Source organism: Pseudophryne corroboree, unplaced genomic scaffold, assembly GCF_028390025.1.
Source record: "Pseudophryne corroboree isolate aPseCor3 unplaced genomic scaffold, aPseCor3.hap2 scaffold_160, whole genome shotgun sequence".
Taxonomy (NCBI): domain Eukaryota; kingdom Metazoa; phylum Chordata; class Amphibia; order Anura; family Myobatrachidae; genus Pseudophryne; species Pseudophryne corroboree.
This window is the reverse complement of record NW_026968233.1, coordinates 1244995-1317083: the sequence shown is the minus strand read 5'-3', so window position 1 is coordinate 1317083 and position 72089 is coordinate 1244995. Positions and strand designations below refer to the sequence as shown.

The following is a 72089-nucleotide window of genomic DNA, read 5'->3' as shown; positions in this document are numbered from 1 at the left end:
CCGGGGACACAGTACCTCAATCAAGTCTCTAGTTGCCTCTAAATTAACGATGGATACCGGAACCACGTTTCTCACCACCCAGACCTGAGTTATCCGCTTTGCAGCAGGATGACTGCTGTGATATTTCATCTTCCTCGCAAAGGACTGTTGGACAGTCAATTGCTTACTGGAAGAAGTACAAGTGGTCTTCCGACTTCCCCTCTGGGATGACGATCGACTCCCAGCAGCAACAACAGCAGCGCCAGCAGCAGTAGGCGTTACACTTAAGGATGCATCGGAGGAATCCCAGGCAGGAGAGGACTCGTCAGACTTGCCAGTGACATGGCCTGCAGGACTATTGGCTCTCCTGTCTAAGGAGGAAATTGACACTGAGGGAGTTGGTGGTGTGGTTTGCAGGAGCTTGGTTACAAGAGGAAGGGATTTAGTGGTTAGTGGACTGCTTCCGCTGTCATCCAAAGTTTTTGAACTTGTCACTGACTTATGATGAATGCGCTGCAGGTGACGTATAAGGGAGGATGTTCCGAGGTGTTTAACGTCCTTATCCCTACTTATTACAGCTTGACAAAGGCAACACACGGCTTGACACCTGTTGTCCGCATTTGTGTACAGGATGCATACCTTCATGTCCCCATTTATCCACCTCATCAGGCGTAACTCAGATTTGCGGTACAGGACTGTCATTGCCAATTTCAGACGTTGCTGTTTGGTCTCTCCATGGCCCTGAGAATTTTCACCAAGGTAATGGCGGAAATGATGGTGCTCCTGTGCAAGCAAGGTGTCACAATTATCCCGTACTTGGGCGATCTCATAAAAGCGAGATCAAGAGAGCAGTTGCTGAACAGCGTATCACTTTCACTGAAAGTGTTACAGCAACACGGCTGGATTCTCAATATCCCGAAGTCGCAGTTGATTCCTACTACTCGTCTGTCTTTCTTGGGCATGATTCTGGACACAGACCAGAAGAGGGTTTATCTCCTGATAGAAAAGGCCCAGGAACTCATGACTCTTGTCAGGAACCTATTGAAACCAAAACAGGTGTCAGTGCATCACTGCACTCGAGTCCTGGGAAAGATGGTGGCATCATACGAGGCCATTCCATTCGGCAGGTTCCATGCGAGGACTTTCCAATGGGACCTACTGGACAAGTGGTCCGGGTCACATTTACAGATGCATTGGTTGATCACCCTGTCCCCCAGGGTCAGGGTATCACTCTTGTGGTGGCTGCAGAGTGCTCACCTTCTCGAGGGACGCAGATTCAGCATTCAGGGCTGGATCCTGGTGACCACAGACGCAAGCCTCCAAGGTTGGGGAGCAGTCACACAGGGAAGAAATTTCCAAGGTCTTTGGTCAAGTCAAGAGACTTGTCTTCACATCAACATCCTGGAACTAAGGGCCATATACAATGCCCTACGTCAAGCGGAGACCTTACTTTGCGACCAACCGGTTCTGATCCAGTCAGACAACGTCACCGCAGTGGCTCATGTAAACCGCCAAGGCGGCACAAGAAGCAGAGTGGCGATGGCACAAGCCACCAGAATTCTTTGCTGGGTGGAGAATCACGCAAGCGCACTGTCAGCAGTGTTCATTCCGGGAGTGGACAACTGGGAAGCAGACATCCTCAGCAGACACGACCTACATCCGGGAGAGTGGGGACTTCATCAGGAAGTCTTTGCACAGATTACAAGTCGGTGGGAACTGCCACAGATAGACATGATGCCGTCCCGGCTCAACAAAAAGCTACAGAGGTATTGCGCAAGGTCAAGAGACCCTCAGGCAGTAGCTGTAGACGCCCTAGTGACACCGTGGGTGTTCCGGTCGGTCTATGTATTTCCTCCTCTTCCTCTCATACCCAAGGTGTTGAGGATAATAAGACAAAGAGGAGTGAGAACAATCCTCATTGTTCCAGATTGGCCACGGAGGACCTGGTATCCGGATCTGCAGGAAATGCTCACAGAAGATCTGTGGCCTCTCCCTCTAAGACAGGACCTGTTGCATCAGGGGCCCTGTCTGTTCCAAGACTTACCGCGGCTGCGTTTGACGGCATGGCGGTTGAATGCCGGATCCTAGCATTCCGGTTGAGGTCATCCCTACGCTGATAAAGGCTAGGAAGGATGTAACGTTAAAACATTACACCGTATATGGCGAAATTATGTTTCTTGGTGTGAGGCCAGGAATGCTCCTACGGAAGAATTCCATCTGGGCCGTTTCCTTCACTTCCTACAAACTGGAGTGAATTTGGGCCTAAAATTAGGCTCTATTAAGGTCCAGATTTCGGCCTTATCCATTTTCTTTCAAAAAGAATTGGCTTCTCTTCCAGAAGTTCAGACTTTTGTAAAAGGAGTGCTGCATATTCAGCCTCCTTTTGTGCCTCCGGTGGCACCTTGGGACCTTAACGTGGTGTTAAGTTTTCTAAAATTACACTCGTTTGAACCACTTAAAACAGTGGAGTTAAAATATCTCACATGGAAGGTGGTCATGTTATTAGCCTTGGCTTCGGCTAGGCGAGTGTCGGAATTAGCAGCTTTGTCACATAAAAGCCCATATTTGGTATTCCTTGTGGATAGAGCGGAATTGCAGACCCGTCCTCAATTCCTACCAAAAGTGGTCTCATCTTTTCATATGAACCAACCTATTGTGGTGCCTGTGGCTACGCGTGACTTGGAGGATTCCGAGTTACTTGATGTGGTTAGGGCTTTGAAAATTTACGTGGCCAGGACGGCTAGAGTCAGGAAAACTGAAGCGCTGTTTGTCCTGTATGCAACCAACAAGATTGGTGCCCCTGCTTCAAAGCAGGCTATTGCTCGCCGGATTTGTAACACGATTCAGCAAGCGCATTCTATGGCTGGATTGCAGTTACTGAAATCGGTCAAGGCCCATTCCACGAGGAAAGTGGGCTCTTCTTGGGCGGCTGCCCGAGGGGTCTCGGCACTACAGCTGTGTCAAGCTGCTACTTGGTCGGGTTCACACACCTTTGCAAAATACTATAAGTTTGATACCCTGGCTGAGGAGGAACTCATGTTTGCTCAATCGGTGCTGCAGAGTCATTCGCACTCTCCCGCCCGTTTTGGAGCATTGGTATAATCCCCATGGTCCTTACGGAGTCCCCAGCATCCTCTAGGACGTTAGAGAAAATAAGATTTTAAACCTACTGGTAAATCTTTTTCTCGTAGTCCGTAGAGGATGCTGGGCGCCCGTCCCAAGTGCGGACTACTTCTGCAATACTTGTATATAGTTATTGCTTCAATAAGGGTTATGTTATAGTTGCATCGGTCCTGCACTGATGCTATGTTGTTTTTTCATACTGATAACTTTGTAGTTTATCACAAGTTATACGGTGTGATTGGTGTGGCTGGTATGAATCTTGCCCTGGATTAACAAAATCCTTTCCTCATACTGTCCGTCTCCTCTGGGCACAGTTTCTCTAACTGTGGCATAGAGGGAGGAGCAAGTGCACACCCAGAACTAAAGTCTTTCTTAAAGTGCCCATGTCTCCTGTGGAGCCCGTCTATCCCCATGGTCCTTACGGAGTCCCCAGCATCCTCTACGGACTACGAGAAAAAGATTTACCGGTAGGTTTAAAATCTTATTTTCTACTTTATTCTTTTCTATCCTAGTTTATTACGACCAACTCTCATCCAAGGAGTTTGATATTCTACTACCTGCATGCAATTTAAATTGCTTAAATTGTTTATATGGTTGATTTGTCCTTCACAATCCATAATCTGCAACTTGGATGTACTTGTGTCATTGAAAATCTTATAATAAAAATGTATATACAGATACTCAACCTGTATATTGAAAAAAAAAAAAGTTATAAGACATATGCATTCAATATTTGAAGAAACAAAATAAAATAAAGCTATCTATTGGGTTTCACTAACAAGCACATTGGAAGACTTGACTACTGTTAAAAGACATGCATTACATGGTATAGAGCCACAAACCACAATGTAGTAAAATAAAAACAAACTTACATGTGTATCAAACCTATGTGAGGCTTACATTGATAGTGCAAGATCAACACTCTATCAACTGTGCAAACTAGACTGCACATAAATGCCATAAAATTTATCTGAGATTTTAGTAAATAAGGCCCGTTGCTGTCCGGGTCACGCAGCCGTCACGGCCCGCCCCCATACGGTCTGGTCATGTCTGCGTTGTCCTGACTGTGCCCCCAAAATGGCGGCACAACGCCGCTGGCCCGACTCCTCCTGCCCAGTGACCGCCTCTGCCTGTCAATCAGGCAGAGGCGCTCACTGGGCAGAGATGCTGATCGCATCTCTGGCATGTGCCGGTGCACTGCGGCACCAGCACACACGCACTTCAGACCTGATCTCCTGTTGTGTGAATATGCACAGCAGGGATCAGGTCTGAATTAGGCCCTATATACAGCTGTCAGTAAGGCAGGGATGTGCTGCTGCCAGTGAGGCAGGGATGTGCTGCTGGTAGTGAAGCAGTGATGTGCTGCTGTCAGCGAAGCAGTGCTGTGCTGCTGTCAGCGAGACAGGGATGTGCTGCTGTCAGCGAGGCAGGGATGTGCTGCTGTCAGCGAGGCAGGGATGTGCTGCTGTCAGCGAAGCAGGGATGTGCTGCTGTCAGCGAAGCAGGGATGTGCTGCTGTCAGCGAGGCAGGGATGTGCTGCTGTCAGCGAGGCAGGGATGTGCTGCTGTCAGCGAGGCAGGGATGTGCTGCTATAAGTGAGGTAGGGATGTGCTGCTGTCATTGAAGCAGGAATGTGCTGCTGCAGTGAGGCAGAGATATGCAGCCCACTATCTCCCTATCACCCCTGCCTGAGTCACACACTTTCCCTGTCACCCCTGCCTCAGTTACCCACTATCTCCCAGTCACCGCTGCCTCAGTCAACCACTATATCTGCGATCCCTGCCTCAGTCACCCACTATACCAGTCACCCCTGCTTTAGTCACCCACTGTCACCCTATCACCCCTGCTTCAGTCACCCACTATCCCTGTCAACCCTGCCTCAGTCACCCACTATCTCCCAGTCACCCCTGCCTCAGTCAGCCACTATCCCTGTCACCCCTGCCTCAGTCTCTTACTGTCCCTGTCACCCCTGCCACAGTCATCCACTATCTCCCTATCACCCCTGCCTTAGTCATTTATTATACCTGTCACCCACTTTCTTCCCATACTTACCCAACCCCTTCCTATCACCCCTCCCTCAGTAACCCACTATCTCCCTGTCACCCACTATCTCCCAGTCACCCCGGCCTCAGTCACCCACTATCTCCCACTCATACATGCTTCAGTCACCCACTATCTCCCAGTCATCCCTGCCTCAGTCACCTACTGACACCAGTGCAGACATTTCTGCTGCGGCCTCTCCACTCTCCAGCGTGAACGTCCTGACGACTGAGGAAATCCGCTTCCTAGTTGAGGACTCCGGGAATGAACACTGCCGATATTGCTGTCAGATGACTTTCTACCCAACGGAGGATTTTTGATACTTCCAGCTTTGCCATGCAGTTTCGAGTGCCGCCTTGATGATTTGTGTACACTACCGTGGTGGCGTTGTCAGATTGTACTTGAACAGGCCTGTTCTGTACTAGAGGCAGGGCCAGTGTCAATTAATTGAACACTGCCTGCAATTCCAGAATGTATATCAGGAGGAGAGATTCCTCCCTGGTCCACCGACCCTGGAGAAAGTGTTGCTCCAACACCATGGCCCAGCCCAAAAGACTGGCATCCATTGTCAGGAGGACACAGTTGGAGATCCAGAAGGGATGGCCCCTGCTCAACTGTTGGTCCTGTAGCCACCAGCTCAGTGTCAGACGAACCTCCGGAGACAAGGAGATCATTTGAGACATCATCCGATGAGGCAGGCCGTCCCACTTGGAGAGGATTAACCTCTGCAGAGGGCGGTAATGAAATTGAGCGTACTCTACCATATCGAAAGCCGACACCATGAGGTCTAGTACTTGCATCGCCGTGTGTATCAACACTCTTGGGCGAGAGAGGACGATACTGTCCTGAATTTTCAGGACTTTCTCTGGAGACAGAAACAATTGTTGGCTGTGTGTGTCCAGCAGTGCCCCTAGGTGCACAATGTTCCGAGCAGGGACCAGCGAGGACTTTTTTCAGTTGATGAGCCACCCGTGGACTTTTAGGAATTGGACCGCCAGTTCCAGATAACTGTGGAGAACCTCTTGGGAGTTCACCAGGATCAGCAAGTCGTCCAGATTTGGCAGGATCCTGATTCTCTGATGGTGAAGGGTCGTCATCACGGCCATGACCTTGGTGAATATCCGAGGTGCCGTGGCCAAACCAGAAGGCAGGACTTGAAATCCAAAAACAAACCAGGCACAACACTGCTTAGCTTCCATCATCAGATGAGATTGGACCAGTGGCGTAACTACTGCCCCCGCAGTCCTCGCGGTGGCTTGGGGGCGAGGGGCTGCGGGGGCGCCACTGATTTACAGCAGACTGACATGCGGATGAGCGTCCGCATGTCAGTCTGCAGTCTCCTTCCCTCCGCCGCTTTTTGGAGGGACACGGAGGGCACACAGCGCGCCTCCCTGTGTCCCTCCTGCTGCATCATCTCCGGCGGCCGCGGGTCTAATAGGGGGAAGTGCCGTCCGTGAGCTCTAATTGGCTCACGAACCGGCACTTCCCCCTATTAGACCCGCGGCCGCCGGAGATGATGCAGCAGGAGGGACACAGGAGAGACGAGCTGTGCCCTCCGTGTCCCTCCAAAAAGCGACGGCGGGGGGGGGGGGGTAAATATCTGGCACTGGGGGCATATATGGCACGGGGGGGGAGGGGGGAATATCTGGCACTGGGGCATTTCTGGCACTGGGGGGAATATCTGGCACTGGGGGCATATCTGGCACTGGGGGGGATATCTGGCACTGGGGCATATAAGGCACTGGGGGGGAATATCTGGCACTGGGGGCATATATGGCACTGGGGGGGGTATCTGGCACTGGGGGCATATATGGCACGGGGGGCATATATGGCACTGGGGGGAATATCTGGCACTGGGGGCATATATGGCACTGGGGGGGAATATCTGGCACTGGGGGCATATGTGTACCTGGCACATGGGGACGACGACTATATTTGGCACTGGGGCATGTAAGTACCTGGCACCGTGGGGGAATATCTGGCACTGGGGACATATGTGGCACTGGGAGCACAGCCCTAGCAACAAGGACTACCTCCTAGCAACGAGCATGACACCCAGTGCATGAAACATCTGGCAACGAGCATGACACCCAGTGCATGAAACACCTGGCAACGAGCATGACACCCAGTGCATGAAACCCCTGGCAACGAGCATGACACCCTGAGCATGAAAACCCCTGGCACCGTGCATGGAACCAAGAGCATGAAACCCCTGGCAACGAGCATGACACCCAGTGCATGAAACCCCTGACAACGAGCAGGTAATTGAAAAGTAATTAGAAGCCTTACTGTAGGACTTAATGTGTAATGGGCATTACGGTGTGTGGCATAATGTATCACGGACATTGCGGTGTGTGTCATAATGTGTCGCAGGCATTACGGTGTATGGTATACTATATCGCGGGCATTGTGATATGTGGTATAATGTCTCAGGGTCATTGCAGTGTGTGGCATAATGTATCACGGACATTGCGGTGTGTGTCATAATGTGTCAGGCATTACGGTGTGTGGTATACTATATCACGGGCATTGTGGTATGTGGTATAATGTCTCAGGGTCATTGCAGTGGGGCATAATACATAACGGGCATTGCGATGTGTGGCATAGGGTATAACGGGCAGGGCATTGCGGTATGTGTCACAGGCATTACGGTGTATGGTATACTATATCACGGGCATTGTGGTATAATGTCTCAAGGTCATTGCAGTGTGTGGCATAATGTGTCACAGGCATTGTATGTGCTATAATGTATCGGGCATTGCAGTGTGTGGCATAATGTATCACGGACATTGCGGTGTGTGTCATAATGTGTCACAGACATTGTATGTGCTATAATGTATCAGGGGCATTGCAGTGTGTAGCATAATGTATAACGGGCATTGCGATTCCTGTCATAATGTGTCACAAGCATTACGGTGTGTGGCATAATGTGTCACAGACATTACGGTGTGTGGCATAATGTGTCGGGGGCATTACAGTGTGTGCATATTGTGTCGTGCATTATTGTGTGCGGCATAATGTCTAAGGGCCATTGCAGTATGTGGCATAATGTATACTGGGCATTACTATAAGGAGGAAAAATGACAAATAATGTAAGGGGCATGAATCAGGATTATTTTTCTTTCCTGTGGTGGCCAACGTATGGGCGTGCAGGTTGCAAAACTGGGGTATAAGGTAGTCTTTTCCTGCAATGCCACGCCCCTTTATGCGAAACCACGCCCACTCCGACAAAACCACGCCCCTTTTTTTGATTTAGGCGCGCGCATATTTATCCCTTTCTTGCTCCCAATTATGGAGCATGAAGGGGGGGGGGGGCGCCAAAGAATTTCTTGGCTTGGGGGAGAAAAATTTCTAGTTACGCCACTGGATTGGACATATCCAGTGTGATGCGGCTGTAGATGATTTTTGCTGTTTCTAACTTCTACATCAATGAATAAGTTTCAAAATAGAATGCATCAAGAGAACGGTGTTGGTAGTATAAAACTACCTACAGCACCTGGTATTCCCAGGTGGTCTCACATCCAAGAACAAACCAGGCCTAAGATCAGGTGATATTGGGCATATACAGTGTGGTGTGGCTGTAGATGAGCTTAGTGGTTTCTGTTAGAGTTCTTCTACTTCTAACTACTCGTACATAAATGAATAAGCGGACGATTTATTAAACCTGGTGAAATGATAATTTGCATGGTGATAAAGTACCAGCCAATCAGCTCCTAATTGCCATGTCACAGGCTGGGTTTGAAAAATGACAGTTAGGAGCTGACTGGCTGGTACTTTATCACCTTGCACTTTATCAGTTCACCAGGCTTAATAGATCTGCCCCAATGTTTCAAAATGGAATGCATCAAGAGAACGTTGTTGGTATTGTAAAAATACACACAGCTCCTGGTATTTCCTGGTGGTCTCCCATCCAAGTACTAAAACCAGGACCAACACTGCTCAGCTTCCATGATCAGGAGAGATTGGGCAAATCCAGTGTGCTGTGGCTGTAGATGAGCTCATGGTTTCTGTTAGAGCTCTTCTACTTCTAACTTCAGGTACATAAAAGAATATGTGTAAAAATTAAATGTACAGTACCAAGAAAAGGGTGTTGGTAGTTTAAAAACACCTAAAGAATCTGATAATACATGGATGGGAGACTGCTTGGTAGTAACAAAGTCCAATACTGCTTTGCTTCAAAGATCAAATGAGATTGGGCATATCCAGTGTGGTGTGGCTTTAGATAAGCTTTGTGGCTTCTGTTAGAGCTCTTCTACTTCTAACTACTGGTACATTAATGAATATGTATAAGGTTGTAGTTTATCCAATATCCCTTTACTACCTTACCTCCCCCCCCCCCCCTCCCCTCCCCTCCTTATAGCTTCCTTTGTTCTCTCCTCCTCGTGTGTGCGTTATTTGTTTTCTCATACGTCCTAGAGGATGCTGGGATCACATTAAGAACCATGGGGTATAGACGGGATCCGCAGGAGACATGGGCACTTTAAGACTTTCAAAGGGTGTGAACTGTCTCCTCCCTCTATGCCCCTCCTCCAGACTCCAGTTTTAGAATTGTGCCCAGTGAGACTGGATGCACTACAGGGGAGCTCTACTGAGTTTCTCTGAAAAGACTTATGTTAGTTTTTCTTATTTTCAGGGAGGCTGCTGGCAACAGTCTCCCTGCTTCGTGGAACTTAGGGGAGAGAAGTATGACCAACTTCTAGTGAGTTCAATGGCTCTGCTTCTGGCTGACAGGACACCATTAGCTCCTGAGGGTGCTGATCGCTGGATACGCCTAGATGCCCGCTCCCGTAGCCTGCCATCACCCCCTTACAGAGCCAGAAGTCAGAAGACAGGCGAGTAGCAGAAGAACAGAAGACTTCTTCTCCAGTGACGGCATTCTGAGGTACCACGCAGCGAGCGGAATGCTGTGCGCCATGCTTCCACACAAACACAGGCACTGCAGGGTGCAGGGCATGTGGGTGGGGGGGGGGGGGGGGGCACCCTGGGCAGCATAAATTCCTCACAAAAGGCTGGCAAAAGTGGACATTAGTGCCTGGGCACTGTCCTTACCCCGCCAGCGTAATTAATTATTTGTTTCTGAGCGGGACAGAAGCGTGCCATTACAGCGGCGGGGCTTCTTCCTCACCTCACCAGCACATCTATAGTCTATCACTATAGAGTTTATTATTTCCCAGACTGTGTACTTTTGGCGCTGGGTTGTGAGCTGAAAAATCCTCTCTGTCCCTCTGACAGATTTACTGTAGGTCTATCCCCCATAAGCCGATGTGTCTGTGGGTACTTGGTACATGTGTGTCAACATGTCGGTGGCTGAATGTTTTTCCCAAGAGGAAACTATATTAGGAATGCAGACATATGATGGTGGCCCTGTTGGCACCACCAATAACTGACTGGGTGAAAGTTTCAATAATATCAGAGTGAGGTTGGATAAATCTGTGTCCCAGACACAGACGTAGAGAATAGATGTGATGTTCATGGCTATGCTTCTTTTCCCTCAGGCCCGCAAAAATGTTACTACACACTGATACTGACTCGGATACTGATTCCTATGTCGACCATAATATTTCCTGATTAGATCCAATATTGGCAAGGAGCATTCAGTACATGATTGTGGATATTAAGGACATATTAACATCACTGAGGACCCTGCTGTTCCTGACAAAGGGGTCTATATGTATGTATATATAGATATATAATGAAAGCTGATGTAACGTTCCTCCATCTCTGTTTGAGAAAGTCTGGGCCAGCTCGACAAGATGGTTTCAAATCCCCAAAAGGTTTCCGATTGTTTATTCATTTACTGCTGCGGACAGAATAAAGTGGGAGTCACCCCCTGTTCTGCACGGGGCCCTGTCACAAATCCAGCGGATCGTATGCAGGAAGCTACATTATTTCTAGTTATGTAACCACGGGTATATTACTTAGACCTGACATTACATGCGCATGGGTGAGTAGTAGTATTCAAGAATTGGTCGAATACCTTGTCTTCCGATATAGATATCTTGGAGAGATGGGATACTCCTTACGTTGGATCATATCAAGGACACTGCAGCATACTTACGACTGCAAGGGATATAGGACTCTTGAGTTCACGGGCCAATTTCATGGCAGTCTCGGATAGGAGGGCATTGTGGATTCACCAAGGGAATGCTGATGCTGACTCCAAGAAGAAAGGGAGTCTCTTCCCTATGAAGGTGAAGCCTTGTTTGGCAACGGCCTAGTTAATTTGATCTCGGCAGCTCCCGCAGGTAAATCAACCTTCTTGCCCTATGTTCCCTCTCAACGGATGAAGACGCATCATTGTCTAACGCAGTCATTTTGTCCCAATAGATATGCAAGAAGTTAAGATTCCCCTTTCTTTGCAGGTAGAGGAAGGAGAAGAGGGAAGAGGTCTGTAGCCTCTTCAAGATCGCAGGAGCAGAGATCGTCCTCTGCTTCTGCCAAATCCACTGCATGACGCTGGGGCTCTCTTGCAGGAGCCCACACCAGTGGGGGCACGTCTAAAACACTTCAGTCAGTCCTGGATTAATTTGGACCTGGACTCGTGGGTTTTACAAATAGTGTCACAAGGGTACAAACTGGGGTTTCAAGACGTTCCCCCTCACCGATTGTTCAAATCGGCCTTAGTCAGCAGGGAGAAGGTTTTTATTCAAGCCTCTTCGTGCTCCCGAAGCCGGACGGCTCAGTCAGACCAATCTTAAATCTGAAATCCCTCAATTTCTACCTAAAGAAATTCAATTTCAAGATGGAATCTCTCAGGGTAGGGATCTCCAGTCCGGAGGAAGGAGATTTCATGGTTTTGGTAGACATAAGGATGCCTAATTACATGTTCCCGTTTAGCCACTGCATCAAGCTACCTGAGGTTTGCAATTCAGGATTGTCATTACCAATTTCAGACGTTGCCGTTTGGTCTGTCCACGGCTCCGAGGATTTTCACCAGGGTGATGGTGGAAATGATGGTTCTCCTTTGCAAGCAAGGAGTCACAATTATGCCGTACTTGGATGATCTCCTGATAAAGGCGAGATCCAGGGACCAGTTGGTGCAAAACATCTACTCTCCCTGACAGTTCTTCAACAACATGGTTGGCTCCTAAACTTGCCAAAATTGCAGTTGGTCCCAATGACGCGGTTGTTGTTTCTGGGAGTCATACTGGACACAGAAGAGGCTTTCTTCCAGTGGAAAGGCTATGGAGTTCCAGAGTCTGGTCAAACAAATTCTGAAACCAGCAAGAGTGTTAATCCATCAATGCATTCTGTTGCTGGGGAAGATGGTTGCGGCCTACGAGGCCATTCAGTTTGGCAGGTTCCATGCCAGAGTGTTCCAGTGGGACCTGTTGGACAAGTGGTCCGGATCCCACCTACACATGCACCGGAGGATAATCCTGTCTTCCAAGACCAGAATCTTACTCCATTGGTGGCTGCACAGTTCTCACCTCCTAGAGGGGCGATGGTTCGGGATCCAGGACTGGATCCTAGGGACCATGGATGCAACCCTCCGAGGCTGGGGAGCAGTCACACAGGGGGAAAACATCCAAGGAAGATGGTCAAGTCAGGAAAGTTTTCTCCACATAAATGTTCTGGAGTTAAGGGCCATTTAATAACTGCAGACACAGTACACACTGGGACGGGTGCCCAGCATCCTCTACGGACTAAGAGAAAAGGATTTACCGGTAGGTATTAAAATCCTATTTTCTCTAACGTCCTAGAGGATGCTGGGGACTCCGTAAGGACCATGGGGATAGATAGGCTCCGCAGGAGACATGGGTACTTTAAGAAAGACTTTAGTTCTGGGTGTGCACTGGCTCCTCCCTCTATGCCCCTCCTCCAGACCTCAGTTTGATACTGTGCCCAGTGGAGACTGGGTGCTTTTCAGGAGCTCTCCTGAGCTTTCTGACAGAAAGTATTTTGTTAGGTTTTTAATTTTCAGGGAGCACTGCTGGCAACAGACTCCCTCATCGAGGGACTGAGGGGAGAGAAGCAGCCCTACTCTCTGAGTTGCAAGGTCCAGCTTCTTAGGCTACTGGACACCATTAGCTCCAGAGGGATTGGTACGCAGGATCTCACCCTCGCCGTCCGTCCCAGAGCCGCGCCTCCGTCCCCCTTGCAGAGCCGGAAGATAGAAGCCGGGTGAGTATGAGAAGAAAAGAAGACTTCAGAGGCGGCAGAAGACTTCATGATCTTCACTGAAGTAACGCACAGCACTGCAGCTGTGCGCCATTGCTCCCATACACCTCTCACACTCCGGTCACTGTAAGGGTGCAGGGCGCAGGGGGGGCACCCTGGGCAGCAATATAAACCTCTTTTTGGCAAAAATATAACACATATACAGCGGGGCACTGTATATATGTATGAGCCCCCGCCAATTTTACAGTTTAAGCGGGACAGAAGCCTGCCGCCGAGGGTGCGGGGCTTCTCCCTCAGCACTCACCAGCGCCATTTTTTCTTCACAGCACCGCTGAGAGGAAGCTCCCCGGACTCTCCCCTGCTTATACCACGGTAGACAAGAGAGTTGAAAAGAGGGGGGGGGGCACATAATTTGGCGCAAATTACATACAGCAGTACTACTGGGCAAACATTAAGTTACTGTGTATTCCTGGGTTATATAGCGCTGGGGTGTGTGCTGGCATACTCTCTCTCTGTCTCTCCAAAGGGCCTTGTGGGGAAACTGTCTTCAGAAAAAGCATTCCCTGTGTGTGTGGTGTGTCGGTACACGTGTGTCGACATGTCTGAGGAAGAAGGCTATATTAGAGAGGAGCAGGAGCAAATGAATGTGGTGTCTCCGCCGACACCTGATTGGATGGATATGTGGAATGTTTTAAATGCTAGTGTAAACTCATTGCACAAAAGATTAGACAAGGCTGAAGCTTTGGGACAGTCAGGGTCTCAACCCATGCCTGATCCTATGTTGCAGGGACTGTCAGGGTCTCCTAAGCGCCCACTATCCCAGATTGTTGACACAGTTACAGACACGGATTCTGACTCCAGTGTCGATTACGATGATGCAAAGTTACTGCCAAAATTGGCAAAATCCATTCGATATATGATTATGGCAATAAAAGATGTTTTGCACATCAGAGAGGAACCCCCTGTCCCTGACAAGAGGGTACATATGTACAAGGTGAAAAAGCCTGAGGTAACCTTTGAGGGGGTCACACGAGCTGAACGAGTTATGTGAAAAAGCTTGGGAATCTCCAGATAAAAGACTGCAGATTTCCAAAAGGATTCTTATGGCGTATCCTTTCCCATCAATGGATAGGTTACGATGGGAATCCTCCCCTAGGGTGGACAAAGCATTAACACGCTTATCCAAGAAGGTAGCCCTCCCGTCCCAGTATACGGCTACCCTCAAAGAGTCTGCTGACCGCAAACAGGAGATTACCCTGAAGTCCATTTATACACATTCAGGTACCTTACTCAGACCGGCAATTGCGTCGGCCTGGGTGTGTAGTGCTGTAGAAGCATGGACGGATACCTTATCTGAGGGGATGGATACCCTAGATAAGGATACTATTTTATTGACCCTGGGGCATATAAGAGATGCTGTCCTATATATGTGTGTATGCAAACTACAGGTGGTGCTGCAGGGCTCACACCCTTTTACTTGTCTTGTAGAGCAACTCTGGAGCTGTTTCTGGGTCCAGCTGCTGCAAGAAATCAGCTTGAATGCTTCAGGGGCTGGGGCATGGCCAACATGAGCCCACACTGATGGGGGGTGGGGGTGTATAAAGCGATTTAGGGGTCATCCAAGCGCAACCCCACAAAGGCCGCCATGCCCTGCGTGACCCTTTTCTCTTTTCATATGCAGACGAGGGTTGCAGCCAACTATGCCCACTGCTTGGATGACATCACTATATGCAAATCCATCTGCTGCAGGCCTTCCCCCAGGAATGCTTGCAGTAGTTGTTGCATTTGGTTTGTTGTTTGGGGGTGCTTCAGTATTAGGCAGCCTTCTGCCCTCCCACATTCGTCTGAAAATGTGTTCTCCCTGCAGTTGTTGTTCCCAGATGAGAGTTCCCTTGTGCTTCCTCAGTTGAATCTCCTTAACTTGACAGGGGTGTGCCCGAGCAGCCGCCCTCCACAGCCCTATCCCAACACATACTTATCTTGCATATGAGATCTCTTGATCATGAAGATAGTTCTCACAGGGTGAGGTTCATCCATTACATTTTAAAGTAGGAAGGTACAAATTACATATTCAAATTACATATATGTGCTGGATTCAAATGTTTTCCCCCCTTCCTTTCTCAATTGTGCCCATCAGCAGCTATTCTAATGTTGCTGCCAATGGGTGTGACGCATTCATTTCTTCTGTGGGGTACACTGGACTCCACAAGGATTCACATTGTATATGTACACCAGAGTAGGATCTTGATCTGAGGCACCAACAGGCTCAAAGCTTTTGACTGTTCCCAAGATGCTCAGCGCCCCCTCCTCTATAACCTCGCTTCCATGAACAGGGAGCTCTGTTTGTAGTTGGTGCCTTCAGTAGCAGGCCACTTAACAGGGGGCTGCCTCAGGCAGCCTATTCTTAGCTATTAATTTTGGCAAGAAAAGAAGAACTTTTTTTATAAGAATCTACAAGGGCTGCAGCAGGCTAGGTCTAATAGACCTCTTTACTGCAGCTCCATCACTCCCAGTGGCGCAGTATACTCCCGTGCCCCGGTTGCTGGGTCACTGCAGCGGAGGCTCCGGTTTCTTCCTAAGGTCAGTCACACACACACCGCCCTCCGGGATCACGAGGCCGCTGATGGGGGCGGGCCGTGTGCGCACTGGCGTGGACACTGATTACTGGGCAGCCGCTCCACTAGCCACCAGGGACAGTTAAGGAGCACAGCTCTGGGGGTTTTTCTCCTATATTAACCCCATTTTGTACTACCCGCAGTGCATTGTGATAGGTAATGGGGCCTGATTCAGGTTGGATCGCAATCCAACTGCAAAAACTGCTAAGAGCATACGCCTGCATTTTCTGCGGCACCCCGCAGATAATGCGATCACCTCTTCCTGTGAATCGGTGAAGGGGGGGGGGGAGGGGGGTCAACAACACTCCATTTCCAAGTCGGAGATGGAGCGGTGCGGGGGCACGGTTTCAAAATGGGGTCGGCAACGGAGAAACAGGAGGCGTGGTCAGAGCAGCTGCATGACATCACATGGGCCGGACTCTGCCAGTGGAGCCCCAGCGTCATGAGGTAGATTTTGTAGAGGCCGGGGAGGACTTCTGTTCCTGGGAACTAGCTGTGTTGTGCAGCTTTATTCCTCTGCCCCTACCTCTGGCAAGAAAGTACGCACCTCGCACTTTCTTGTTTCTTTGTGACCGAAAGGACTGCATTTGATAATGCGGAGCTTTCTTATGCTGTGAGGGAACATAAGGTAAAAAATTTGATTTTCCAACTGTAGCTGTGCGTGTTAATGCTTTGTCCATCCTACGGGAGGATTTCCATCGTAACCTATCCGTTGATGGAAAAGGATACGCCATAAGAATCCTTTTGGAAATCTGCAGTCTTTTATCTGGAGATTCCCAAGCTTTTTCACATAACTCGTTCAGCTCGTGTGACCCCCTCAAAGGTTACCTCAGGCTTCTTTCCCTTGTACATATGTACCCTCTTGTCAGGGACAGGGGGTTCCTCTGTGATGTGCAAAACATCTTTTATTGCCATAATCATATATCGAATGGATTTTGCCAATTTTGGCTGTAACTTTGCATCATCGTAATCGACACTGGAGTCAGAATCCGTGTCGGTATCTGTGTCAACAATCTGGGATAGTGGGCGCTTATGAGACCCTGACAGTCCCTGCAACATAGGATCAGGCATGGGTTGAGTCCCTGACTGTCCCAAAGCTTCAGCCTTGTCTAATCTTTTGTACAATGAGTTTACACTAGCATTTAAAACATTCCACATATCCATCCAATCAGGTGTCAGCGGAGACACCACATTCATTTGCTCCCGCTCCTCTCTAATATAGCCTTCTTCCTCAGACATGTCGACACACGTGTACCGACACACCACACACACAGGGAATACTTTTTCTGAAGACAGTTTCCCCACAAGGCCCTTTGGAGAGACAGAGAGAGAGTATGCCAGCACACTCCCCAGCGCTATATAACCCAGGAATAACACAGTAACTTAATGTTTGTCCAGTAGCGCTGCTGTATGTAATTTGCGCCGAATTATGTGTCCCCCCTCTCTTTTCAACCCTCTTCTCTACCGTGGTATAAGCAGGGGAGAGTCCGGGGAGCTTCCTCTCAGCGGTGCTGTGGAGAAAAAATGGCGCTGGTGAGTGCTGAGGGAGAAGCCCCGCCCCCTCGGCGGCGGGCTTCTGTCCCGCTTAAACTGTAAAATTGGTGGGGGCTCATACATATATACAGTGCCCAGCTGTATATATGTTATATTTTTGCCAAAAAGAGGTTTATATTGCTGCCCAGGGCGCCTCCCCTGCGCCCTGCACCCTTACAGTGACCGGAGTATGTGAGGTGTATGGGAGCAATGGCGCAGAGCTGCAGTGCTGTACGCTACCTCAGTGAAGATCATGAACTCTGTGGAGCCCGTCTATCCCCATGGTCCTTACGGAGTCCCCAGCATCCTCTAGGACGTTAGAGAAACTAGGATTTTAATACCTACCGGTAAATCCTTTTCTCTTAGTCTGTTGAGGATGCTGGGCACCCGTCCCAGTGTGTACTGTGTCTGCAGTTATTAAATGGCCCTTAACTCCAGAACATTTATGTGGAGACAACTTTCCTGACTTGACCATCTTCCTTGGACGTTTTTTTACCCCTGTGTGACTGCTCCTCAGCCTCGGAGGGTTGCATCTGTGGTCCCTAGGATCCAGTCCTGGATCCCGAACCATCGCCCCTCTAGGAGGTGAGAACTGTGCAGCCACCAATGGAGTGAGATTCTGGTCTTGGAAGACAGGATTATCCTCCGGTGCATGTGTAGGTGGGATCCGGACCAATTGTCCAACAGGTCCCACGGGAACACTCTGGCATGGAACCTGCCAAACTGAATGGCCTCGTAGGCCACAACCATCTTCCCCAGCAACTGAATGCATTGATGGATTAACACTCTTGCTGGTTTCAGAATTTGTTTGACCAGACTCTGGATCTCCATAGCCTTTCCACTGGAAGAAAACCTCTTCTGTGTCCAGTATGTGTTATGATTCCAGCACTCTGGTCAGAGAAGATCTTATGGCAAGGACCGGAGCACTGGAACGGAATGCTGGGGAAGGGAGCAGGACAGGAAAATAGCCCCTGGCGCCCTAACTCTGTTGTCTCACCCGTGTTGTCAGAAATCCCCTGCGAGACTATGGTTTCTTGAGCCCTTGGCAGCCGCGTCTGAAGGGCGGATTATGTCTGCCCAACTTCGATGCCCCCCGGTCTTAATGAGAGACAAAGGGAAACCCGAGACAGGGTGATAACAAGAGGCCCTCTAACTAAACAACCAGGCCAGGGGATAAGCAAACTCAAAACTATAATATGTGCGGAGAAACCGCCAGGAAAAAGGACAACCAAAATATCCACTTGTCCAATTCTCCTACCCGGCACCGCCGAGTACCAGAGAGGACTTGTGGAAGCGGAACCCTCCGCAAATGCTCCAAACACAAAATATAAAAGGTAAAGCGGCTGAGCCGCAACACACGGCAGAGCCGCAACTCACGAACACCACTGGATATAAAACGGTGATCAGTCAGGACTCCAGGGAACCAAACGACCTCTTGGGATGAGATGACAACTCCCGAATACCGGACTTCTGCGGACTGGAATGACCGGATACAGCAGGACTGGAAACAGACTCTCAGCAAACAAAGGCAGCATGCAGGAAGCTATTACCGGCATCTGTGAGAAGCCCTGGGAGTGTATTTAACAAGGAGTCCTCCAATCAGCTGCTAATGGCTGATTAGAATAAATGCCGTGCAGCTGCCTTGCTGCACGGCCAGAGAGCAGGTGAATATCTTAATTTCCTAAAGCCTAGCAACGGGGAACGCGGTCCGCCAGTGGCGTCCCCGTTGCTAGGGTCCGTGCGGCTCAGCGCGCCCGGCGTCTAGCGTTGCTAGGGAGCCGGCGGCTGTACGTGCACGGCATCTCTAGTTGCTAGGCGCCGGGCCGCGCAGACCATCAAGCGGACCCCGGCGCCTAACAGTACCCCCCCTTGAGGAGGGGTCAAGGAACCCCTAAAGCCAGGTTTCTGAGGAAATTCCCGAAAAAATGCCCTCTTGAGCCTCGGGGCATGAAGATCCTTATCCAGGACCCAAGACCTTTCCTCCGGACCATAGCCTTTCCAGTGAACCAGAAAATACAGCCGATCCCAGGACAATTTGGAATCGAGAACCTTCTCTACCAAGAACTCCTGTTGTCCCTGTATATCCACTGGAGATCTACCCTGAGAGATCTTCCGAGGAAATCTACTGGAAGAAACGTATTGTTTCAACAGGGAACAATGAAACGTATTTCCAATCCTGAGAGATCTTGGTAAACGTAACCGAAAGGCAACTGGGTTGACTCTTTTAATAATAAGAAATGGCCCAATAAATTTGGGTCCCAGTCTAGCTGAGGATTGTCGAAGTCTGATGTTGCGAGTCGACAACCACACCCTATCTCCCACCTTAAAAGTGCAAGGACGTCGGAGCCTGTCAGAAAATTTCTTCTCTCGAAAGGCCGCTTTTCTGAGAGCAAGGTGCACCTTTTTCCAAATGGCTCTGAGATGGGAGGTTAAGGTAAGCGAGGAGACTGAGGAATGATGAAAAAAAGAATTAGCTCTGGGGTGAAAACCAAAAACTGAAAAGAATGGAGACTCTTTAGTGGAGGAATGACAAGAATTATTGTAAGCAAATTCAGCCAACGGAAGAAACTCGGACCAATCATTCTGGAGTTTGGCTGAATACAAGCGCAAATATTGTTTCAATGATTGATTAACTCGTTCGGTTTGCCCGTTGGATTGTGGGTGGTAACCGGATGTTAACGACAATTTCATCTTCAATGAGGCACAAAAACATTTCCAGAATTGTGCGATGAATTGTGGACCCCGATCAGAAACAATATCAGTAGGCAACCCATGAAGCCTGAATACATGGCGGAGAAACAAAACTGCCAACCCTTGGGCAGAAGGCAATCGGGGAAGAGCAATAAAATGAGCCATTTTACTAAAACGGTCCACTACCACCCATATGACTCGGAATCCGGCTGAAAGGGGAAGGTCAACCACAAAATCCATGGAAATATGAGACCACGGCCTGAGAGGAACATTTAAGGGCATAAGTTGCCCGATGAACCTTATGCTGTGCACAAACCTGACATTAATAAACAAATTCCTTGACGTCTTTAGAAAGACCAGGCCACCATACTGAACGAGAGACTAACTCCAATGTCTTAGAGACTCCTGGATGCCCTGAAACTTTGTTATCATGGAATTCCGTTAAAACAGTAACTCTCAAAAACTCAGGGACGTAAAGACGACCAGCAGGAGTAATTCTAGGAGCTTGGTGTTGAAGCTGTTTTAACTGGGTAAATAAATCTTGTGTGAGGCCCGCCCAGATGACCGAAGATGGAAGTATGGGGGTAACAGGATTGTTATTGTGAACCGGAAGAAAGCTATGTGACAGGGCATCAGCCTTAGTATTCTTGGAACCAGGCCTGAAAGTGATTATAAATTTGAAACGCGTAAAAAATAATGCCCAACGTGCCTGCCGGGCATTAAGCCGCTTAGCCGATTCAATGTATTGCAGGTTCTTATGGTCAGTCAATACCGAAATAGTATGTTTTGCTCCCTCCAGCCAATGCCTCCACTCCTCGAAAGCCCATTTTACCGCCAGTAACTCCCGATTACCAACGTCATAGTTGGATTCAGCGGAGGAGAATTTCCTGGACATAAAGGCACAAGGATGTAACTCCAGAGACTCCGGATCCTTTTGAGAAAGGATAGCCCCCACTCCAACCTCCGAGGCATCAACCTCCACCACAAAGGGCAATTCCGGATTAGGATGTCTGAGGACTGGAGCCGAGACAAAGGCTTGTTTCAAGGCCCGGAAGGACAACTCAGCTTCACGCGACCAGTTGGTAGGATCCGCTCCTTTCTTTGTCAGAGCTACAATGGGAGCAACCAGGTCAGAAAAAGAATGAATGAACCTCCTATAATAATTCGCAAACCCTAAAAAACGCTTAATTGCTTTTAATTGGTGGGTTGCGCCCAACTAAGGATGGCCTGGAGTTTCTTTGGTTCCATGGAAAATCCCTGAGGGGAAATTATGTACCCTAAAAAAGATACTTCCGTGACATGAAACTCACACTTCTCCAGCTTGGCATATAAATGATTCACACATAACTTTTGAAGAACCAGACGCACCTGGGTAACATGTTGTTCCATTGATTTAGAAAAAATCAGGATGTCGTCTAAGTAAACGACCACGAATTTCCCTAGGAAGTCACGGAGCACATCGTTAATGAGGTCTTGAAAAACTGCCGGAGCATTGGACAGGCCGAACGGCATCACCAGGTATTCGTAGTGACCCGACTGAGTACTGAAGGCCGTTTTCCACTCATCTCCAGATTTAATTCGGATGAGGTTGTACGCTCCTCTACGGTCAATTTTAGAAAAAATCACAGCAGAACGTAACTGATCAAAGAGTACAGAAATCAACGGCAAAGGATAGGTGTTTTTAACTGAGATCTTATTCAGGGCTCTAAAATCAATGCAAGGTCTAAGCGAGCCATCCTTTTTCTCCACAAAGAAGAAGCCTGCACTTAAAGGAGATTTTGATGGTCTAATAAATCCTTTCTCAAGGCTCTCCTTTACATAATCATTCATAGCCGCAGTTTCTGGCCCGGATAATGCATATAATCTTCCCTTTGGCAATGCGGCACCAGGAATTAACTCAATAGCACAATCATAAGGCCGATGGGGAGGCAGAATGTCCGCATTGCCTTTGGAGAAAACATCAGCAAACTCCTGGTATTCCACCGGAATGAGTTCTGGAATGATAGCTGCTGCTCTGACTGGAAACGTGATACATTCCTTATCACAAAAAGTACCCCAATGTGAAATCTCCCCCGACCGCCAATCAATGGTGGGATTATGAAAGGCCAGCCAAGGGTGACCCAGAACAACTGGAACTGCTGGGCAATGTGTAAGAAAGAACTCGATTTTCTCGGAATGTAGAGCTCCTACTGTAAGTAGTACAGGGGGTGTACGGAGAGAAATAATCCCATTAGACAGCGGACTCCCATCTAAGCCATGCATGGTGACACACCTACCCAAAGGTAACTGAGGAATGCCTAAGGCCTTAGCCCAAGTTAAATCCATAAAGTTTCCTGCAGCTCCACTGTCAACAAAAGCCGACACCGAAGAACTGAGGCTGCCAAAGGAAACTTTAACTGGGACTAAAAGGGAGTTATTCGAGGAGATAAGCTGCAGACCTAGGTGAACCCCCTCACAATTCACCTGGTCAAAGCGTTTCCCGACTTGTTCGGACAATTACGAGCAAAATGTCCCTTACCCCCACAGTACAGACAAAGACCAGAATTTTGCCTTCTGGCTCTTTCTTCAGGAGACAGCCGGGAGAGACCCATCTGCATGGTCTCCTCTACGTCTTCAGGAATGGAATATACACACGGACTTGACCTTACAGGTGCTCCTTTTTCAGCCCTCCGCTCTCTGAGACGACGATCAATCTTAATAGAAAGCTCCATGAGTTTATCGAGAGTCTCAGGAGCGGGGTACTGAAGGAGACTGTCTTTTATAGACTCTGATAAGCCGAGGCGAAACTGACTGCGCAGGGCTGGGTCATTCCAGCCACAGTCGTTCGACCAACGGCGAAACTCCGTACAATAAACCTCTGCAGGATTTCTACCCTGTCTGAGAGCGCGCAACTGACTTTCAGCGGACGCCTCTCTATCAGGGTCATCATACAAGAGCCCTAAAGACTCAAAAAAAGCGTCAACTGACAACAATGCCGTATCCTCTGCTCTTAAACCAAATGCCCAGGTCTGAGGATCCCCCTGGAGCAAATAAATAATAAACCCTACCCGCTGAGATTCAGTACCCGAGGAAGTCGGTCTTAAACGAAAATAAAGTTTACAGGATTCTTTAAAATTAAAAAACTCTTTTCTATCACCAGAAAAACGGTCAGGCAAATGCATCTTTGGTTCAGGGACTACCCTTGGGGAAGCTCGCAAAAGATCTTCCTGCGACTTCACCCGAAGAGAAAGATCCTGAACCATCTGAGTAAGTTCTTGAATCTGGCTGACTAAGAGCTGACCAGGATTTGGCCCTAAACCTGTTGGATTCATGAGGCCGATAAACTCTCACAAAACTGAATGAGAAAAAATTAAACCCTGTTTAATTTTAAGTTTTGGTATGGCCGGTAATAATGTTATGATTCCAGCACTCTGGTCAGAGAAGATCTTATGGCAAGGACTGGAGCACTGGAACTGAATGCTGGGGAAGGGAGCAGGACAGGAAAATAGCCCCTGGCACCCTAACTCTGTTGTCTCACCCGTGTTGTCAGAAATCCCCTGCGAGACTATGGTTTCTTGAGCCCTTGGCAGCCGCTTTTGAAGGGCGGATTATGTCTGCCCAACTTCGATGCCCCCCGGTCTTAATGAGAGACAAAGGGAAACCCGAGACAGGGTGATAACAAGAGGCCCTCTAACTAAACAACCAGGCCAGGGGCTAAGCAAACTCAAAACTATAATATGTGCGGAGAAACCGCCAGGAAAAAGGACAACCAAAATATCCACTTGTCCAATTCTCCTACCCGGCACCGCCAAGTACCAGAGAGGACTTGTGGAAGCGGAACCCTCCGCAAATGCTCCAAACACAAAATATAAAAGGTAAAGCGGCTGAGCCGCAACACACGGCAGAGCCGCAACTCACGAACACCACTGGATATAAAACGGTGATCAGTCAGGACTCCAGGGAACCAAACGACCTCTTGGGATGAGATGACAACTCCCGAATACCGGACTTCTGCGGACTGGAATGACCGGATACAGCAGGACTGGAAACAGACTCTCGGCAAACAAAGGCAGCATGCAGGAAGCTATTACCGGCGTCTGTGAGAAGCCCTGGGAGTGTATTTAACAAGGAGTCCTCCAATCAGCTGCTAATGGCTGATTAGAATAAATGCCGTGCAGCTGCCTTGCTGCACGGCCAGAGAGCAGGTGAATATCTTAATTTCCTAAAGCCTAGCAACGGGGAACGCGGTCCGCCAGTGGCGTCCCCGTTGCTAGGGTCCGTGCGGCTCAGCGCGCCCGGCGTCTAGCGTTGCTAGGGAGCCGGCGGCTGTACGTGCACGGCGTCTCTAGTTGCTAGGCGCCGGGCCGCGCAGACCATCAAGCGGACCCCGGCGCCTAACAGTATGACTCCCAAAAACAACAACCGCGTCATTGGGACCAACTGCGATTTTGGCAAGTTTAGGAGCCAACCATGTTGTTGAAGAACTGTCAGGGAGAGTGCAATGTTTTGCACCAACTGGTCCCTGGATCTCGCCTTTATCAGGAGATCATCCAAGTACGGGATAATTGTGACTCCTTGCTTGCGAAGGAGAACCATAATTTCCGCCATCACCCTGGTGAAAATCCTCGGAGCCGTGGACAGACCAAACGGCAATGTCTGAAATTGGTAATGACAATCCTGAATTGCAAACCTTAGGTAGCTTGAGGCAGTGGCTAAATGGGAACATGTAAGTAGGCATCCTTTATGTCTACCAAAACCTAGAGATGAGCGCCTGAAATTTTTCGGGTTTTGTGTTTTGGTTTTGGGTTCGGTTCCGCGGCCGTGTTTTGGGTTCGAACGCGTTTTGGCAAAACCTCACCGAATTATTTTTGTCGGATTCGGGTGTGTTTTGGATTCGGGTGTTTTTTTCCAAAAACACTAAAAAACAGCTTAAATCATAGAATTTGGGGGTCATTTTGATCCCAAAGTATTATTAACCTCAAAAACCATAATTTACACTCATTTTCAGTCTATTCTGAATACCTCACACCTCACAATATTATTTTTAGTCCTAAAATTTGCACCGAGGTCGCTGTGTGAGTAAGATAAGCGACCCTAGTGGCCGACACAAACACCGGGCCCATCTAGGAGTGGCACTGCAGTGTCACGCAGGATGTCCCTTCCAAAAAACCCTCCCCAAACAGCACATGACGCAAAGAAAAAAAGAGGCGCAATGAGGTAGCTGTGTGAGTAAGATTAGCGACCCTAGTGGCCGACACAAACACCGGGCCCATCTAGGAGTGGCACTGCAGTGTCACGCAGGATGGCCCTTCCAAAAAACCCTCCCCAAACAGCACATGACGCAAAGAAAAAAAGAGGCGCAATGAGGTAGCTGACTGTGTGAGTAAGATTAGCGACCCTAGTGGCCGACACAAACACCGGGCACATCTAGGAGTGGCACTGCAGTGTCACGCAGGATGTCCCTTCCAAAAAACCCTCCCCAAACAGCACATGATGCAAAGAAAAAAAGAGGCGCAATGAGGTAGCTGTGTGAGTAAGATTAGCGACCCTAGTGGCCGACACAAACACCGGGCACATCTAGGAGTGGCACTGCAGTGTCACGCAGGATGTCCCTTCCAAAAAACCCTCCCCAAACAGCACATGACGCAAAGAAAAAAAGAGGCGCAATGAGGTAGCTGTGTGAGTAAGATTAGCGACCCTAGTGGCCGACACAAACACCGGGCCCATCTAGGAGTGGCACTGCAGTGTCACGCAGGATGTCCCTTCCAAAAAACCCTCCCCAATCAGCACATGATGCAAAGAAAAAGAAAAGAAAAAAGAGGTGCAAGATGGAATTATCCTTGGGCCCTCCCACCCACCCTTATGTTGTATAAACAAAACAGGACATGCACACTTTAACCAACCCATCATTTCAGTGACAGGGTCTGCCACACGACTGTGACTGATATGACGGGTTGGTTTGGACCCCCCCCAAAAAAGAAGCAATTAATCTCTCCTTGCACAAACTGGCTCTACAGAGGCAAGATGTCCACCTCATCTTCACCCTCCGATATATCACCGTGTACATCCCCCTCCTCACAGATTATCAATTCGTCCCCACTGGAATCCACCATCTCAGCTCCCTGTGTACTTTGTGGAGGCAATTGCTGCTGGTCAATGTCTCCGCGGAGGAATTGATTATAATTCATTTTAATGAACATCATCTTCTCCACATTTTCTGGATGTAACCTCGTACGCCGATTGCTGACAAGGTGAGCGGCGGCACTAAACACTCTTTCGGAGTACACACTTGTGGGAGGGCAACTTAGGTAGAATAAAGCCAGTTTGTGCAAGGGCCTCCAAATTGCCTCTTTTTCCTGCCAGTATAAGTACGGACTGTGTGACGTGCCTACTTGGATGCGGTCACTCATATAATCCTCCACCATTCTATCAATGTTGAGAGAATCATATGCAGTGACAGTAGACGACATGTCCGTAATCGTTGTCAGGTCCTTCAGTCCGGACCAGATGTCAGCATCAGCAGTCGCTCCAGACTGCCCTGCATCACCGCCAGCGGGTGGGCTCGGAATTCTGAGCCTTTTCCTCGCACCCCCAGTTGCGGGAGAATGTGAAGGAGGAGATGTTGACAGGTCGCGTTCCGCTTGACTTGACAATTTTGTCACCAGCAGGTCTTTCAACCCCAGCAGACCTGTGTCTGCCGGAAAGAGAGATCCAAGGTAGGCTTTAAATCTAGGATCGAGCACGGTGGCCAAAATGTAGTGCTCTGATTTCAACAGATTGACCACCCGTGAATCCTTGTTAAGCGAATTAAGGGCTGCATCCACAAGTCCCACATGCCTAGCGGAATCGCTCCGTGTTAGCTCCTTCGTCAATGCCTCCAGCTTCTTCTGCAAAAGCCTGATGAGGGGAATGACCTGACTCAGGCTGGCAGTGTCTGAACTGACTTCACGTGTGGCAAGTTCAAAGGGCATCAGAACCTTGCACAACGTTGAAATCATTCTCCACTGCACTTGAGACAGGTGCATTCCATCTCCTATATCGTGCTCAATTGTATAGGCTTGAATGGCCTTTTGCTGCTCCTCCAACCTCTGAAGCATATAGAGGGTTGAATTCCACCTCGTTACCACTTCTTGCTTCAGATGATGGCAGGGCAGGTTCAGTAGTTTTTGGTGGTGCTCCAGTCTTCTGTACGTGGTGCCTGTACGCCGAAAGTGTCCCGCAATTTTTCTGGCCACCGACAGCATCTCTTGCACGCCCCTGTCGTTTTTAAAAAAATTCTGCACCACCAAATTCAAGGTATGTGCAAAACATGGGACGTGCTGGAATTTGCCCATATTTAATGCACACACAATATTGCTGGCGTTGTCCGATGCCACAAATCCACAGGAGAGTCCAATTGGGGTAAGCCATTCCGCGATGATCTTCCTCAGTTGCCGTAAGAGGTTTTCAGCTGTGTGCGTATTCTGGAAAGCGGTGATACAAAGCGTAGCCTGCCTAGGAAAGAGTTGGCGTTTGCGAGATGCTGCTACTGGTGCCGCCGCTGCTGTTCTTGCGGCGGGAGTCCATACATCTACCCAGTGGGCTGTCACAGTCATATAGTCCTGACCCTGCCCTGCTCCACTTGTCCACATGTCCGTGGTTAAGTGGACATTGGGTACAACTGCATTTTTTAGGACACTGGTGAGTCTTTTTCTGACGTCCGTGTACATTCTCGGTATCGCCTGCCTAGAGAAGTGGAACCTAGATGGTATTTGGTAACGGGGGCACACTGCCTCAATAAATTGTCTAGTTCCCTGTGAACTAACGGCGGATACCGGACGCACGTCTAACACCAACATAGTTGTCAAGGACTCAGTTATCCGCTTTGCAGTAGGATGACTGCTGTGATATTTCATCTTCCTCGCAAAGGACTGTTGAACAGTCAATTGCTTACTGGAAGTAGTACAAGTGGGCTTACGACTTCCCCTCTGGGATGACCATCGACTCCCAGCGGCAACAACAGCAGCGCCAGCAGCAGTAGGCGTTACACGCAAGGATGCATCGGAGGAATCCCAGGCAGGAGAGGACTCGTCAGACTTGCCAGTGACATGGCCTGCAGGACTATTGGCATTCCTGGGGAAGGAGGAAATTGACACTGAGGGAGTTGGTGGGGTGGTTTGCGTGAGCTTGGTTACAAGAGGAAGGGATTTACTGGTCAGTGGACTGCTTCCGCTGTCACCCAAAGTTTTTGAACTTGTCACTGACTTATTATGAATGCGCTGCAGGTGACGTATAAGGGAGGATGTTCCGAGGTGGTTAACGTCCTTACCCCTACTTATTACAGCTTGACAAAGGGAACACACGGCTTGACACCTGTTGTCCGCATTTCTGGTGAAATACCTCCACACCGAAGAGCTGATTTTTTTGGTATTTTCACCTGGCATGTCAACGGCCATATTCCTCCCACGGACAACAGGTGTCTCCCCGGGTGCCTGACTTAAACAAACCACCTCACCATCAGAATCCTCCTGGTCAATTTCCTCCCCAGCGCCAGCAACACCCATATCCTCCTCATCCTGGTGTACTTCAACACTGACATCTTCAATCTGACTATCAGGAACTGGACTGCGGGTGCTCCTTCCAGCACTTGCAGGGGGCGTGCAAATGGTGGAAGGCGCATGCTCTTCACGTCCAGTGTTGGGAAGGTCAGGCATCGCAACCGACACAATTGGACTCTCCTTGTGGATTTGGGATTTCAAAGAACGCACAGTTCTTTGCGGTGCTTTTGCCAGCTTGAGTCTTTTCAGTTTTCTAGCGAGAGGCTGAGTGCTTCCATCCTCATGTGAAGCTGAACCACTAGCCATGAACATAGGCCAGGGCCTCAGCCGTTCCTTGCCACTCCGTGTGGTAAATGGCATATTGGCAAGTTTACGCTTCTCCTCCGACAATTTTATTTTAGGTTTTGGAGTCCTTTTTTTTCTGATATTTGGTGTTTTGGATTTGACATGCTCTGTACTATGACATTGGGCATCGGCCTTGGCAGACGACGTTGCTGGCATTTCATCGTCTCGGCCATGACTAGTGGCAGCAGCTTCAGCACGAGGTGGAAGTGGATCTTGATCTTTCCCTAATTTTGGAACCTCAACTTTTTTGTTCTCCATATTTTATAGGCAGAACTAAAAGGCACCTCAGGTAAACAATGGAGATGGATGGATTGGATACTAGTATACAATTATGGACGGACTGCCACGGTTAGGTGGTATAAAAAAACCACGGTTAGGTGGTATATAATACAATTATGGATGGACGGACTGCCTGCCGAGTGCCGACACAGAGGTAGCCACAGCCGTGAACTACCGCACTGTACACTGGTTGATAAAGAGATAGTAGTATACTCGTAACAACTAGTATGACGACGGTATAAAGAATGAAAAAAAAACCACGGTTAGGTGGTATATATTATAATACAATTATGGTTGGACGGACTGCCTGCCGAGTGCCGACACAGAGGTAGCCACAGCCGTGAACTACCGCACTGTACACTGGTTGATAAAGAGATAGTAGTATACTCGTAACAACTAGTATGACGACGGTATAAAGAATGAAAAAAAAACCACGGTTAGGTGGTATATATTATAATACAATTATGGTTGGACGGACTGCCTGCCGAGTGCCGACACAGAGGTAGCCACAGCCGTGAACTACCGCACTGTACACTGGTTGATAAAGAGATAGTAGTATACTCGTAACAACTAGTATGACGACGGTATAAAGAATGAAAAAAAAAACCACGGTTAGGTGGTATATATTATAATACAATTATGGATGGACGGACTGCCTGCCGAGTGCCGACACAGAGGTAGCCACAGCCGTGAACTACCGCACTGTACACTGGTTGATAAAGAGATAGTAGTATACTCGTAACAACTAGTATGACGACGGTATAAAGAATGAAAAAAAAACCACGGTTAGGTGGTATATATTATAATACAATTATGGTTGGACGGACTGCCTGCCGAGTGCCGACACAGAGGTAGCCACAGCCGTGAACTACCGCACTGTACACTGGTTGATAAAGAGATAGTAGTATACTCGTAACAACTAGTATGACGACGGTATAAAGAATGAAAAAAAAACCACGGTTAGGTGGTATATAATACAATTATGGTTGGACGGACTGCCTGCCGAGTGCCGACACAGAGGTAGCCACAGCCGTGAACTACCGCACTGTACACTGGTTGATAAAGAGATAGTAGTATACTCGTAACAACTAGTATGACGACGGTATAAAGAATGAAAAAAAAACCACGGTTAGGTGGTATATATTATAATACAATTATGGTTGGACGAACTGCCTGCCGAGTGCCGACACAGAGGTAGCCACAGCCGTGAACTACCGCACTGTACACTGGTTGATAAAGAGATAGTAGTATACTCGTAACAACTAGTATGACGACGGTATAAAGAATGAAAAAAAAACCACGGTTAGGTGGTATATATTATAATACAATTATGGATGGACGGACTGCCTGCCGAGTGCCGACACAGAGGTAGCCACAGCCGTGAACTACCGCACTGTACACTGGTTGATAAAGAGATAGTAGTATACTCGTAACAACTAGTATGACGACGGTATAAAGAATGAAAAAAAAACCACGGTTAGGTGGTATATATTATAATACAATTATGGTTGGACGGACTGCCTGCCGAGTGCCGACACAGAGGTAGCCACAGCCGTGAACTACCGCACTGTACACTGGTTGATAAAGAGATAGTAGTATACTCGTAACAACTAGTATGACGACGGTATAAAGAATGAAAAAAAAACCACGGTTAGGTGGTATATATTATAATACAATTATGGATGGACGGACTGCCTGCCGAGTGCCGACACAGCCGTGAACTACCGCACTGTACTGTGTCTGCTGCTAATATAGACTGGTTGATAAAGAGATAGTATACAATACTACTAATATACTGGTGGTCAGGCACTGGTCACCACTAGTCACACTGGCAGTGGCACTCCTGCAGCAAAAGTGTGCACTGTTTAATTGTAATATAATATTATTTATCATGTACTCCTGGCTCCTGCTATAACAACCTGCAGTGCTCCCCAGTCTCCCCCACAATTATAAGCTTTATATACAATACATTGATGTGCAGCACACTGGGCTGAGCAGTGCACACAGACTGTGTCACTGTGTGACTGTGTATCGTTTTTTTCAGGCAGAGAACGGATATATTAAATAAAACAAACAACTGCACTGTCTCTGGTGGTCACTGGTCACTGTGGTCGTCAGTCACTAAACTCTGTCTGCACTCTCTTCTAATCTACAGTATCACAGCAATCTCTCTCTCTCTCTCTCTTCTAAATCTAATCTAAATGGAGAGGACGCCAGCCACGTCCTCTCCCTATCAATCTCAATGCACGTGTGAAAATAGCGGCGACGCGCGGCTCCTTATATAGAATCCGAGTCTCGCGATAGAATCCGAGCCTCGCGAGAATCCGACAGCGTCATGATGACGTTCGGGCGCGCTCGGGTTAACCGAGCAAGGCGGGAAGATCCGAGTCGCTCGGACCCGTGAAAAAAAAAGTGAAGTTCGTGCGGGTTCGGATTCAAAGAAACCGAACCCGCTCATCTCTACCAAAACCATGAAATCTCCGTCCTCCGGACTGGAGATCACTGCCCTGAGAAATTCCATCTTGAAATTGAATTTCTTTAGGAAGAAATTGAGGGATTTCAGATTTAAGATTGGTCTGACTGAGCCGTCCGGCTTCGGGACCACGAAGAGGCTTGAATAAAAACCTTCTGTCACGATCCGGGTATCTGGACACCATTTCTTACCCATCAGATGCCTCCTAAGGCTGGCTCAGCGCTCCAGGACCGGATCCCATCTGTTATCCTAATGTTCACATTCCTGCATCCTCTCCTGTCTCTCTGAGACGCTGTCACAGTAACGCCTTATTACATCTGGCATGGCGTCTCCCGCGGCCTCCGCCGCCGTCCCTGAGCTTCTGCATGCAGAGTGTCAGAGTGGCGATTACGTCAGCCGCGGTCTCCGCTGTGTCCGCGTGGTTGGATGTGCACTTGTCAGCCGGGCGTCTCCTGTCTCCAGTGGCCGGCGCCGCCATTACTGTTTTCATTACCACATGGATTACAAACCAAACTTCCCTCCAAGTGTCTGCATGGGCGCAGCCATCTTGGACTCTGTCAGCTGATCATTTCCTCCAATCTGTTGTCAGTATTGTTAATCTGCATAATTGCCTAGCCAATCCCTTCCTTGCTGCAGGTATAAATACACTGTGCCTGAGCAAGGAAGGCGTCAGTGCTTTGGTTGTCAAACCTAGTTCCTGTTTGTCTCTCTCCTGTGATTGTCTTCCAGGTTCCAGCTCCTGTCTCAAGACTTCCACCATAGAGACCCGCACCAGCATTCCACCTGCGGTGTAGCCTGACTCTCTGATCCATTGTGGATTCATCTGTTTCCAGCTTCAACATTACCTGCTTCCAGCTCAGCTTCCAGCAGAGTACAGCTTCTCTTAAAGGGCCGGTGTCCTTTCTACACTTTACCACTCTCCACCGGTATTATTATTTCTCCGCTCTCAAACTCTACATTTTACTCATATTGCATCGCTCTCAAGCTTCATTTATTATTTAACTGGTTCCAGTCAGTATCCACTCCGTGTTAACAACAGTCTGGTTCCAGCCAGTATCCACAGCAGCTGTTTTATCTTCAGCAACCCAGCTTTTCCTGGAACACCAGCTGGTACTATCCTGGGTTATCTCCATTGCTACAGTCGGGCCTGGTAAGGACTTTCCATCTAGAAGATTATAAGAACTATCTCACACTACCAGTGCCCTGTGGCTCCTGCCACCCTGTAGTACCCAGGAACTGTATTTATTCTTTGCTGACTTTTATGTTTTCTTTTACTGCTGCTGTGTTGCGGAGTTGTCATAATAAACATCATTGACTTTTATCCAAGTTGTCGTGGTCACGCCTTCGGGCAGTTATTATTCATGTTACTTACATGTCCAGGGGTCTGATACAACCTCCCGGGTTCCGGTACATCTCAGCCCCTACAACTGAGGCTGCCTCCCGTCAGCTCAGGCCCTCAGTTGTGACACCTTCTCCCTGCTGACTAAGGCCAATTTGAACAATCGGTGAGGGGGAACGTCTTGAAACCCCAGTTTGTACCCTTGGGACACTATTTGTAAAACCCACGAGTCCAGGTCCGAATGAATCCAGAACTGACTGAAGAGTTTTAGACGTGCCCCCACTGGTGTGGGCTCCTGCAAGAAAGCCCCAGTGTCATGCAGTGGATTTGGCAGAAGCAGAGGACAATCTCTGGTCCTGCGATCTTGAAGAGGCTACAGACCTCTTCCTTTTCCTTCCTCTACCTGCAAAGAAAGGGGAATCTTAACTTCTTGCATATCTATTGGGCCAAAATGACTGCGGTAGATAATGATGCGTCTTCATCCGTTGAGAGGGAACATAGGGCAAGAAGGTTGACTTACCATTGAAATGAGGATGCATCTTGCTGCCTTTCCAATGAAGCAAGTTTAATTTAGTAATAGGTGAAAAACCATCCCTACAAAGGTGTTAATCAGAGACTTGGCTTTGTGGACACTTTTCAGAGAACAAATTTGTTAGCATAAAAATAAAGCCAGAAAATGAAGAGCTGTTTAATCACGCAATTTGATTTTTTTGCCAGCATATTTCTTTTTCTCTGCAACCCACTGCTAAATTGTGCTTCCTAGATGTTTTTATAAAATCACTGAATCAAATCTAACTCTGATTACATCAGAGAAGGTCAGGTACCCTACACCATAACAGGGGGTATGAAATTTGACTTGTCTACTTAAAGATCACCAAAATCTGATAACAAGGTCAATTACATCCCTGGGTGGGATTGAACCACCAACCTTTTGGTTAATAGCCGTACACACTAATTGATTGAGACACTTTGCAAAAGTCCATACTGACAAAGGCTAATAAGCATTCATCTAAAACGTTTCCTAGAAAAACTTAAAAAAGTCAATAATCTGGAGAGTTTTTGTAAGATGTTTCTTCTATCAACCAACGAAGAAACACATTGGTACTTTCCCATGATGATTGAGTGCTTCAGGATCTCTTGCACTTACATGTGCAGCAGAGTACAGCAATGGAAGCATGCTGGGCCCATAACCCAGAGGTAGGCAGATTGAAACTATCCTCTGCTATATGCATTTTTTTGTTTGTTAATTAAAGTAATCCAAAACAGTGGCGCACCCAGGGGGGGTTTTAGCTGCATGAGTATTATTAATGACTGTCTAGCGTCCTCTGCAGCCTGCTGTCTTCCTGGTGGCACTTGCAAGTGCAATAAAAGTTTACTTTTTTTTAATTATAGTACATATATATCCATGTGCCTACATATATACACATGTATATACATACGTACGTACGTACGTACGTACGTACGTACGTACGTACATACATACATATAAACACACACACACACACACACACACACATATGATATATATATATATATACATGTGTATATATATGTGTACTGTATGTGTGTGTATATATATATATATATATATATATGTATGCATGTTTAATATGCTATGTATATGTGTATATGGATTCACTATGATCTCCCGGCGGCCGGCCTCCCGGCGACCAGCATACCGGTGCCGGGAGGCCGGCTTACCAACAGTGTGGCGAGCGCAAATGAGACCCTTGCGGGCTCGCTGCGCTCGCCATGCTACGTGCGCCACACTATTCTATTCTCCCTCCAGGGGGGTCGTGGACCCCCACGAGGTAGAATAAGTGTCGGTATGCCGGCGGTCAGGCTCCCGGCGCCGGTATGCTGGTCGCCGGGAGCCCGACCGCCGGCATACTGAAGACCACCCATGTATATGTATGTGTGTGTATGTGTGTGTATATATATATATATATATATATATATATATGTGTGTGTGTAGATATATGTGTATATATATACATATATATATATATGTGTACATATATATATATATATACACACACACACAGACACACTAGTTTTACGGACCCAGCATATACTGGGTCACCTCAGTCCCCACCCCCGTGATTGGCTCCGCCCAGTTCTGGAAACCCCCCCATGCAAATCCTGCGTTTGCCACTGCAAAACTGAGATTGATATTTTGGCTCTTTTATTTTTACTTAAAGTACAATAACTTTTACCATTTTAATTTGTTTTTATAGTATATTGACAGTATTGTTTTCTTTCAAAAATCCACTTAATTTTCTTTACCCTATTATTAAAATGGTAATTGACAAAAACAAACTACATTGTCACCAGAAGAGCAATACAAAATGTACAAGTGATATATTAAAATCATCTTTCCAGCTTGAATTTCAATGATGCATTGGGGCAACGATTTTGTGAGAAACATCTTCACCCTTAAATAAAGATTTTCTTAATTCCTTACCTGTGTGCTAATTAGATATCACCTTGTTTTCACATTAAACAGACTTCCACATGAGAAAGCAGCAAGGATGCAGTGGCGTTAATGTTTCCTGGTGTCAACCTGTATTATTTCAGTAGACATTGAAATGAGGATGCATCTTGCTACCTTTCCAATGAAGCAAGTTTAATTTAGTAATAGGTGAAAAACCATCCTTACAAAGGTGTTAATCAGAGACTTGGCTTTGTGGACACTTTTCAGAGAACAAATTTGTTAGCATAAAAATAAAGCCAGAAAATAAAGAGCTGTTTAATCACTCAATTGGATTTTTCTGCCAGCATATTTTTTTTCTCTGCAACCCACTGCTAAATTGTGCTTCCTAGCTGTTTTTATAAAATCACTGAATCAAATATAACTCTGATTACATCAGAGAAGACCAGGTACCCTACACCATAACAGGGGGTTTGAAATTTTGACTTGTCTACTTAAAGATCACCAAAATCTGATAACAAGGTCAATTACGTACCTGGGTGGGATTGATCCACCAACCTTTTGGTTAATAGCCGTACACACTAACTGATTGCGCCACAGAGACACACTGCAAAAGTATATACTGACAAGGTCTAATAAGCATTCATCTAAAACGTTTCCTAGAAAAACTTTAAAAAGTCAATAATCTGTAGAGTTTTTGTAAGATGTTTCTTCCATCAACCAACGAATAAACACATTGGTACTTTCCCATGATGAGTGAGTGTTTCAGGATCTCTTGCACTTACATGTGCAGCAGAGTACAGCAATGGAAGCATGCTGGGCCCATAACCCAGAGGTAGGCAGATTGAAACTATCCTCTGCTATATGCTTTTTTTTTGTTAATTAAAGTAATCCAAAACTGGGATTGATATTTTGGCTCTTTTATTTTTACTTAAAGTACAATAACTTTTACCATTTTAATTTGTTTTAATAGTATATTGACAGTATTGATTTCTTTCAAAAATCCACTTAATTTTCTTTACCCTATTATTAAAATGGTAATTGACAAAAACAAACTACATTGTCACCAGAAGAGCAATACAAAATGTACAAGTGATATATTAAAATCATCTTTCCAGCTTGAATTTCAATGATGCATTGGGGCAATGATTTTGTGAGAAACATCTTCACCCTTAAATAAAGATTTTCTTAATTCCTTACCTGTGTGATAATTAGATATCACCTTGTTTTCGCATTAAACAGACTTCCACATGAGAAAGCAGCAAGGATGCAGTGGCGTTAATGTTTCCTGGTGTCAACTTGTATTATTTCACGAGACATTGAAATGAGGATGCATCTTGCTGCCTTTCCAATGAAGCAAGTTTAATTTAGTAATAGGTGAAAAACCATCCCTACAAAGGTGTTAATCAGAGACTTGGCTTTGTGGACACTTTTCAGAGAACAAATTTGTTAGCATAAAAATAAAGCCAGAAAATGAAGAGCTGTTTAATCACTCAATTGGATTTTTCTGCCAGCATATTTTTTTTCTCTGCAAACCACTGCTAAATTGTGCTTCCTAGCTGTTTTTATAAAATCAATGAATCAAATCTAACTCTGATTACATCAGAGAAGGCCAGGTACCCTACACCATAACAGGGGGTTTGAAATTTTGACTTGTCTACTTAAAGATCACCAAAATCTGATAACAAGGTCAATTACATCCCTGGGTGGGATTGAACCACCAACCTTTTAGTTAATAGCCGTACACACTAACTGATTGCGCCACAGAGACACTTTGCGAAAGTGCATACTGACAAACGCTAATAAGCATTCATCTAAAACGTTTCCTAGAAAAACTTTAAAAAGTCAATAATCTGGAGAGTTTTTGTAAGATGTTTCTTCCATCAACCAATGAAGAAACACATTGGTACTTTCCCATGATGAGTGAGTGCTTCAGGATCTCTTGCACTTACATGTGCAGCAGAGTACAGCAATGGAAGCATGCTGGGCTCATAACCCAGAGGTAGGCAGATTGAAACTATCCTCTGCTGTATGCTTTTTTTTTTAATTAAAGTAATCCAAAACTGGGATTGATATTTTGGCTCTTTTATTTTTACTTAAAGTACAATAACTTTTACCATTTTAATTTGTTTTAATAGTATATTGACAGTATTGTTTTCTTTCAAAAATCCACTTAATTTTCTTTACCCTATTATTAAAATGGTAATTGACAAAAACAAACTACATTGTCACCAGAAGAGCAATACAAAATGTACAAGTGATATATTAAAATCATCTTTCCAGCTTGAATTTCAATGATGCATTGGGGCAACGATTTTGTGAGAAACATCTTCACCCTTAAATAAAGATTTTCTTAATTCCTTACCTGTGTGCTAATTATATATCACCTTGTTTTCACATTAAACAGACTTCCACATGAGAAAGCAGCAAGGATGCAGTGGCGTTAATGTTTCCTGGTGTCAACCTGTATTATTTCAGTAGACATTGAAATGAGGATGCATCTTGCTGCCTTTCCAATGAAGCAAGTTTAATTTAGTAATAGGTGAAAAACCATCCTTACAAAGGTGTTAATCAGAGACTTGGCTTTGTGGACACTTTTCAGAGAACAAATTTGTTAGCATAAAAATAAAGCCAGAAAATAAAGAGCTGTTTAATCACTCAATTGGATTTTTCTGCCAGCATATTTTTTTTCTCTGCAACCCACTGCTAAATTGTGCTTCCTAGCTGTTTTTATAAAATCACTGAATCAAATCTAACTCTGATTACATCAGAGAAGGCCAGGTACCCTACACAATAAGAGGGGGTTTGAAATTTTGACTTGTCTACTTAAATATCACCAAAATCTGATCACAAGGTCAATTAAGTCCCTGGGTGGGATTGAACCACCAACCTTTTGGTTAATAGCCGAACACACTAACCGATTGCGCCACAGAGACACTTTGCAAAAAGTACATACTGACAAAGGCTAATAAGCATACATCTAGAACGTTTCCTAGAAAAACATTAAAAAATCAATAATCTGGAGAGTTTTTGTAAGATGTTTCTTCCATCAACCAACGAATAAACACATTGGTACTTTCCCATGATGAGTGAGTGCTTCAGGATCTCTTGCACTTACATGTGCAGCAGAGTACAGCAATGGAAGCATGCTGGGCCCATAACCAAGAGGTAGGCAGATTGAAACTATCCTCTGCTATATGCTTTTTTTTTTTAATTAAAGTAATCCAAAACTGGGATTGATATTTTGGCTCTTTTATTTTTACTTAAAGTACAATAACTTTTACCATTTTAATTTGTTTTAATAGTATATTGACAGTATTGATTTCTTTCAAAAATCCACTTAATTTTCTTTACCCTATTATTAAAATGGTAATTGACAAAAACAAACTACATTGTCACCAGAAGAGCAATACAAAATGTACAAGTGATATATTAAAATCATCTTTCCAGCTTGAATTTCAATGATGCATTGGGGCAACGATTTTGTGAGAAACATCTTCACCCTTAAATAAAGATTTTCTTAATTCCTTACCTGTGTGCTAATTAGATATCACCTTGTTTTCACATTAAACAGACTTCCACATGAGAAAGCAGCAAGGATGCAGTGGCGTTAATGTTTCCTGGTGTCAACCTGTATTATTTCAGTAGACATTGAAATGAGGATGCATCTTGCTGCCTTTCCAATGAAGCAAGTTTAATTTAGTAATAGGTGAAAAACCATCCTTACAAAGGTGTTAATCAGAGACTTGGCTTTGTGGACACTTTTCAGAGAACAAATTTGTTAGCATAAAAATAAAGCCAGAAAATAAAGAGCTGTTTAATCACTCAATTGGATTTTTCTGCCAGCATATTTTTTTTCTCTGCAACCCACTGCTAAATTGTGCTTCCTAGCTGTTTTTATAAAATCACTGAATCAAATCTAACTCTGATTACATCAGAGAAGGCCAGGTACCCTACACAATAAGAGGGGGTTTGAAATTTTGACTTGTCTACTTAAATATCACCAAAATCTGATCACAAGGTCAATTAAGTCCCTGGGTGGGATTGAACCACCAACCTTTTGGTTAATAGCCGAACACACTAACCGATTGCGCCACAGAGACACTTTGCAAAAAGTACATACTGACAAAGGCTAATAAGCATACATCTAGAACGTTTCCTAGAAAAACATTAAAAAATCAATAATCTGGAGAGTTTTTGTAAGATGTTTCTTCCATCAACCAACGAATAAACACATTGGTACTTTCCCATGATGAGTGAGTGCTTCAGGATCTCTTGCACTTACATGTGCAGCAGAGTACAGCAATGGAAGCATGCTGGGCCCATAACCAAGAGGTAGGCAGATTGAAACTATCCTCTGCTATATGCTTTTTTTTTTTAATTAAAGTAATCCAAAACTGGGATTGATATTTTGGCTCTTTTATTTTTACTTAAAGTACAATAACTTTTACCATTTTAATTTGTTTTAATAGTATATTGACAGTATTGATTTCTTTCAAAAATCCACTTAATTTTCTTTACCCTATTATTAAAATGGTAATTGACAAAAACAAACTACATTGTCACCAGAAGAGCAATACAAAATGTACAAGTGATATATTAAAATCATCTTTCCAGCTTGAATTTCAATGATGCATTGGGGCAATGATTTTGTGAGAAACATCTTCACCCTTAAATAAAGATTTTCTTAATTCCTTACCTGTGTGATAATTAGATATCACCTTGTTTTCGCATTAAACAGACTTCCACATGAGAAAGCAGCAAGGATGCAGTGGCGTTAATGTTTCCTGGTGTCAACTTGTATTATTTCACGAGACATTGAAATGAGGATGCATCTTGCTACCTTTCCAATGAAGCAAGTTTAATTTAGTAATAGGTGAAAAACCATCCTTACAAAGGTGTTAATCAGAGACTTGGCTTTGTGGACACTTTTCAGAGAACAAATTTGTTAGCATAAAAATAAAGCCAGAAAATGAAGAGCTGTTTAATCACTCAATTGGATTTTTCTGCCAGCATATTTTTTTCTCTGCAAACCACTGCTAAATTGTGCTTCCTAGCTGTTTTTATAAAATCAATGAATCAAATCTAACTCTGATTACATCAGAGAAGGCCAGGTACCCTACACCATAAGAGGGGGTTTGAAATTTTGACTTGCCTACTTAAAGATCACCAAAATCTGATAACAAGGTCAATTACATCCCTGGGTGGGATTGAACCATCAACCTTTTAGTTAATAGCCGTACACACTAACTGATTGCGCCACAGAGTCACTTTGCGAAAGTGCATACTGACAAAGGCTAATAAGCATTCATCTAAAACGTTTCCTAGAAAAACTTTAAAAAGTCAATAATCTGGAGAGTTTTTGTAAGATGTTTCTTCCATCAACCAACGAAGAAACACATTGGTACTTTCCCATGATGAGTGAGTGCTTCAGGATCTCTTGCACTTACATGTGCAGCAGAGTACAGCAATGGAAGCATGCTGGGCTCATAACCCAGAGGTAGGCAGATTGAAACTATCCTCTGCTGTATGCTTTTTTTTTTTATTAAAGTAATCCAAAACTGGGATTGATATTTTGGCTCTTTTATTTTTACTTAAAGTACAATAACTTTTACCATTTTAATTTGTTTTAATAGTATATTGACAGTATTGTTTTCTTTCAAAAATCAACTTAAATTTCTTTACCCTATTATTAAAATGGTAATTGACAAAAACAAACTACATTGTCACCAGAAGAGCAATACAAAATGTACAAGTGATATATTAAAATCATCTTTCCAGCTTGAATTTCAATGATGCATTGGGGCAACGATTTTGTGAGAAACATCTTCACCCTTAAATAAAGATTTTCTTAATTCCTTACCTGTGTGCTAATTAGATATCACCTTGTTTTCACATTAAACAGACTTCCACATGAGAAAGCAGCAAGGATGCAGTGGCGTTAATGTTTCCTGGTGTCAACTTGTATTATTTCAGTAGACATTGAAATGAGGATGCATCTTGCTGCCTTTCCAATGAAGCAAGTTTAATTTAGTAATAGGTGAAAAACCATCCCTACAAAGGTGTTAATCAGAGACTTGGCTTTGTGGACACTTTTCAGAGAACAAATTTGTTAGCATAAAAATAAAGCCAGAAAATGAAGAGCTGTTTAATCACTCAATTGGATTTTTTTTGCCAGCATATTTTTTTTCTCTGCAACCCACTGCTAAATTGTGCTTCCTAGCTGTTTTTTATAAAATCACTGAATCAAATCTAACTCTGATTACATCAGAGAAGGCCAGGTACCCTACACAATAAGAGGGGGTTTGAAATTTTGACTTGTCTACTTAAATATCACCAAAATCTGATCACAAGGTCAATTACGTTCCTGGGTGGGTTTGAACCACCAACCTTTTGGTTAATAGCCTTACACACTAACCAATTGCACCACAGAGACACTTTGCAAAAAGTACATACTGACAAAGGCTAATAAGCATTCATCAAGAACGTTTCCTAGAAAAACTTTAAAAAGTCAATAATCTGGAGAGTTTTTGTAAGATGTTTCTTCCATCAACCAATGAAGAAACACATTGGTACTTTCCCATGATGAGTGAGTGCTTCAGGATCTCTTGCACTTACATGTGCAGCAGAGTACTGCAATGGAAGCATGCTGGGCCCATAACCCAGAGATAGGCAGATTGAAACTATCCTTTGCTATATGCATTTATTTTGTTAATTAAAGTAATCCAAAACTGGGATTGATATTTTTGCTCTTTTATTTTTACTTAAAGTACAATAACTTTTACCATTTTAATTTGTTTTAATAGTATATTGACAGTATTGTTTTCTTTCAAAAATCCACTTAATTTTCTTTACCCTATTATTAAAATGGTAATTGACAAAAACAAACTACATTGTCACCAGAAGAGCAATACAAAATGTACAAGTGATATATTAAAATCATCTTTCCAGCTTGAATTTCAATGATGCATTGGGGCAACGATTTTGTGAGAAACATCTTCACCCTTAAATAAAGATTTTCTTAATTCCTTACCTGTGTGCTAATTAGATATCACCTTGTTTTCACATTAAACAGACTTCCACATGAGAAAGCAGCAAGGGTGCAGTGGCGTTAATGTTTCCTGGTGTCAACTTGTATTATTTCAGTAGACATTGAAATGAGGATGCATCTTGCTGCCTTTCCAATGAAGCAAGTTTAATTTAGTAATAGGTGAAAAACCATCCCTACAAAGGTGTTAATCAGAGACTTGGCTTTGTGGACACTTTTCAGAGAACAAATTTGTTAGCATAAAAATAAAGCCAGAAAATGAAGAGCTGTTTAATCACTCAATTGGATTTTTTTGCCAGCATATTTCTTTTTCTCTGCAACCCACTGCTAAATTGTGCTTCCTAGCTGTTTTTTATAAAATCACTGAATCAAATCTAACTCTGATTACATCAGAGAAGGCCAGGTACCCTACACAATAAGAGGGGGTTTGAAATTTTGACTTGTCTACTTAAAGATCACCAAAATCTGATCACAAGGTCAATTACATCCCTGGGTGTGATTGAACCACCAACCTTTTGGTTAGTAGCTGTACACACTAACTGATTGCGCCACAGAGACACTTTGCAGAAGTAAATACTGACAAAGGCTAATAAGCATTCATCTAAAACGTTTCCTAGAAAAACTTTAAAAAGTCAATAATCTGGAGAGTTTTTGTAAGATGTTTCTTCCATCAACCAACGAATAAACACATTGGTACTTTCCCATGATGAGTGAGTGCTTCAGGATCTCTTGCACTTACATGTGCAGCAGAGTACTGCAATGGAAGCATGCTGGGCCCATAACCCAGAGGTAGGCAGATTGAAACTATCCTTTGCTATATGCATTTTTTTTTGTTAATTAAAGTAATCCAAAACTGGGATTGATATTTTTGCTCTTTTATTTTTACTTAAAGTACAATAACTTTTACCATTTTAATTTGTTTTAATAGTATATTGACAGTATTGTTTTCTTTCAAAAATCCACTTAATTTTCTTTACCCTATTATTAAAATGGTAATTGACAAAAACAAACTACATTGTCACCAGAAGAGCAATACAAAATGTACAAGTGATATATTAAAATCATCTTTCCAGCTTGAATTTCAATGATGCATTGGGGCAACGATTTTGTGAGAAACATCTTCACCCTTAAATAAAGATTTTCTTAATTCCTTACCTGTGTGCTAATTAGATATCACCTTGTTTTCACATTAAACAGACTTCCACATGAGAAAGCAGCAAGGATGCAGTGGCGTTAATGTTTCCTGGTGTCAACCTGTATTATTTCAGTAGACATTGAAATGAGGATGCATCTTGCTACCTTTCCAATGAAGCAAGTTTAATTTAGTAATAGGTGAAAAACTATCCCTACAAAGGTGTTAATCAGAGACTTGGCTTTGTGGACACTTTTCAGAGAACAAATTTGTTAGCATAAAAATAAAGCCAGAAAATGAAGAGCTGTTTAATCACTCAATTGGATTTTTTTGCCAGCATATTTCTTTTTCTCTGCAACCCACTGCTAAATTGTGCTTCCTAGCTGTTTTTATAAAATCACTGAATCAAATCTAACTCTGATTACATCAGAGAAGGCCAGGTACCCTACACCATAACAGGGGGTTTGAAATTTTGACTTGTCTACTTAAAGATCACCAAAATCTGATCACAAAGTCAATTACGTCCCTGGGTGTGATTGAACCACCAACCTTTTGGTTAGTAGCCGTACACACTAACTGATTGCGCCACAGAGACACTTTGCAGAAGTAAATACTGACAAAGGCTAATAAGCATTCATCTAAAACGTTTCCTAGAAAAACTTTAAAAAGTCAATAATCTGGAGAGTTTTTGTAAGATGTTTCTTCCATCAACCAACGAAGAAACACATTGGTACTTTCCCATGATGAGTGAGTGCTTCAGGATCTCTTGCACTTACATGTGCAGCAGAGTACAGCAATGGAAGCATGCTGGGCCCATAACCCAGAGGTAGGCAGATTGAAACTATCCTCTGCTATATGCATTTTTTTTTTTTGTTAATTAAAGTAATCCAAAACTGGGATTGATATTTTGCCTCTTTTATTTTTACTTAAAGTACAATTTCTTTTACCATTTTAATTTGTTTTAATAGTATATTGACAGTATTGTTTTCTTTCAAAAATCCACTTAATTTTCTTTACCCTATTATTAAAATGGTAATTGACAAAAACAAACTACATTGTCACCAGAAGAGCAATACAAAATGTACAAGTGATATATTAAAATCATCTTTCCAGCTTGAATTTCAATGATGCATTGGGGCAACGATTTTGTGAGAAACATCTTCACCCTTAAATAAAGATTTTCTTAATTCCTTACTTGTGTGCTAATTAGATATCACCTTGTTTTCACATTAAACAGACTTCCACATGAGAAAGCAGCAAGGATGCAGTGGCGTTAATGTTTCCTGGTGTCAACTTGTATTATTTCAGTAGACATTGAAATGAGGATGCATCTTGCTGCCTTTACAATGAAGCAAGTTTAATTTAGTAATATGTGAAAAACCATCCCTACAAAGGTGTTAATCAGAGACTTGGCTTTGTGGACACTTTTCAGAGAACAAATTTGTTAGCATAAAAATAAAGCCAGAAATGAAGAGCTGTTTAATCACTCAATTGGATTTTTTTGCCAGCATATTTCTTTTTCTCTGCAACCCACTGCTAAATTGTGCTTCCTAGCTGTTTTTATAAAATCACTGAATCAAATCTAACTCTGATTACATCAGAGAAGGCTAGGTACCCTACACAATAAGAGGGGGTTTGAAATTTTGACTTGTCTACTTAAATATCACCAAAATCTGATCACAAGGTCAATTACGTCCCTGGGTAGGATTTAACCACCAACCTTTTGGTTAATAGCCGTACACACTAACCAATTGCGCCACAGAGACACTTTGCAAAAAGTACATACTGACAAAGGCTAATAAGCATTCATCTAGAACGTTTCCTAGAAAAACTTTAAAAAGTCAAGTGAAGGAGATCCAACTGAGGCAGCACAAGGGAACTCTCGAAAGAGGAACAAGGCAAGAGGAAGATCTGAGACAAAGAAATCTGACTTTTACCAGAGCTGACCAGAGGAAAGCACAAACACAGTCCCCCTCTACCACAAATAATGCAGTCGAGTTTCCCACATTTGGGGAAATCACAGGGGTCAGCATACCCAGAATGCAATGAATGAACCTCACCCTGGGAGAACAATCTTCATGACCATGGTATCTCCTATGCAAAATAAGTATGATTTGGGATAGGGCTGGGGAGGGCCGCTGCTCAGGCACATCTCTGTCAAGTAAAGGAGATTCAACTGAGGCAGCACAAGGGAACTCTCATCTGGGGACAACAACTGCAGGGAGAACACATATTTTCAGATGAACATGGGAGGGCAGAAGGCTGCCTAATACTGAAGCACCCCCAAACAACAAACCAAATGCAACAACTAGTGCAAGCATTCCTGGGGGAAGGCCTGCAGCAGATGGATTTGCATATGATGTCATCCAAGCAGTGGGTCAAAGTTGGCTTCAACCCTCGTCTGCATATGAAAAGAAAAAAGGGATGTGCAGGGCATGGCGTCCTTTTGTGGCGCTTGGATGAACCCTCCTTCGGTGTGGGGCTCATGTTGGCTATGCCCCAGCCCCTGAAGCATTCAAGATGATTTCTTGCAGCAGCTGGGCACTGTAACAGCTCCAGAGTTGCTCTGTAAAGCATGTAAAAGGGTGTGGGCCCTGCAGCACTACCTGTAGTATGCATTGTGCGTTGGAAGGCACAAAGTAAGCAGACGGGAGAGGTCAGGATAGTGCGCAAGGGCATAGAAGGGAGCGGCTCAAGAAAAGAGAAGTGGAAACAGACAGCAAACTAGGCTGGAGAAAGACCTGAGACAAAGAGATCTGAATTATATGAGAGCCGACCAGAGGAAACACAAATTATGCAGTCAAGTGTCCCACATTTGGGGAAATCGCAGGAGCAGCACACCCAGAGTGCAATGGGTGAGCCTTGCCCTAGGAGAAGCACCTTCCTGATCATAGTATCTCACCTGGCAGGTAAATAGGAGTTGGGCTAGAGCTGGGGAGGGTCGCTGCTCGTGCACCCCCCTGTCAAGTGAAGGAGATCCAACTGAGGCAGCACAAGGGAACTCTCGAAAGAAGAACAAGGCTAGAGGAAGATCTGAGACAAAGAAATCTGACTTTTACCAGAGCTGACCAGAGGAAAGCACAAACACAGTCCCCCACTACCACAAATAATGCAGTCGAGTTTCCCACATTTGGGGAAATCACAGGGGTCAGCATACCCAGAATGCAATGAATGAACCTCACCCTGGGAGAACAATCTTCATGACCATGGTATCTCCTATGCAAAATAAGTATGATTTGGGATAGGGCTGGGGAGGGCCGCTGCTCAGGCACATCTCTGTCAAGTAAAGGAGATTCAACTGAGGCAGCACAAGGGAACTCTCATCTGGGGACAACAACTGCAGGGAGAACACATATTTTCAGATGAACATGGGAGGGCAGAAGGCTGCCTAATACTGAAGCACCCCCAAACAACAAACCAAATGCAACAACTAGTGCAAGCATTCCTGGGGGAAGGCCTGCAGCAGATTGATTTGCATATGGTAATGCCATCCAAGCAGTGGGTCAAAGTTGGCTTCAACCCTCGTCTGCATATGAAAAGAGAAAAGGGGCGTGCAGGGCATGGCGGCCTTTTGCGGCGCTTGGATGACCCCTAGTTCGCATTAAACACCTCCACCCTCCTTCGGTGTGGGGCTCATGTTGGCTATGCCCCAGCCCCTGAAGCATTCAAGCTGATTTCTTGCAGCAGCTGGGCACTGTAACAGCTCCAGAGCTGCTCTGTAAGGCAAGTAAAAGGGTGTGGGCCCTGCAGCACTACCTGTAGTTCGCATTGTGCGTTGGAAGGCACAAAGTAAGCAGATGGGAGAAGTCAGGATAGTGCGCAAGGGCATAGAAGGGAGCGGCTCAAGAAAAGAGAAGTGGAAACAGACAGCAAACTAGGCTGAAGAGAGACCTGAGACAAAGAGATCTGAATTATATGAGAGCCGACCAGGGGAAACACAAATTATGCAGTCAAGTTTCCCACATTTGGGGAAATCAAAGGGGCAGCACACCCAGAGTGCAATGGGTGAGGCTTGCCCTGGGAGAAGCACCTACATGATCATCGTATCTCACCTGGCAGGTAAGTAGGAGTTGGGCTAGAGCTGGGGAGGGTCGCTGCTCGGGCACCCCCCTGTCAAGTGAAGGAGATCCAACTGAGGCAGCACAAGGGAACTCTCGAAAGAAGAACAAGGCTAGAGGAAGATCTGAGACAAAGAAATCTGACTTTTACCAGAGCTGACCAGAGGAAAGCACAAACACAGTCCCCCACTACCACAAATAATGCAGTCGAGTTTCCCACATTTGGGGAAATCACAGGGGTCATCATACCCAGAATGCAATGAATGAACCTCACCCTGGGAGAACAATCTTCATGACCATGATATCTCCTATGCAAAATAAGTATGATTTGGGATAGGGCTGGGGAGGGCCGCTGCTCAGGCACATCTCTGTCAAGTAAAGGAGATTCAACTGAGGCAGCACAAGGGAACTCTCATCTGGGGACAACAACTGCAGGGAGAACACATATTTTCAGATGAACATGGGAGGGCAGAAGGCTGCCTAATACTGAAGCACCCCCAAACAACAAACCAAATGCAACAACTAGTACAAGCATTCCTGGGGGAAGGCCTGCAGCAGATGGATTTGCATATGGTGATGTCATCCAAGCAGTGGGTCAAAGTTGGCTTCAACCCTCGTCTGCATATGAAAAGAGAAAAGGGGCGTGCAGGGCATGGCGGCCTTTTGCGGCGCTTGGATGACCCCTAGTTCGCATTAAACACCTCCACCCTACTTCGGTGTGGGGCTCATGTTGGCTATGCCCCAGCCCCTGAAGCATTCAAGCTGATTACTTGCAGCAGCTGGGCACTGTAATAGCTCCAGAGCTGCTCTGTAAGGCAAGTAAAAGGGTGTGGGCCCTGCAGCACTACCTGTAGTTCGCATTGTGCGTTGGAAGGCACAAAGTAAGCAGATGGGAGAAGTCAAGATAGTGCGCAAGGGCATAGAAGGGAGCGGCTCAAGAAAAGAGAAGTTGAAACAGACAGCAAACTAGGCTGGAGAGAGACCTGAGACAAAGAGATCTGACGAGAGCTGACCAGGGGAAACACAAATTATGCAGTCAAGTTTCCCACATTTGGGGAAATCACAGGGGCAGCACACCCAGAGTGCAATGGGTGAGCCTTGCCCTGGGAGAAGCACCTACATGATCATAGTATCTCACCTGGCAGGTAAGTAGGAGTTGGGCTAGAGCTGCGAAGGGTCTGTCAAAGTCAGAAAAATATCTCTATGCACACTACCATATTTGCACCTCACCCAGGTCCGTGCTGCGCATGCGTACGCTCTCCCGTACGTGCGCATACTCACAGTCGCGGGCACCCGCAGGCGCATGGTATGCGTATTTACGGTAGAGTTTATGTGGTTGTAGCGTGCGACTCAATCGTAACATATTTTCACTAATAATGTATTTTGTAGATCATGGTCCCTTTGATAGATTCTGAAAGTTTGGTTAATATAGAATGTTTATGAACAGAGGAATCCCTCTTTGTTTGATACGAAGGGTCAGACAGGAGTAATACAGTGGTGTTTAGTATCCATCGGAAGAATATTTAATTAGAAATATTCCGGTGTTGGTTTGAAGCAGATCAATCGCTCGTGCGAATAGTTATGGACATAAGAAGTTTATGAACATTTACTTTATTTGCACTTTATTACCCATGCGGCGGGATACCCAGTTTCCCTCCCACCTGAGCAGTTGGAAATAGTCACAGCCCACCTGTATGAATCAACCTATGACCTTTTGTTATAATGCGAAGCCGAATTCCTGTGTCCAATGAACAATGAGATTGTAGGGACCATTGAATTGTATTGTGTGTGGGGCATAAATAGGCAGGCCGACCGTATCCAGTTCTCTCTCTCTTCAACGGTTCTCATTGCTGATAATCGGGAGCTGGATATCGAGGCGCATGCGATCGTTCCCCTTGTGCGTAAGTTTTCTCCGTAATCATATTGTCTTACTGTGAGCCATCTCTCTCTCTCTCTATCTCTCTCTCTCTTCTCTTTCTCTCGTATTTTCCTTTAATTGTATTGTATTGTATTTCCTGTGTAGTTTATCTGGTTAGTTGGTTTATGTTATATTGTAGTGTATGCTTTGTACTGTGATTCTTTTTGCAAGTATAATAGTCATAATACATATAATAGGTTTCGGACCCTAAGCCCAGGTATCTGTGTATTCTTTATAGTGTTAAGTATTCTCTGAGCGCCGGTGACGCTCAAGCAGCTTTGTAGTTAATCAGGTTACACCAGGTTGCACTTACACTCTGTCTCTACACTAAGGTATACTGTGTATCTCATCGTTAAAGGTATAGAGATAAAGGTTTAAACGTTGTAAGCGTCTGCACCGCTGGTGATCTCCTCGTGGTCCCGAGCGTACGCTACGCTATAGCGAATCATTACGTTAGTCGGCAGCCAATAGCGTGCCTGCCTGTGATCACTGGGCCGTAAGCGAACGTGACGCTTGAGCGATCGCTACACAACTTGCGTACCCTTACGGTACTTCTTACGTAGATAGCGTATAGTGTTCTTAGACCTCTTAAAGTGTTTTATATACGATAAATATTTAGCTTTATCAGGTCGCTGCTCGGGTACCCCCCTGTCAAGTGAAGGAGATCCAACTGAGGCAGCACAAGGGAACTCTCGAAAGAGGAACAAGGCTAGAGGAAGATCTGAGACAAAGAAATCTGACTTTTACCAGAGTTGACCAGAAGAAAGCACAAACACAGTCCCCCACTACCACAAATAATGCAGTCGAGTTTCCCACATTTGGGGAAATCACAGGGGTCAGCATACCCAGAATGCAATGAATGAACCTCACCCTGGGAGAACAATCTTCATGACCATGGTATCTCCTATGCAAAATAAGTATGATTTGGGATAGGGCTGGGGAGGGCCGCTGCTCAGGCACATCTCTGTCAAGTAAAGGAGATTCAACTGAGGCAGCACAAGGGAACTCTCATCTGGGGACAACAACTGCAGGGAGAACACATATTTTCAGATGAACATGGGAGGGCAGAAGGCTGCCTAATACTGAAGCACCCCCAAACAACAAACCAAATGCAACAACTAGTGCAAGCATTCCTGGGGGAAGGCCTGCAGCAGATGGATTTGCATATGGTGATGTCATCCAAGCAGTGGGTCAAAGTTGGCTTCAACCCTCGTCTGCATATGAAAAGAAAAAAGGGATGTGCAGGGCATGGCGTCCTTTTGTGGCGCTTGGATGAACCCTCCTTCGGTGTGGGGCTCATGTTGGCTATGCCCCAGCCCCTGAAGCATTCAAGATGATTTCTTGCAGCAGCTGGGCACTGTAACAGCTCCAGAGTTGCTCTGTAAAGCATGTAAAAGGGTGTGGGCCCTGCAGCACTACCTGTAGTATGCATTGTGCGTTGGAAGGCACAAAGTAAGCAGACAGGAGAGGTCAGGATAGTGCGCAAGGGCATAGAAGGGAGCGGCTCAAGAAAAGAGAAGTGGAAACAGACAGCAAACTAGGCTGGAGAAAGACCTGAGACAAAGAGATCTAAATTATATGAGAGCCGACCAGAGGAAACACAAGTTATGCAGTCAAGTGTCCCACATTTAGGGAAATCGCAGGAGCAGCACACCCAGAGTGCAATGGGTGAGCCTTGCCCTGGGAGAAGCACCTTCCTGATCATAGTATCTCACCTGGCAGGTAAATAGGAGTTGGGCTAGAGCTGGGGAGGGTCGCTGCTTGTGCACCCCCCTGTCAAGTGAAGGAGATCCAACTGAGGCAGCACAAGGGAACTCTCGAAAGAAGAACAAGGCTAGAGGAAGATCTGAGACAAAGAAATCTGACTTTTACCAGAGCTGACCAGAGGAAAGCACAAACACAGTCCCCCACTACCACAAATAATGCAGTCGAGTTTCCCACATTTGGGGAAATCACAGGGGTCAGCATACCCAGAATGCAATGAATGAACCTCACCCTGGGAGAACAATCTTCATGACCATGGTATCTCCTATGCAAAATAAGTATGATTTGGGATAGGGCTGGGGAGGGCCGCTGCTCAGGCACATCTCTGTCAAGTAAAGGAGATTCAACTGAGGCAGCACAAGGGAACTCTCATCTGGGGACAACAACTGCAGGGAGAACACATATTTTCAGATGAACATGGGAGGGCAGAAGGCTGCCTAATACTGAAGCACCCCCAAACAACAAACCAAATGCAACAACTAGTGCAAGCATTCCTGGGGGAAGGCCTGCAGCAGATTGATTTGCATATGGTAATGCCATCCAAGCAGTGGGTCAAAGTTGGCTTCAACCCTCGTCTGCATATGAAAAGAGAAAAGGGGCGTGCAGGGCATGGCGGCCTTTTGCGGCGCTTGGATGACCCCTAGTTCGCATTAAACACCTCCACCCTCCTTCGGTGTGGGGCTCATGTTGGCTATGCCCCAGCCCCTGAAGCATTCAAGCTGATTTCTTGCAGCAGCTGGGCACTGTAACAGCTCCAGAGCTGCTCTGTAAGGCAAGTAAAAGGGTGTGGGCCCTGCAGCACTACCTGTAGTTTGCATTGTGCATTGGAAGGCACAAAGTAAGCAGACGGGAGAAGTCAGGATAGTGCGCAAGGGCATAGAAGGGAGCGGCTCAAGAAAAGAGAAGTGGAAACAGACAGCAAACTAGGCTGGAGAGAGACCTGAGACAAAGAGATCTGAATTATACGAGAGCCGACAAGGGGAAACACAAATTATGCAGTCAAGTGTCCCACATTTGGGGAAATTGCAGGAGCAGCACACCCAGAGTGCAATGGGTGAGCCTTGCCCTGGGAGAAGCACCTTCATGATCATAGTATCTCACCTGGCAGGTAAGTAGGAGTTGGGCTAGAGCTGGGGAGGGTCGCTGCTCGGGCACCCCCCTGTCAAGTGAAGGAGATCCAACTGAGGCAGCACAAGGGAACTCTCGAAAGAGGAACAAGGCTAGAGGAAGATCTGAGACAAAGAAATCTGACTTTTACCAGAGCTGACCAGAGGAAAGCACAAACACAGTCCCCCTCTACCACAAATAATGCAGTAGAGTTTCCCACATTTGGGGAAATCACAGGGGTCAGCATACCCAGAATGCAATGAATGAACCTCACCCTGGGAGAACAATCTTCATGACCATGGTATCTCCTATGCAAAATAAGTATGATTTGGGATAGGGCTGGGGAGGGCCGCTGCTCAGGCACATCTCTGTCAAGTAAAGGAGATTCAACTGAGGCAGCACAAGGGAACTCTCATCTGGGGACAACAACTGCAGGGAGAACACATATTTTCAGATGAACATGGGAGGGCAGAAGGCTGCCTAATACTGAAGCACCCCCAAACAACAAACCAAATGCAACTACTAGTACAAGCATTCCTGGGGGAAGGCCTGCAGCAGATGGATTTGCATATGGTGATGTCATCCAAGCAGTGGGTCAAAGTTGGCTTCAACCCTCATCTGCATATGAAAAGAGAAAAGGGGCGTGCAGGGCATGGCGGCCTTTTGCGGCGCTTGGATGACCCCTAGTTCGCATTAAACACCTCCACCCTCCTTCGGTGTGGGGCTCATGTTGGCTATGCCCCAGCCCCTGAAGCATTCAAGCTGATTTCTTGCAGCAGCTGGGCACTGTAACAGCTCCAGAGCTGCTCTGTAAGGCAAGTAAAAGGGTGTGGGCCCTGCAGCACTACCTGTAGTTTGCATTGTGCGTTGGAAGGCACAAAGTAAGCAGATGGGAGAAGTCAGGATAGTGCGCAAGGGCATAGAAGGGAGCGGCTCAAGAAAAGAGAAGTGGAAACAGACAGCAAACTAGGCTGAAGAGAGACCTGAGACAAAGAGATCTGAATTATATGAGAGCCGACCAGGGGAAACACAAATTATGCAGTCAAGTTTCCCACATTTGGGGAAATCAAAGGGGCAGCACACCCAGAGTGCAATGGGTGAGGCTTGCCCTGGGAGAAGCACCTACATGATCATAGTATCTCACCTGGCAGGTAAGTAGGAGTTGGGCTAGAGCTGGGGAGGGTCGCTGCTCGGGCACCCCCCTGTCAAGTGAAGGAGATCCAACTGAGGCAGCACAAGGGAACTCTCGAAAGAAGAACAAGGCTAGAGGAAGATCTGAGACAAAGAAATCTGACTTTTACCAGAGCTGACCAGAGGAAAGCACAACACAGTCCCCCACTACCACAAATAATGCAGTCGAGTTTCCCACATTTGGGGAAATCACAGGGGTCATCATACCCAGAATGCAATGAATGAACCTCACCCTGGGAGAACAATCTTCATGACCATGATATCTCCTATGCAAAATAAGTATGATTTGGGATAGGGCTGGGGAGGGCCGCTGCTCAGGCACATCTCTGTCAAGTAAAGGCGATTCAACTGAGGCAGCACAAGGGAACTCTCATCTGGGGACAACAACTGCAGGGAGAACACATATTTTCAGATGAACATGGGAGGGCAGAAGGCTGCCTAATACTGAAGCACCCCCAAACAACAAACCAAATGCAACAACTAGTGCTAGCATTCCTGGGGGAAGGCCTGCAGCAGATGGATTTGCATATGGTGATGCCATCCAAGCAGTGGGTCAAAGTTGGCTTCAACCCTCGTCTGCATATGAAAAGAAAAAAGGGATGTGCAGGGCATGGCGGCCTTTTGCGGCCCTTGGATGACCCCTAATTCGCATTAAACACCTCCACCCTCCTTCGGTGTGGGGCTCATGTTGGCTATGCCCCAGCACCTGAAGCATTCCAGCTGATTTCTTGCAGCAGCTGGGCACTGTAACAGCTCCAGAGCTGCTCTGTAAGGCAACTAAAAGGGTGTGGGCCCTGCAGCACTACCTGTAGTTCGCATTGTGCGTTGGAAGGCACAAAGTAAGCAGACGGGAGAAGTCAGGATAGTGCGCAAGGGCATAGAAGGGAGCGGCTGAAGAAAAGAGAAGTGGAAACAGACAGCAAACTAGGCTGGAGAGAGACCTGAGACAAAGAGATCTGAATTATACGAGAGCCGACCAGAGGAAACACAAATTATGCAGTCAAGTGTCCCACATTTGGGGAAATCGCAGGAGCAGCACACCCAGAGTGCAATGGGTGAGCCTTGCCCTGGGAGAAGCGTGTACATTTTCGGTATCGCCTGCCTAGAGAAATGGAACCTAGATGGCATTTGGTACCGGGGACACAGTACCTCAATCAAGTCTCTAGTTGCCTCTGAATTAACGATGGATACCGGAACCACGTTTCTCACCACCCAGGCTGACAAGACCTGAGTTATCCGCTTTGCAGCAGGATGACTGCTGTGATATTTCATCTTCCTCGCAAAGGACTGCTGGACAGTCAATTGCCTACTGGAAGTAGTACAAGTGGTCTTCCGACTTCCCCTCTGGGATGACGATCGACTCCCAGCAGCAACAACAGCAGCGCCAGCAGCAGTAGGCGTTACACTCAAGGATGCATCGGAGGAATCCCAGGCAGGAGAGGACTCGTCAGACTTGCCAGTGACATGGCCTGCAGGACTATTGGCTCTCCTGTCTAAGGAGGAAATTGACACTGAGGGAGTTGGTGGTGTGGTTTGCAGGAGCTTGGTTACAAGAGGAAGGGATTTAGTGGTCAGTGGACTGCTTCCGCTGTCATCCAAAGTTTTTGAACTTGTCACTGACTTATGATTAATGCGCTGCAGGTGACGTATAAGGGAGGATGTTCTGAGGTGGTTAACGTCCTTACCCCTACTTATTACAGCTTGACAAAGGCAACACACGGCTTGACACCTGTTGTCCGCATTTGTGTACAGGATGCAAACCTTCATGTCCAAATTTATCCATCTCATCAGTCGTACCTCAGATTTGCGGTACAGGACTGTCATTGCCAATTTCAGACGTTGCTGTTTGGTCTCTCCACGGCCCAGAGAATTTTCACCAAGGTAATGGTGGAAATGATGGTTCTCCTGCGCAAGCAATGTGTCACAATTATCCCGTACTTGAGCGATCTCATAAAAGCGAGATCAAGAGAGCCGATGCTGAACAGCGTATCACTTTCTCTGAAAGTGTTACAGCAACACGGCTGGATTTTCAATATCCCAAAGTCGCAGTTGGTTCCTACGACTCGTCTGTCTTTCTTGGGCATGATTCTGGACACAGACCAGAAGAGGGTTTATCTCCCGATAGAAAAGGCCCAGGAACTCATGACTCTTGTCAGGAACCTATTGAAACCAAAACTTGTGTCAGTGCATCACTGCACTCGAGTCCTGGGAAAGATGGTGGCATCATACAAAGCCATTCCATTCGGCAGGTTCCATGCGAGGACTTTCCAATGGGACCTACTGGACAAGTGGTCTGGGTCACATTTACAGATGCATTGGTTGATCACCCTGTCCCCCAGGGTCAGGGTATCACTCCTGTGGTGGCTGCAGAGTGCTCACCTTCTCGAGTGACGCAGATTCGGCATTCAGGACTGGATCCTGGTGACCACAGATGCAAGCCTCCAAGGTTGGGGAGCAGTCACACAGGGAAGAAATTTTCAAGGTCTTTGGTCAAGTCAAGAGACTTGTCTTCACATCAACATCCTGAAACTAGGGGCCATATACAATGCCCTACGTCAAGCGGAGACCTTACTTTGCGACCAACCGGTTCTGATCCAGTAAGACAACGTCACCGCAGTGGCTCATGTAAACCGCCAAGGTGGCACAAGGAGCAGAGTGGCGATGGCACAAGCTACCTTTGCATTTTTCTCCCAAACGAAGGACACTAGAATGAAAATTTTAAAGCCTCCTGTTAGTGCTTCATCTACACGGTATAGCCCTGAATTTTCCAATGCGTAGCTCTTTGCAAAAGAGAGATATTGGCAAGGAAAAGCTGTCTTGTACCTTTGCATTTTTCTCCCAAACGAAGGACACTAGAAAGAAAATTTTAAAGCCTCCTGTTAGGCCATCATCTACACGGCATAGCCCTGAATTTTCCAATGTGCAGCTCTTTGCAAAAGAGAGATATTGGCAAGGAAAAGCTGTCTTGTACCTTTGCATTTTTCTCCCAAACGAAGGAAACTAGAATGAAAATTTTAAAGCCTCCTGTTAGTGCTTCATCTACACAGTATAGCCCTGAATTTTCCAATGCGTAGCTCTTTGCAAAAGAGAGATATTGGCAAGGAAAAGCTGTCTTTCAACTCTTCCACAACTGAAAAACAGATAGTGTTCCCAAGCCTTCCATCCTGTAATATCTTCAGTCTCTCGTCAATGAAGAAAACAATCCCTCCAGCAGACTCTTCAACCACGATACAAGATCACAGCCAAAAGGGCGAGAAGCAACTACACTTGCGTTTAACCAAAATGGCTAAAACTTAGTGGAGGAAAGTGCAGTGCACCAAAACATAAGCTGACACAATCATGGAGAATGCGCCAGCATATATGCTCTTCTATCTATATTTTGCAAACCTGCTCTTGTCCCCTCCAGCTGCTCCATGTAGATTTGACGCCTGGCAAGGTGCATAACCCACTGACAAGCAGGCACACTCCTGCATGAGTTTTCACTCTCACTAGCAGGATGATACACATTCATTTGCATGTGCTCCACCTCTGACACACCGCCCACCCAACCACCCAGTCACCAGAGCCACCCACAAGCCAACTGGCTCCGTGATTTAATTTGCACAGTGCAGTCATCCAGGCAGCATGTCCTTCTCAATGGAATAATCTCTGGTTCCATGGAATCTTCCGCATTGGAATGCTGCGGAACAAAAAGGATTTAAACATTCAGCTTGCTAGCATTCAATGTATCTGCGGCTTGGCTCTAGCACATGGGTCTTCATCCTGTGGCCCTCCAGCTGCTGTGAAACTACACATCCCAGCATGCCCTGCCACAGTTTTGCTATTAAGGTATGCTAAAACTGAGGCAGGGCATGCTGGTATATGTAGTTCCACAGCAGCTGGAGGGTCGCAGGTTGAAGACCCATATTCTAGCATGCCTGTTCTATGATGCATGTTCCGTGATGTCACAATCAGCTTGGAATGGGGTGTCTAGCATGCATTTGCTGACAGCCACTTGAGGGAGACACACATCAGGAGACGCAGCATATCGGAGGTCTTCGATGCCTTTCCAGCAAATGCACACCACCAGCTGCTGGTCTGGACACAAAACAATACCCACAATTGAAGGCTCAAAATGCCCAACTACAGGATTAATGTAAGTAGTGAATTTAGGAATGAATTTAGAAGTAGGAAATTAAGTTAGTTCACAAGTACATTCAAATTCCGATCTAAAGTCTAGGTAGGCCTCACGTCCTGGCAGCCCCCAGCATTTAAAAATGCCTTGATTAGAGGTAGGGAATTAAATGTAGATAAGAAGTAGACACAAAATAACACTCCACAGAGCAATTATCAGGTGTCTTTATCAATTGTTGCATTTAAAAAATCAAGCAATTAGGGAACACAATGTTGCGACAATGTAACCCTATTTGCAAAATAGTACTAAATAAGTTTGTCGATGTAAGACATTTGCAAAGGCGCAAACAAAACACGCTGGAAAATGCAACCGAATCTGTTTTTGGAGGTTAGAATAGATGCAGTATCAAGTAGCTCAATGGGTAGGGTGTTTGATTAGAATTCAACAGGTTATAGATTTGAATCCTGGGTATGATAGTTTGAGGTGTTATTTAATAAAGTATGTTTATATATTAGTCACACATGGCTTACTTGTACAAATGGCATGTCACCAGTTAGTGCTGACTGCTGATATGCCATTTGCACAAACACGCCATGTGTGACTGTATATGCATTTAAGGAGGGCACCCCGGCAATACCACAAACCATTGAGTGTCAAGTATACTAGATATATCTTCATATCTCATGTGCTTTCTCTGAGACCAATCTTGTTATGCCCCTTCCCCACAAGGCATGCGCCTTTTGTCCATATTGCAAAAATGGGGAGGGGAGGGGGGGGGCATATAATTCTCTGTCACAGGGCACCAAAAAGTCTAGTTATGGCTCTGGTATGCATTATGTAATCTGGCAGACCATATCTCCAACACTGGCTGGTTGGAATAGAAATCCGGTTATCTATGTGAGCAAATGACCATCAACGATTTACTCTCAAACACTAGAAAATGGACAAACATGGTCCCCTAAACAAATTGGTTAAATTTTGGGTTTAACCAATTTGTGTAATGACCATTTTTGACCACTTTTCTAGTGTTTGGGAGCAAATGGTTAATTGACATTTGCTACTATACATTACCAGATTTTCATTCCATCCATCCAGACTGGATAGATAGCCTGACAGATAATTGTGTAGTGTACGCCCAGGATAACTGTCAGTTGTGCTTTCTTTTATGACGGCACATAAATGGGTGGGCAGATCCAGAGCAAGCACTGCCCACTCATGCATAGTTGTCAACTGATGTGAAGTTCCAGGGGGCAATCTCAGTTATAAAGAAAAGTATCTGGAAATTGTCCCTAGTTTAAAAAATAAATAAAAAAAAATTGATCAACTCCATTTATTTAGTATGATATCCCAGCAGTCAGAACAACATACTTTATTAAATAACACATCTCAAACTACCATACCCAGGATTCAAACCTATAACCTGTTGAATTCTAATCAAACACCCTACCTATTGAGCTATTTGATCCTGCATAAAAATTGTGAACATTATATGAAGCTATTGGTACTTTGCAAAAAAAAAGTATCAGCATTACAACGCAGCAGATCCATGCAGTTTGCAGCCACACACTACATGTATCTGCTCAGCCACAATGCTGATTATTTCTTCACAAAGTACAAGGTGAGCTCCAAACAGAATTCTCTAGCTTAGAATTATACCTTTCTATGCCAAACCTAGAAGTCGGGCCCCCCACCCTTGGATCCCCCAGAGGGAGGCCTGCACCGTCATGCGGCAGGCTTGTCCGTTTTGGAAGCAGGCTGATGGGCAGCCCAGGCTTGCTTCAGTCTGGGCTTGGCAGGTATGGAAGCATGAGCTTGCTTTGGGTATGCCTGACCTTGGGTACGCTTTACCTGAGGGATGAAAGGGCCAAGGGAAAGTACTTTTAGCCTTCTGCGTGGTAGGAGTCATACGAGGTAGGCAAGCTGTTTTAGCAGTAGCCAGATCAGCTACAATCTTATTGAGGTCTTCTCCAAAGAGAGTGTCTCCCTTGAAAGGAAGCACCTCCAGGGTTTTCTTGGAATCCATATCCACCGACCAGGATCTCAACCAGCTGTATAAAGTATTACCTTGGAACTGGCTCTCCACTCCCCATTATCTGGTTATCATGGCTTCCTCCGCCAGTGTCCAGACTCGCTTGCTGAAGCTCGGCCACTTCTTCCTAGCAGCAGGCTCCTGGATCACTGGGCAGCAGAGGTGCTTGGGAGCCGGAAGGGGGCGGAGCAATCAGGCAGGCAGTTGCAGTGCTGCCCAGCTATCTGTGGTGTGAGAAGAAGCAGGGGCACCCCACCGCTGGCAGTGCTGCAGCTAGCGGTGGTGGCAGCGGCGAGGCTGCTGGGCTGGGTCTTGAAAAAGGTGGAAAGAAGGGTGTTACGGCATGGAATGTACAAACTGCGAGACCCTGCTGGTAGCGCCTTTGTCTATTTAGTAGGAAGGGCACGTAACAGCCGGGGGGCAATGGAGGAAGCCCCTTTAGGGCTGGAGCCCCTTCAGGGCTGGAGCCCGGCGGCAACTGACTCCGTTGTCTCTGGCAGTTCTGCCCCTGGACTAGAGGAATGGTCAAGAACATGGCAACATTTAATGCCAAAAAATGCAAAATCATACACGTCTCAAAAATGCAAAGGCTAACTATAATATTAAGGGCATTATAATGGCAAGAGGAAAGCTATCTAAGTATTACTATTTCAGGTGAGCAATGTAACAAAGCAATAGGAAAGGCAAGTCAGATGCTTGTTTGCATAGGTTAAAGAACCAGTAGCAGAAAAAAGTAATACAGGTTGAGTATCCCATATCCAAATATTCCGAAATACGGAATATTCCGAAATACGGACTTTTTTGAGTGAGACTGAGATAGTGAAACCTTTGTTTTTTGATGGCTCAGTGTACACAAACTTTGTTTAATACTCAAAGTTATTAAAAATATTGTATTAAATGAACTTCAGACTGTGTGTATAAGGTGTATATGACACATGAATGAATTCTGTGAATGTACACACACTTTGTTTAATGCACAAAGTTATAAAAAATATTGGCTAAAATGACCTTCAGGCTGTGTGTATAAGGTGTATATGAAACATAAATGCATTCTGTGCTTAGATTTAGGTCCCATCACCATAATATCTCGTTATGGTATGCAATTATTCCAAAATACAGAAAAATCCGATATCCAAAATTCCTCTGGTCCCAAGCATTTTGGATAAGGGATACTCAACCTGTAATGCCACTGTATAGGTCCTTGGTACAGCCACATTTAGAATCCTGTGTTCAGTTCCAGAAGCCATATCTCCAGAAGGCTGTAAATACATTAGGGCAACTAAAATTGTGCATGGCCTACATCACAAAACTTACCTGGAAATACAAAAAAATGTTGATGTGTATAGTTTGGAGAAGGGAAGAGGGAACATACAGTAATAGAAACATTTAAATATATAGGGAGGAATGTAATAGGGTGTGAGAATCAGAAAGTGAGAGATTTTGTGTTTTTTCCTGTTTTTTTTTTTTTTTATTGTTTGTTTTTTAAAGTGGCAATCCTTTACATGGCAAAACCAGGTTGATATTTGCCATGTAAAGGATTGCCACCGTGGGCATGTGTAGAAGGGGCACTGCTACTGTTGGCATTATGTGTGTAAGCTGCACTGATATGGTGGTTATGTGTATAAAGGGCACTGCGACTGTGGGTATTATTATTATTATTATTATTATTATTATTACATGCGGTGTAATGACAATAAGATAGTGCTACTGTGTGGCGTATTTTGATTTGGGGTGCTATTGTGTGGCCATGCCCCTTCCTTGTGATACCACACCTTCTTTTTTTAAGGAGCGCACTGTCCCTTTATTAAGTATTGGAGAGAGGGCCCAAATTAATAGTTTGCAGGGAGGCGCCAAACACCCTAGCACTGGCCCTTTGGTAGGGGACAGGATTTGCTTCTGCTTGTGCACATATGTTATGATTGCCAGCCAACAGCACTGGTTTTGCCTATAACACTAACTATAAATATTTTGAATTGGTCCTGGACCACCAATCCAAGGCACCCCTGCAAATGTCCTGAGGCACCCCAGGGTGCAGTTTGAGAACCACTGGTCTAGTGAGTACCCAGGATAATTATTGTAGCTGGTCTGCGGGTAACAGCTCTCAGATCCACTTCTAGAAAAAATGCAGCAATGTAATTTGAGTGACAAACTGCAGAGATGAACCCTTTCTGTGACTGCTGCACAGGGATCACACAAACTCTATTCATAGGGCTGACTTCACTTAGGGGAGATGTTCTCACCCCGCAAAGAAGTGCGAGTATATACCGCACTTACGGTACCATTGGATTTACAGATATTTTCTTGCAATACACTATGGGGGTCATTCTGAGTTGATTGCTCGCTAGCAGTTTTTAGCAGCCATGCAAACGCATTGTCGCTGCCCACTGGAGAGTGTATATTCACTTTGGAGAAGTGCGAACACTTGAGCAGCAGAGCGCCTGCAAAATCGTTTCAAAATAAGACCAGCACTGTAGTTACACTTCGTGTGCGTTGATTCTAACAACCGAGGGACGGCTTTTGATGTCACACACCCATCCAGCGAATGCCCAGCCACGTCTGCATTTCTTCTGCCACGCCTGCATTTTTCCAAGCACTCCCTGAAAACGGTCAGTTGACACCCAGAAACGCCCTCTTTCTGTCAATCTCCTTGTGGCCTGTTCTGTGATTGGAATAATCGCTAGAACTAGTGCAAAACCACAATGGACTTTGTACCCGTACGATGCGCATGCACATTACGGAGCATGCGCATGCACAGATTAGCCATTTTTTTTCAACTGATTGCTACGCAGCGAACAACGGCAGCAAGCGATCAACTCGGAATGACCCCCTATATACATAGAAACATGGATTTTTACTGCAGGAATTATGGTTAGTTTAGGGGTATCGGTTAGGGTCAACAGAGGTGTAGCTAGGGGTCCAAGCGCCCCTGGCAAAGTAAGGGACTGGCGCCCCCCCTTTCGATAAAGCATTGCAGTCCATTGGCGGTTACCATGTTGGAGCCACAGCAACTGACCCCCTCCCCCACACGCTGCCCTACATCATCGGCTGGGATTCACTGTTGGTGTGAAGCCACTGGGAACATTCTGGTAGCATTAGCAGCAGTCTGTGTCATAGATAGGGAAGGCAGAAGGTTAACTAGCTAATAGCAGTCTGTTGGCAGCAGAGGCTGGGCGGGGGGCTGAGAATGAGCCAACGCTGATCAGTGTCCAGTCTGCTCAGACAAAAATATTTTGTGATCAGGGCTGGTTCTAGACCAAAGGAGCCAATGGCAAAAATTTCCTTTGGCACCCCCCCCCCACACACACACATACACACACACACACACACACACACACACACACACACACCAAAAAAGAACATATCCCAGTTTAACATAACGCTATGTGGTGCAAGGTGTGGAGCTGGTCACTTGTATCAGACCTCTGACATTTGCCTTTTCACCCATATTGCATACTTTTTCTTGCAGGTTGTGTCTTAATTCAAGAAGTGTTCTAAGTACTTCAGCTTAGTATCTTTACTGACCCCTCTTTACCCCACACTACATAACTGACCCCTCTATACCCTACACTACATCACTGACCTTTCTATAACCATCACTGCATTACTGACCCCTCTATACAGTACACTGACCTCTATATACCTGCTAGTACATCCCTGATGCCTATATTCCCTAAGCTAAATCCCTGACGCCTCTATTCCCTACGCTACATCCCTGATGCCTCTATTCCCTATGCTACATCCCTGACGCCTCTATACCCTACGCTACATCAATGATGCCTCTATTCCCTACGCTACATTCCTGATGCCTCTATAACCTACGCTACAACCCTGACGCCTCTATACCCTACGCTACATCCCTGACGCCTCTATACAGTACAATGCATTACTGATCCCTCTAGACCATACATCCTCATTACATCAGAGAGATAGTGAAACACTGGAAAAAATAAGGATAAAGTGGACTACAGAAACTGATGCTCTAAACAAAGGAGAGAGAGAGAAAAGCACAAGGGAAAGTGGGCAATCGGAACACCATAGAGAGAGGAGAGATAGAAATGCCTGAAAAAGTAAAGGGGGTTGGGTATGGCATCCGGCGCTCGGGATTCCAGCAGTCACATGATACCTAATCCTAACCCTCTGGGGGGGTGGCGGATAGGGCTAACCCTCAGGGGGTGGCAGCTAGGACTAACCCCCCCCCCCTCCTAGTGCCTTCCCTAACACCCCCTCCCCCGGTCCTAACCCTCCCTCCAATACTCGCCTTCGGGATGTTGGCTGTCTGTGTGCCGGCACCAGTCTCCCAAGTGGTGTCAGGATTCCAACATCGGTCAAATGACCGCCGGTATACCGTCTGCCGGGATGGTAAATGTATCCTGAGGACAGGTAGTGAGTGTGGAGGGATAGGTGGTTCAGTAAAATGTAACAGCTCAAACTGCGATCATTCACTGATAAATTGATTTATAGCTCTCCCTTTTTAACCATTGCAGTCATAAAAGCAATGTTTTTTAAACTTTTAAATAAAGCTTGTTAGCATCCCCAGCACACTGTATATGCTGGGAGATGTAGTTCTCAATATGAAAACATTTAATTACTGTATGAACTCTAATTCCCCAACTGAAACCTCTCACAAACACACACTCCTAAATCTAGCACACACACACACACACACACACACACACACACACACACACACACACACACACACATTTCCCCAGTACTGACAACTCTCATCACTTCCACACACTGACAACTCCCTCCTGCTCCTCTCCCCACTGACACTGACAGCTCCCTCACAGTCACACACATCCTCCACCCCCCCACCCCCCCCCCCCACACACACACTGAAAGCACACATGCACAAATCCCCCCCTCCTCGACACTAACTGTCACGGACTGCTTGGGCAGCAGGGGGCAGGCTCTGACTTGAAGTGCTGAAATTCAACAGCTCTCTCGAACTTGCAAGGCATGGCTGTGCAGCTGTCTCCAGCCATCTCCTTGCCCACTGTGTAATTTGTGGCGTTCTCTGATGTTCCCCGCTCTGCCTCTACAACCGGCACATAATGTACAGCAGTGGTGACTCCTGAGTATGGGCCTGGAGAACTCCGCCTACCGGGGGGTAGGGATTAATAATTTCAAAGGGGCAGAGCTAGGAGTGAAGCAGTGGACAGCAGTTGAGGGGCGTTTCAAACTGTAACAGGGTTGGGACAATTTCAGTATCCTTCCCTCACCGTCTAATTGGTCAGTCCCACGCTGATTGCCATAGCGCCCTTTCGAGACTGCAGAACTCTATCCCTTAGCCACGGTTGGCACAGCTGGATGGTGCCCCTGGCAAGTGCCATCCTGGCCAAGGGGTAGATACGCCCCTGAGGGTCAGGGCCAGAAACAGAAATCTCGGGGCCCAGTACACTGATATCTCTGGGGCCCCCTCAACCCCCCCTTAACTTGGCAGAGGGATCTTTAAAAAAAAAATGGAGCCTTTGACTCGGACCGTCAGTGAGGCCGGCAGGTGGTTTTCATACTGGGCTATCCAGCTCTTCGGTGGCGGTGGCAGGGACATTCAGAAAAGGGCCAGCACAGCAACATGCATAATAATGGCAATACAGTATGGACCACAGGGACTGGACAAAGTGATGGGGTAAAAGGAGGGGGGAGGGTTTAGTTGGCCTGTTAATTGTTTTCCTGCTTAAATTGAGCAGTTGGTGGATACACTTTAAAAAGCAATATTGGCACTGTGGCCCCATTATTTCTGTTCTTAATACTTGGAGCCCTGAACAAGTGTCCCCTTTGTCCCCCCTGTCACCGGGCCTGTTCAGGCGTTACCTATGGAGAAGCTGCGACATGACATCCTAGGACACGATACTGCACCATGCATCACCATTATATTTCAGTGTGCCTTGTCAATATTTAAATCTTGTTCTGTGTGACGTGAGTTGTAAATGGTTGAAAATCTCTGTGCTACAGTATCGTCACCATGTAGTTATAACAACACCGCAAAACCACCAAAAGACGTGTTTTGGTAGAGGGACTGCTGGAGGGGCCCATTGGGGCCCCCAGTTTGCTACCCCACCCCAGTATACCTGTGCTGTAGCCAGTGGAAGGGGCACTATCTTCCCGGTGATCTCTTCGGGAAGATGGTGCCGCACATAGAAAGCAAAGACTCTGGCTGCACTCTCCTGCCCTCGCTCTAAGCAAGGTGATCGGGCCACAAAAGGACCCCTGTCGGACCCCTGCCGGACCCCGGCCTGTGGGCCACAAAAGGATGCATTGGGGGCGGCATGCGGCCCATGGGTTTGACACCCCTGCCCTAGAGTATCAAAATTTGTTTCACGGCACCCCTAGGCCAAAGTTTTTTTTATTGAGAAATTCAGAAAAAAATATAAAATTAAGTAAATTGTGTTTATAGCATGTCATCCTCAGGTTCAGTTATGTTGTGAGGGAATGGTTTTGCCAATTTAATAAAGTATAAATAATTTTAATTGGTCCTGGACCACCAAACTATGCTACCAGTGCAAGAACCCCAGTTTGGAAACTACTGCAATAAAATAAACCTTTTTTGTTTTTTTTAAACTACATGTAATACACCTTAGAGCTCAGTTCCTAAAAGGTTTTAAACCCTTGCATACAGTAAACTACACATATTTAAAAATCCTACACCGGGCACAAGTGCTCACGGGCCAATTTCATGGCAGTCTCGGATAGGAGGGCATTGTGGATTCACCAAGGGAATGCTGATGCTGACTCCAAGAAGAAAGGGAGTCTCTTCCCTATGAAGGTGAAGCCTTGTTTGGCGACGGCCTAGTTAATTTGATCTCGGCAGCTCCCGCAGGTAAGTCATCCTTCTTGCCCTATGTTCCCTCTCAACGGATGAAGACGCATCATTATCTGACGCAGTCATTTCGGCCCAATAGATATGCAAGAAGTTAAGATTCCCCTTTCTTTGCAGGTAGAGGAAGGAAAAGAGGGAAGAGGTCTGTAGCCTCTTCAAGATCGCAGGAGCAGAGATCGTCCTCTGCTTCTGCCAAATCCACTGCATGACGCTGGGGCTCTCTTGCAGGAGCCCGCACCAGTGGGGGGCACGTCTAAAACTCTTCTGTCAGTTCTAGATTCATTCGGACCTGGACTCGTGGGTTTTACAAATAGTGTCCCAAGGGTACAAACTGGGGTTTCAAGACGTTCCCCCTCACCGATTGTTCAAATCAGCCTTAGTCAGCAGGGAGAAGGTTTTTATTCAAGCCTCTTCGTGGTCCCGAAGCCGGACGGCTCAGTCAGACCAATCTTAAATCTGAAATCCCTTAATTTCTACCTAAAGAAATTCAATTTCAAGATGGAATCTCTCAGGGTAGTGATCTCCAGTCCGGGGGATAAAGGAGATTTCATGGTTTTGGTAGACATAAAGGATGCCTACTTATATGTTCCCATTTAGCCACTGCATCAAGCTACCTGAGGTTTGCAATTCAGGATTGTCATTACCAATTTCAGACGTTGCCGTTTGGTCTGTCCACGGCTCCGAGGATTTTCACCAGGGTGATGGCGGAAATGATGGTCCTCCTTCGCAAGCAAGGAGTCACAATTATCCCGTACTTGGATGATCTCCTGATAAAGGCGAGATCCAGGGACCAGTTGGTGCAAAACATCTACTCTCCCTGACAGTTCTTCAACAACATGGTTGGCTCCTAAACTTGCCAAAATCGCAGTTGGTCCCAATGACGCGGTTGTTGTTTTTGGGAGTGATACTGGACACAGAAGAGGTTTTCTTCTAGTGGAAAGGCTCTGGAGATCCAGAGTCTGGTCAAACAAATTCTGAAACCAGCAAGAGTGTTAATCCATCAATGCATTCAGTTGCTGGGGAAGATGGTTGCGGCCAACGAGGCCATTCAGTTTGGCAGGTTCCATGCCAGAGTGTTCCAGTGGGACCTGTTGGACAAGTGGTCCGGATCCCACCTACACATGCACCGGAGGATAATCCTGTCTTCCAAGACCAGAATCTCACTCCATTGGTGGCTGCACAGTTCTCACCACCTAGAGGGGCGATGGTTCGGGATCCAGGACGGGATCCTAGGGACCACGGATGCAACCCTCCGAGGCTGGAGAGCAGTCACACAGGGGGAAAACATCCAAGGAAGATGGTCAAGTCTTCCTTGGATGTTTTCATCTCCACATAAATGTTCTGGAGTTAAGGGCCATTTAATAACTGCAGACACAGTGCGCACTGGGACGGGTGCCCAGCATCCTCTACAGACTAAGAGAAAAGGATTTACCGGTAGGTATTAAAATCCTATTTTCTCTAACGTCCTAGAGGATGCTGGGGACTCCGTAAGGACCATGGGGATAGACGGGCTCCGCAGGAGACATGGGCACTTTAAGAAAGACTTTAGTTCTGGGTGTGCACTGGCTCCTCCCTCTATGCCCCTCCTCCAGACCTCAGTTTGATACTGTACCCAGTGGAGACTGGGTGCTTTTCAGGAGCTCGCCTGAGCTTTCTGACAGAAAGTATTTTGTTAGGTTTTTAATTTTCAGGGAGCACTGCTGGCAACAGACTCCCTCATCGAGGGACTGAGGGGAGAGAAGCAGCCCTACTCTCTGAGTTGCAAGGTCCTGCTTCTTAGGCTACTGGACACCATTAGCTCCAGTGGGATTGGTACGCAGGATCTCACCCTCGCCGTCCGTCCCAGAGCCGCGCCGCCGTCCCCCTCGCAGAGCCGGAAGATAGAAGCCGGGTGAGTATGAGAAGAAAAGAAGACTTCAGAGGCGGCAGAAGACTTCATGATCTTCACTGAGGTAACGCACAGCACTGCAGCTGTGCGCCTTTGCTCCCATACACCTCACATACTCCGGTCACTGTAAGGGTGCAGGGCGCAGGGGGGGCGCCCTGGGCAGCAATATAAACCTCTTTCGCAAAAATATAACATATATACACCTGGGCACTTTATATATGTATAAGCCCCCACCAATTTTACAGTTTAAGCGGGACAGAAGCCCGCCTCCGAGGGGGCGGGGCTTCTCCCTCAGCACTCACCAGCGCCATTTTTTCTCCACAGCACCGCTGAGAGGAAGCTCCCCGGACTCTACCCTGCTTATACCACATTAGACAAGAGGGTTGAAAAGAGGGGGGGGGGGCACATAATTCGCAAATTACATACAGCAGCACTACTGGGCAAACATTAAGTTACTGTTTTATTCCTGGGTTATATAGCGCTGGGGGGTGTGCTGGCATACTCTCTCTCTGTCTCTCCAAAGGGCCTTGTGGGGAAACTGTCTTCAGAAAAAGCATTCCCTGTGTGTGTAGTGTGTCGGTACACGTGTGTCGACATGTCTGAGGAAGAAGGCTATATTAGAGAGGAGCGGGAGCAAATGAATGTGGTGTCTCCGCCGACAGCTGATTGGATGGATATGTGGAATGTTTTAAATGCTAGTGTAAACTCATTGCACAAAAGATTAGACAAGGCAGAAGCTTTGGGACAGTCAGGGTTTAAACCCATGCCTGATCCTATGTTGCAGGGACTGTCAGGGTCTCATAAGCGCCCACTATCCCAGATTGTTGACACAGATACCGACACGGATTCTGACTCCAGTGTCGATTACGATGATGCAAAGTTACAGCCAAAATTGGCAAAATCCATTCGATTTATGATTATGGCAATAAAAGATGTTTTGCACATCACAGAGGAACCCCCTGTCGCTGACAAGAGGGTACATATGTACAAGGGTAAGAAGCCTGAGGTAACCTTTCCCCCCTCACACGAGCTGAACGAGTTATGTGAAAAAGCTTGGGAATCTCCAGATAAAAGACTGCAGATTTCCAAAAGGATTCTTATGGCGTATCCTTTCCCATCAACGGATAGGTTACGATGGGAATCCTCCCCTAGGGTGGACAAAGCATTAACACGCTTATCCAAGAAGGTAGCCCTCCCGTCCCAGGATACGGCTACCCTCAAAGAGTGTGCTGACCGCAAACAGGAGATTACCCTGAAGTCCATTTATACACATTCAGGTACCTTACTCAGACCGGCAATTGCGTCGGCCTGGGTGTGTAGTGCTGTAGCGGCATGGACAAATACCTTATCTGAGGGGATGGATAGCCTAGACAAGGATACTATTTTATTGACCCTGGGGCATATAAGAGATGCTGTCCTATATATGTGTGTATGCAAACTACAGGTGGTGCTGCAGGGCCCACACCCTTTTACTTGTCTTGTAGAGCAGCTCTGAAGCTGTTACAGTGCCCAGCTGCTGCAAGAAATCAGCTTGAATGCTTCAGGGGCTTGGGCATGGCTAACATGAGCCCCACACCGAAGGAGGGTGGGGGTGTTTAATGCAAACTTGGGGTTATCCAAGCGCCGCAAAAGGCCGCCATGCCCTGCATGCCCCTTTTCTCTTTTCATATACAGATGAGGGTTCCAGCCAACTTTGGCCCACTGCTTGGATGACATCACCGTATGCAAATCCGTCTGCTGCAGACCTTCCCCCAGGAATGCTTGCAATAGTTGTTGCATATGGTTTAATGTCTGAGGGTGCTTCAGTATTAGGCAGCCTTCCGCCCTCCCATGTTCATCTGAAAAGATGTGGTCTCCCTGCAGTTGTTGTCCCCAGACGAGAGTTCCCTTGTGCTTCCTCAGTTAAATCTCCTTAACTTGACGGGGCTGTGCCCGAGCAGCCGCCCTCCCCAGCCCTATCCCAAAACATACTTATCTTGCATATGAGATCTCTTGATCATGAAGATAGTTCTCTCAGGTTGAGGTTCATCCTGGCCACGCTCCCCGCTGGAGATCGCTGATGGGGACAGCAGCGGGGCTTCAGCAGAAGGGTGAGTATGTGTGGCCAGAGACCTCCCTTCCCATGTGCAGGCTTGCAGAGTCTGCCGCGCAGGATGGGGCATGTGGCATTCTCCCTCCCAGGGGCTCTTCCAGATGTAGCTCCTCAGCAGTATTTTTCCCGGGCTGCGCGGCGCTCTCCCCGACTGGCATCCGCCCTGGAACACTGCCTTCCTCAACGCAACATCAGCAGGGGGCCCTGGCCTCATCACCATCCCAGGTCTTTCTCATGTATGTATCATGTATGTGTGTGTGATATATGTATGAATCATATATGTTTGTGATACATATATATATTCCATAGACAAAAAACCTTACGGTTTCACATGTCCCATTAAGGCTTCTTAGACATGATCGAAATTTCAGAAACCTGTTGTAACTCTTCCACTCAAACTCCAAAAAGCAATGAAATTCCGATCATTAAGGCTGACGCCTTAATGGACGTGTTCCTTGCGCAATACAGATATGGTATGCCATCACAGCCTGTGGGTAAGTGCAGATTCAGCACTCTCACAGAGTGAGATTGCTGTCACTCACACAATGGTGGAGCTGCTAATTCACAGATTTGTGTGCTCATTGGAATACACACATGCAGTCTATGCAACTGAAGGTCTGAGCAGTTTTGTGGTGCTCCCATCCCACACAGTGCCCACAACCATCCCATTCAGTCAACACAACAAAGCCACCTTGTTACAACATCCTTCTAACTCCATACATCCATCTCACTTAGTATACACATTTAGCTCCCTCAAACATCTTGGTTAATTGCTAAACTATAATACCCCATCTACGGTCTATGCATCTACACTTACTTCCCCTATACACCCCCATGCTGCCCGGTCTTCCCCAATCCCTACTGCTGTGTTCTCCCATCTGTGCTAGTCTGTACTAACTTATCTGTACCATCTGTCTTTCCCCACCTGTGCATTGTCTGTACCACCGTTTCCTTCTCTCTGTGCTGCTCAGTGTTTCCTTCTTCAACGTCACTCTGCCTCCTCCAGTACATGGCACACTGTCTTCTCTCCCATCTGCACCAGTTTTCTACCCATCCATGCCAGTGTTTTCAACCCATCTGCACCATTTCCCCCATCTGCACCGCTCTGTCTCCCTTCCCATACTTGCTGCTTAATCTACCCCCTATCCACACCACTCTTACCCTATTCATGTAGCTGACATCCTGAAGGTAAATTTAGTGGATCCTGCGCTCTTGGCAGGGGGATAACCGCCACAGCCCACCCCCCAGTGGTCCGGAAACGCCTCCGTTGTGCAGACCATGCCCTGCCAATGGCATTCTAACGCTGTTTGCACGCCCCCCTCCTTCCCCGCAACCACCTCTGCCTATCAATCAGGCAGGGTGATAGCATCTCACTGGGCTCCTGGGGTACGCACGCACAGTGCGGCCATTGCACGTGCGCACCTCACAAACTAATTCAG

At 46.2% G+C, this 72089-nt stretch overlaps 9 non-coding genes and 4 pseudogenes across 9 annotated transcripts; all 13 read right to left on the bottom strand.

Annotated features, from left to right (window-relative positions):
• Positions 1-45613: 45613 nt before the first annotated feature.
• LOC135001003 (U1 spliceosomal RNA) lies at positions 45614-45777 on the bottom strand. Its single transcript, XR_010202613.1, has one exon. It is a non-coding gene; the product is annotated as a U1 spliceosomal RNA (small nuclear RNA).
• A 643-nt stretch (positions 45778-46420) lies between these two features.
• On the bottom strand, positions 46421-46583 carry LOC135001011 (U1 spliceosomal RNA). The gene has a single exon (XR_010202619.1). It is a non-coding gene; the product is annotated as a U1 spliceosomal RNA (small nuclear RNA).
• A 152-nt stretch (positions 46584-46735) lies between these two features.
• On the bottom strand, positions 46736-46899 carry LOC135001002 (U1 spliceosomal RNA). The gene has a single exon (XR_010202612.1). It is a non-coding gene; the product is annotated as a U1 spliceosomal RNA (small nuclear RNA).
• Positions 46900-47591: 692 nt separating this feature from the next.
• Positions 47592-47733, bottom strand: LOC135001014 (U1 spliceosomal RNA; annotated as a pseudogene).
• A 152-nt stretch (positions 47734-47885) lies between these two features.
• Positions 47886-48049, bottom strand: LOC135001007 (U1 spliceosomal RNA). The gene has a single exon (XR_010202616.1). It is a non-coding gene; the product is annotated as a U1 spliceosomal RNA (small nuclear RNA).
• Positions 48050-48720: 671 nt separating this feature from the next.
• On the bottom strand, positions 48721-48877 carry LOC135001010 (U1 spliceosomal RNA). The gene has a single exon (XR_010202618.1). It is a non-coding gene; the product is annotated as a U1 spliceosomal RNA (small nuclear RNA).
• A 1522-nt stretch (positions 48878-50399) lies between these two features.
• On the bottom strand, positions 50400-50563 carry LOC135001006 (U1 spliceosomal RNA). Its single transcript, XR_010202615.1, has one exon. It is a non-coding gene; the product is annotated as a U1 spliceosomal RNA (small nuclear RNA).
• A 655-nt stretch (positions 50564-51218) lies between these two features.
• Positions 51219-51372, bottom strand: LOC135001012 (U1 spliceosomal RNA; annotated as a pseudogene).
• A 152-nt stretch (positions 51373-51524) lies between these two features.
• On the bottom strand, positions 51525-51688 carry LOC135001001 (U1 spliceosomal RNA). Its single transcript, XR_010202611.1, has one exon. It is a non-coding gene; the product is annotated as a U1 spliceosomal RNA (small nuclear RNA).
• A 698-nt stretch (positions 51689-52386) lies between these two features.
• On the bottom strand, positions 52387-52522 carry LOC135001009 (U1 spliceosomal RNA; annotated as a pseudogene).
• A 152-nt stretch (positions 52523-52674) lies between these two features.
• Positions 52675-52838, bottom strand: LOC135001005 (U1 spliceosomal RNA). Its single transcript, XR_010202614.1, has one exon. It is a non-coding gene; the product is annotated as a U1 spliceosomal RNA (small nuclear RNA).
• Positions 52839-53530: 692 nt separating this feature from the next.
• On the bottom strand, positions 53531-53672 carry LOC135001013 (U1 spliceosomal RNA; annotated as a pseudogene).
• A 152-nt stretch (positions 53673-53824) lies between these two features.
• Positions 53825-53987, bottom strand: LOC135001008 (U1 spliceosomal RNA). The gene has a single exon (XR_010202617.1). It is a non-coding gene; the product is annotated as a U1 spliceosomal RNA (small nuclear RNA).
• Positions 53988-72089: the final 18102 nt, after the last annotated feature.